Raw genomic sequence first — 72,089 nt, forward strand, 5'->3', positions numbered from 1 at the left:
AGACATGATATTCAAAAGTTGACCACTGGTACCATGACAACGCCTCAAACAGTTTTTGATTTTGAACTCTTGACAGACAAATCAACGCAATAGAAGTTTATATATGGCTACTTAGAACATTCTGATGGATATGACTTGAACACTTCTCTACGCTTCCTAGGAAAAAACAATAAAGTTCCAAAGCTGCAACTGTAGCAATAATGACAAATGATTGTAGATGCTGATTGATGCTTAACCCGACGCTATGAAAATGACACAAAGGATTCATATATCCGATAACAAAAAACTACGCTAAAACAATTACTTCATTTGAGCAGGCAAGCAACTAACAAGTTTCAAGCATAAACAAGACAAAAATCCAAACATGCAAACGAACAACAACAAATCAAATGGGAGGATTCAGAAAATTCAGACACCCCAACTCAAACAGCAGGAACAAGTATCTCCCCTCTAAACCGTCAAAGCAAACCCATCACATCCCATAACACAAAAGTTCAAATTCAAAGGAAGAAACACAGAAAAGGAAAAATTGACATGCTGCCACGATCCCGAAACAGAAGCATGGAATAAAAACGTGAATCTAAAAAAAATAGGCAACGAAACACAGAACAGAGGCCTCGAAGCAATGCGCGTGAGAGAGAGCATATGAGATAGAACGAGTGAGTACTCAGGTTTTTCTTCAGAGCCAGAAGATGGGGTTTCGTCGGAATCTGCGAAAGAGAAAAGAAAAAAACTTGAGCACGTGAAGAACTGCAGAGGCAAAACAAAGCGCGACCCAGTTGAGAAAAACCAATTGGGGAACCAAAAAATAGCACGTAGTCACGAAGAAACAGAGCGAAAAGAAAAAAGACGAGAACGACACGTAACCCTGTGGCGTTTCCTTGCCATCGTTATCATGCGCCGCTTCTTCTACTTCTTCGTCTTCTTCCTCCTCGTCATCGTCTTCTTCTTCTTCTCCTTCCCCATCTTCTTCTTCTTCCTCTTGTTCCTCCTCTTCATGGTGGTGATCCTCGTCGTGCTCCTGCGACTGGTCCTGATGTTGTTGCTGTTGTTGCTTCGCATGTCGAGAATGGAAGAGGTTGTGGTGCGAGGTGTCCCCTTCGTCGAGGGAGTCGGGTAGAGAGCGCTTCTGGGCAGGCATTGCTGGTCGAAGACAGAGGGATTCGCGAATGCTATGCTCTCTATGTGTGCTGCCGAAGAAGAACAAGAAGAATGAGATTGAGATTTTGGTTCTCTTGCGTTATTATTATTATTATTATTATTCAATAGCATTTATTTATTATTAATATTAAATGCACCATCATTTTTCTCCAGTGTATATTACTCTCTCTCTCTCTCCCTCTCTCTAATTTTTCTATTTATTTATAAGAAAATAATAAAATTATTTAATTAGATAAGTAATGTTTAATGAAATTATCTAATTCAAAAGGCTTTTCAATATTTTAAAGAATATTTAACATTGAAAAAAATTATATTTTTATTTGGCAGACTATTTAGGAGAAAGAATAACATTTATCGTTTATTCAAGTAAATAATGTATAAATTAACTATGTAATGGACTTATACACTGTTATTAATTTTAAATTTACATTGGTTGACTTTTTTTAATCATTATTTTAAAAGTAAAAAAAAAAAAAAACTGATAATATATTTTTGCTTTTCGTTGAACACAGAACTGTTTTGGTTTGGATCCGGATTCATTAGGCCATGGAACCTTCATTTCTTTGTTTGGAAAGAATAATGCACTTTTTATTTTGAAAGTAAAAGATTAGGTTTGGAGAATGTGAGTTATCTTAATTTAATGTTATAATGATACAAAGCTATCTCAATAATGATTCATTTAAAAATAATAATAATAATACTAATTCTCTCAAACATGTTTTTCATTCAGATTTAATTATTAATTGTATGCGCTAAAATATTAATATTTTATTGAGAGAGGTCAAATATATTTAGTTTACTCTAAAAAAGACACTCTATAGTGGTTAGAGGTTGGTGACGGTAAACTAAGAAGGTCTGTGTTTTTCATTTAACATTGATATTAAGTTTTGCTATAGTGTTGTGACTTTAACTTAAATCAAAAAAAAGTCGCCACTTAGGGGGAAAATGACCTAATTATCAACTTCAACTTGAAAAATATTTTCACAATTATACTTGAAATAGAGTTAATAAAAAAGAAAAAAATAATATATATATATATATATATATATATATATATATATTAATTATAAACCTTACACTAAAAAACATGTCTTGTGCAACCAACAAAAAAATCTGAAATGTTAAGGTTGTTTATGTTAGTGCAATTATGATATAAAGGAAAATAAATTGTTAAGATAAATTTTGTGTGTCATATTAACAAGACATGTTAACATTGATTATTGATAATATACAAAGAGTTTAAATTACCATTATTTCATATTAGTGCATACAGGAGTGATTTTTATTTTGTTTTAATAAGTTAAAATTTAATGTATATATTAATTTTAATAGTATAATTTTATGGGTTAAATATGTTTTTATAATTCTTTCATTTTCAGTGAAAATTGGAATTAGTATTTCTTTAAAACTTTAGTCCATTTTATCCCCCAATTTTAGAAATGAATGAATTTAGTCATTTTAATTAAATTTTGTTAAGTTTATTTAATATTTTAAATTTGTTTCATTATAGTATTTAAGTTGTTTACACTATCAGATGTTGATGCTCCAATGCAATCAATTTTTCCAACAAGTATATTAGATAGTTTGTAGTACAACAAGTGTCGTGTCCACAGGGATTTAGTAGAAAACACAAGGTCTAAACTAGTTTAATTTAAAGTGTTTGGTTTACATAGAAAGTATGAAAATAAATTTATTGTAAAAAATAACTTTAATCTAAATCAATAAAATTTGATTAAAAATATATTTGAATGAAGGTTATCAGTTCAAATTTAGAAAGACGTGTTAAAGTTAGGTTTCACCACTTTGTCCCTCTCTTGTACTAACTCAATCATCATTCAGAAATATTCAATCATTCATGTCTTGGGAGTTTTCTTTAAATATAACTCTGAGTTCATTCCTGACACCTAGAGTCTAGGACCATCAGACTTTAGTATGATTCTTCAGTGATTGCTTCAAGACTCTATAATCAGCTAAAGCCTTAGATCTATTCCTAGCCTTTAAAAGCAGAAGGAGGATCAGGTTGAACACAACTTAGAACCAGTTCTCACTCAATCTCAAACTAGTGAAATAAAATGAGTGATCAATTCATCCAACAACAAGCATAAACTAATTCACAAACATGGAATAAAAGCATATTTTAATAAATATAATAGTCTAATATAAGAGAATTTTAAAGGGTTACATCTTTACTTCAACACTTGAAGAAACTTAGCTCTTTATAATAGATGAAAACAATACGATATATCGAAGAGTCATCCTCTTTTTTATCCTCGAATAATATTTATTATGTATAGGAACAAAATATATACAAAACTCTCTAAAAGTATCTCAAAAAACATTGTATAAACTTAGCAATGCAGTTATATCATTGTCATTTCTAAGCGTTGTAAAATTAAATATTTTTCTTTAATTTATGCTCACATCATCATACTGTCACTTTTCTTCTGTAAAAAGTTATAAAACATTGTTGTAACAACATGAAAAATAGGTAGGGGTAAAACTAGTTTTTTATAAATGATACATGATTAGTGTATTGTTAAAATGTCAAATAATAAATAGAAAAATTAGTTAATAATAAACTTTTTTTTACCTTCTAATTTATTACTACTTTGGTTATTTCTTTGAAAACTAGAAATTTCATAGGAGTCTTAGTATGGACCACAACATTCTGTTATATCACAATCTCCAATAAAATAAATTCATCTTTTATCATTTATTTTAGAAAACCCCTTACATTGGGAAGAGGAGGCTGTTTGCATGCGTTTTTGTATTCAAGTTGAGTCTTTATTTGTCTTTCATCATCTTCAAATAATTGATTTGAGTTTTTATATATAAATATTATATTTCATGTGAGTAGAGGTTTTTAGAGCCGTCACAAAATCATAAGAAATGTTTAAAAAAATTAGTGTATTTTTTCTACTAATAATTTTGGTTGAGTGAACTTATTGTGAAAAAAATTATGATTTGTTATTTACTAAGTACATATAGTTGTTCTATGAACAGAGTGTGGTTATATACGTATTAATTTATTTGAATCGTGTAATTGTGTGAGTATTACTTAGATATGATACATCTTTTAAATCAATTAGTATAATATTTAAAGTCATTTTTAACTAATTATAACACTTTTAGCATGAGATAAAATTGTTCAGAAGGGAGCAATTAATTAATTTGATGTATGTATTGAGTTTTTAAAATTATGAAAACTCGTCGAGTGAAAGAGATTTATTTGCTTAGTAATTTTATATTTTGAAAGATTTACTTTATTTAAAAAATTTATATATAAACATATTTAAAATAAATACTATAAAGTAACTGATAAATAATTATTTAAGATTAGACTTGAACCTTTTATTTGATTAGCAGGATTTTTTTCCGCACATCATTATGTTTATTTTGGATGTATATATATGTACTACAACACTTTTTGTACGCCCTGTCATTTTACTGACATATTATGGAACTGTGATTTTTATTGAATGAAATTCAGTTTAACAGTCAGTGGAGGATTACACACAGCATCTGGTTTTATATGATTAGAATGCGTTTTAAACTTTTGTAAACTGTGCACATGGTGTGGAAAAGAGCTTCTTAGGGTTTTAGTTGTTGCATAAAACTTATTATATTACTATAAAGTGAATTTATTATATTATATTAATAATCTTTAGGATTAAATATGTTTTTTTAGTTCTTAACTTTTATGTGAAATTAGAATCGATCTCTGTCAAAAACTTTGATAATTTTTATCTTCAATTTTAAAAAAATAAATAAATATAATTATTTTAATTCAATTACGTTAATTTTGTTTGACGTATCAAACGCGTTTCATGCATTTGATTTATTTGGTTTGTTTATACCGTTTGAAGTATTTTTACTTCAATGTCAATTAAAAAACATGCACGTTTTACAGAAAAAATTTAATGTAATTGAGTTAAAAAAGACTATATTGATTTGTTTTTAAATTTTTTAGACTAAAATGTATCAAAAAAATTTAACAGGAACTAATTTGAATCTTACATCAACTTCAAGGATTAAAATCAATCCTAATTTCTACCTTAACATCCATTAGACTATATTATTTTGAAAAATTAGTGTAAGTAATACTAATATTGTTAAAAGTATAATATTAATAAATAAAATGATTATATATTAATATTTTGTGTGCACATTCAAAACACAATTATAAGTTATAAATAGTATACACAGTATAGATATTCTCATTCCTAATGGAATCGAAAGAATCCTTGGATTGATCACAAGATCCTTTCAATTGGCTAGAATCCGTTACTTGAATGAAACTAGATCTCGTGGAATCATATTGAAGATTTGATGATACATTCCGTACCTTGCTAAAAAACCGATCCTTGTTTCCCAACCACACATTGTCTAACAAAATCCAATTCTCTCGTGACATGTTCCTCAAAAAATCCGATATAGGTATTGAAGAATCAGTACATGAAATTTTCATGAATTTGAAAAAAGAAAAAAAATTGTTCGAATTGAATCTTTATCAAATTTGAATATCAGAATAGTAGATATAAATATAATTCAACGGGTTAGGTCCACTTACTTTTTTTTATTTTTCCATTATTGAATTTTACACTTTTTCTTTTTTATTACAAATAGAAACTTTTTCAAAAGACGTTGATTCATCATTTTGATTTAACGTCTCTAATTCAAAACTGAACGTGAAACTTTTGTTTCATTCGGCTCCTTTACGGAATGAAGAGATAAGGTTTACAAATCTTTTTCTGATATAATCGAGGGTAAAGAGGGAAGATTTCGCGAGACCCTACTTGGGAAACGGGTTGATTATTCAGGTCGTTCTATGCCTTTGGTCCCCATTTTGGAGTTAAAATCTCAAAATGGTACCTAAATTTTTAAAAGTCTCAAAATGGTCCCCTTTTTTGTTGAAACGTCTCACGTTTGCCCTTCCCGTTAAGTCAAGGTTGACGCCGTTAGAGGGAGTGCCACGTGTCAGTTCCTCAATTTTTTGAATTTTTTTATTAATTATTTTTGATTTTTTTTTATTTTTATTTTTTTTTTGAATTTTTTTAAAAAAATCAAAAAATTGCCACGTGTCAAGCTGTCATTGTGTCACGTGGCAGTGATAGTGAAACAAAATTTAATTTTATATAAATGTTATACCAATATTTTTATTAAATTTGATATTTTTATTCAAATTGATATTTTTATTATATATTTTTAACATAGCTAAGTTTAGTTAAAATTATGTTTCACATTCAACTTTACTTAAAATTGTTTTCAAATTTTAAATTTATATGTGTTTTATTGTAACATGAACTAGGTAATTTATGATTTTTTTTTCTATTAACAACTTTTAAACCATTTTAAATAAAGTTCAATGTAAAATATTAATTAAATGAACTTAATTTGGTTAAAAATATTTACTTGAAATATCAATTTTGATGGAAATATTTGTGTACATTTATACAGAAATTAAATTTGATTTCAATTTGGAGAGGGACAAAATTGCTCCATTTTTACAAAAATTAGGACTAAATTGAGACAAATTAAAATAAAGGGACCAAATTGAGACTAAGAAAATGACACGTGGCGTAATACTGACACGTGTCATTGTCACTGCCACGTGGCACGATAACAGCTTGACACGTGGCAATTTTTTTAATTTTTTTAAAAAAATTCAAAAAAATAAAAATAAAAATAAAAAAAATTCAAAAAAAAAATTAATAAAAAAATTCAAAAAATCGAGGAACTGACACGTGGCACTCCCTCTAACGGCGTCAACGTTGACTTAACGGCAAGGGCAAACGTGAGACGTTTCAACAAAAAAGGGGACCATTTTGAGACTTTTAAACATTTGGGTACCATTTTGAGATTTTGACTCCAAAATGGGGACAAAAGGCATAATTAAACCTATAATATAATTCAGCATAAAAGTGGATACTCTGTTGGTGGTGGTGGTGGTGAACGAAAGTTTGGGGTCCAAATTTCACCACCAACACCATATAAATTTCTTCCATTACTTTTTGCAAAAAGAAAGTATATATTTAGAACTATTTTTTAAATATTTTTGGTACATACATTTTTTTAATGTTATGATAAACACATCGATGTCTCAATTGTAATGCACTGCTCAAAGTTGAGTATGTGAAGAAACATTATGACAAACTTGTAGAAGTTTGAAAAAAGATACAATGAAGATAGGAGAAATTCAGTTGCTTACAAGTTTCAGCCATTCGTGTTACGTCAATTTTGAAACATCATTTTCTGAATAGTGATGCTATTTATGTACCAATTATCATTTGATTGAAGTAACACTCTTCATGCACAATAAATCGAATATGTTATCTGCACATATCCTTAGGTCATTTTCCTGGGTTGGATTCTCAAAGTTGGACACTGCACATGAAACTCTCCTTCAGAAGTTATTGTACAGTTCCATTTTAGCTTGTCTCAACAGTTTTGGGCTAAAAGGAATCAATCAATAGCAATAGGGGAGAAATAAAAAGGGCATTATTCTATAGTAAGGCCATCTTTTTCCTTTCTTCTTTCGGCATGCAAAAGCAATTCATCTCATTGTGCGTTCGGCACATATATTATCCCATAGCAAATTGGCAAAAAGGATTCTCATAGCCAACTTGAGCTCTAGTGTAGGCCAAAGCTATATTTAGGTGACAAAATGTGCATGTAGCTTTATTTTCTCTAACCAAAAGAGAGAACCAATGTTAGTAGCATCCGGGATTGAATTTGAAAGTAGAAAAAATTCTACTGCAGCACCATTAAGTTAGTTTTATTTTTGAAGTTATTTGTCTAAATACAATCTTCAGCGTGAATGTGACACAGAAACTGTTTCACCAAGATGACAGAAGAGAGAGAGCAACATAAGGACAAAGCAAATCTTATCTTATTTGAAACTTTTTGTAAGCAGAATTTTCCTGTATCGTTATATGAGTTCTCCCCCTTTCATTAGCCTGACCACAAGCAATGTCCTTCAGTTGAGGGACCTCTGACCCTTTGTGGTGGTGGCTTGACCCTTCTGCTTGAGATTGATCACAAGAGTTCTTTCTCCTCCGTTCATTGTGTACAGCCAAACGCCTGCGGCAACTTCTTTTTGCATCATCAAACTCAGACAACTCGTGGAATCTGCATAACAATTTTCTATTTCAGATACATAAACACAAATCCTTCAATACATGATCTTATACTAGCCAATTTTGACCAACAAAATAGGGAGAAAGTACAAATAAGATTATATAGCTAAATTCTGGTAGCAGAATTGTCTTCTTTTTTACTTCAGAAGAGGAAAAAGAAGACTGTTATAAACTTCAGTATCCTTGACTTTTCATATTAACATGTCCAAATTATTATCCTTTCTGAACTTCATGATTCCATAAAGTAAAAACATCTTAGGCTCATGCAAAAGCGTGTCTTTCAGAAGACATCAAACAATCACACTTCACAGAGTAAGACGAGTTTGATTACAATTTCAACTTAATAGAAAGCGTGTCCTCTAACACTTAAGTCTTTGATTCCAGTGTGACTATATCAGTTTTAGATCATCATTTGAGTTCAACACATACAACAACAAAAAACCATTAAACCGACCAATTCAACTCAAACTCGATTAATTGCTTCCAAACTATCAAACTCTAAAAAGTGGAAGCTTTGAATTTCAAGATGACTCCTTCTAAATTCAGATCCAGTTTTCTAATTACTTTGGTATTCTCTTACCAGCGATATAGAATTTCATCTTGATACTAAAAAACCTCCATAACAGGAAAAACAAACTTAGTATAGGTGTTTGTAACAGGTTAAAAAACGTTGGATCAACGTTCTCTCCATGTTTGATGCATGAATACGCAGAAGTATTAAGCTTCTGATCATTGACGTACAAAAGGTTAAAAACACGAAAAGTCGAACCTCCCCAAACCTGCTACATTGCTGACAGAACCGTTGTTTGGTGCCATGAACAAGAACAACCTGAGCCTTGGCATGACACTCACACACCTTGTGCCTCCTGTGGTATTGCTTGGCCTCATGCAGATCCGCGTTGCACTTCTCCGCTTGACAACACAGCATGCCACCATCACCACACTCTTTCTTATTCTTCTTCTTCTTCTTCTCCTGCCGAAGCTCCACGTACCCTTTTTCGTTATCACCACAATCTACCACATCCCTCTTCAACCTCTCACCCCTCGCCACCACCTTTGCCTCCAACCCCTCCATGGAAGAATAGCTGCAATGGTCTGATGGCAAAGGAATTATATAAAGGAGGAAAAGTGTTAGAGATAAAGAGAGAGAAACGGAGGACCACCACAAGAAAGTGCTCCATATTTTCCTCACCTCTCCCTTAATGGTTTTGTTTTCTTGCGACGTGGTGTTACATGGAACTAGAAGACGGTGAGGGGTGTGAAAGTGAAAGAGAGACTCAAACCAAATGAATCTTTTTTTTTTCTATGTTCACTTTGAAACCAAGTGGAATCATTGAATGAAGGAGATGGAGTGTGTGAATTGTGGTAAAGTGGCGGGACCGTGACAGTTGTGACAGAAGAATAGACCACGATGTTCTTGTGTGGTTCATTGAGCCTCAACATGTCCTGTCGTAAAATAAATAAGTCTTTCATGTTAAAAATCTTCATCAAGTGCATACACAAACACATATATATGAATGATGAGATACTAATGAACACATGTTATGTTACAATTTTTTTTTGGAAAATGAATTTTTGACTACTAAATTTTGACAACTTTCTCTTACAATGTGATGTGTTATTTTGTAAGTGGTTTTCCATTTTTCTAATTTCTCATTTTCAATATTTCAAAACCACTTAAAAGATGACACCTCATATTGTAAGAGAAAGTTGTCAAAATTTAGTAGTCAAAATATCATTGTCCTTTTTACTTTCTCACGAAAATAAAGATATACAATGTTGCGAGTTGTACAATTGTTCTATGGTGTAAGTTAGGTGGATCAAGTCAGAATCCAAAAGTGAAATTCTTAGTAGGACAACTGGTGAGAGATTGTTGTGTTGTATTTTATATAATTTTATTATATAAAATTATTATTCTCTATTTTATTATTATTGTGGATTAACATTAATTAATAAATTATATTATTTGTCAATATCAGTTATATTGCACAATTGTTATTAATCTATGGATAATATATATTGGGTTTCTGATGAACGATCTGTGATGGATTGGATTGTTCAATGAATGATCTATGATGGACTTAAGTATTCAGGAACTTGTTGAGAGGTCCCTGGTCTCTGCTGGTAAGGTTATAAAACTGATACTCATTAATCAGTTCTAATAACGATGTCAAATTATACGTTTTGTAGCACCTACCAGGAAGAGAACATTATAGTCTCAACACACTTATGAAAGATGGATTTTTTTATTGATTTCATGTGTTCTACAAGTGCTAATTTTTCACCTACTCTTTCAATAACGAGGTACGCTTCCGTGATTTGTTTGTTTAAATATTGAGAATTGTTTAATTGATTTAGGATTTATGATTTATATATGATTGATCTTAGTCATTCATAATCTAACAATTCTAACATGTTGCAGATGGTATTAATTGTCTCACAACAGAGATTAAGTGGATCGGATCATAAATGAATCTTGAAGTTTGAACTATTACACTCTTAAGTAAACAAAAATTGTGTCCTGACTAATAAATATAACTTTTAATCCGGAGATGATAAACAATTTGATCCTTTAGGATAGTGATAGGTGTGAATGAGAATTTGTAATTAAGAGTGGCCATTTACCATTCAAGATTACGTAGAAGTGAAGATGCACATGTTTATATAGTTATCTCTGTCAGAAAACCAACTGCAACAATCTCATCAATAACACACTTAAAAATTGCAGATCACAAAATTTACATTTTTAAGGTGATATTAATATACTAAATCTTTCCCCTGACAAGTGCATATCGTATTACATAGAATGACATTTTCCATTTCTATACCTTGTTATTGCCTAGAATGATACCATTATATAATGTTGTTTCTTTTTAAGTCCTCAAGTATCTATAAGAAAGTGATGCTGAACAAGACCACAATAAGTGATAAAATTCAATTTTCCGTTATTTAGTGTAATTATATATTTTTATTCAAACTAAAAATTACTGGTTAAATTGTATCGAATTTGTTATCAATATTTTTATGTATATCTCTACAATAATAAAACAAATAAGGCAATATTATAATAACTAAAATAATGTAGTGTAAAAAGAAAAGGGTGTGCACCGAGGTAAAGATGATGATTAAATACTCATAGTGGCAAAGCTCCTATCATAAGGACGTTCTCAAGATTTGTATGATCGTAACACGCGCTAACCTTGTGTTTGATAATTCAGTAAAGGCTTAAATATACATTTGGTCCCTATTTTTGTTGATTTTATTCAATTTGGTCCCTATTTTCGTTTTATGTTCAATTAGGACCTCATTTTCGTCAAATTGTGGTCAATTTGGTCCTTTACACTAACGGTGTTTAAATAGTTAACGTTTTTGAACAGTACATGCCACGTATCAGCTCCTGGTTTTTTTGATTTTATTTTAATTTTTTTTTTTAATTTTTTTTTTAATTTTTTAATTTTTTTAATTTTTTTAAAATTTTTTTAATTTCAAAAAAAGTGTCCACGTGTCAAGTCACAATTGTGCCACGTGTCAATTTCTGCTAGTATTATTTTTTTTTGTTCAATTTAGTCCCTATATTCGTTATTTTTGTTCAATTCAGTCCCTATATTCGTTATTTTTGTTTAATTTAGTCCCAAATTTTGTGAAAATAGAACCATTTAATTTTTAAAATTGACATTATTATTACTTATTTTTTAAATTTAATTATAAATTATAATATTTAATTATTAATTAAATATAATTCTTAGATTCAATTGTTAAATAGAATATAATTATTTAAATATTATTAAAATATAATTATTTAAATATTATTAAAATATAATTATTTAAATATTATTAAAATATAATTATTTAAATATTATTAAAATATAATTATTTAAATATTATTACAATATAATTATTAAAATTTTAAAAATATATATTAATATTTGTAAAATTTACATTTAAATTTAAAGTATTTAATATTTTTATTGCATTTTAGATATTAAAATCTAAAATATTTTATATGTAAATGTTAATTTTACAAATATTAGTTTATTTTTCTAAAATATTTTGAATATTTAAAATATTTTTATATATCAATTTTAAAAATATTTTAGAATATAAATATTAAAAAGAAATTAATAATTATATTTTCATAATATTTTAAATAATTATATTCTATTTAGAAATTAAATATAAGAATTTATTCAATTTATAATTAAATTTAATAATTTATAATTGAATTTAAAAAATAATAAATTTAAAGATCAATTTTAGAAAAGATATTAATATAATTTGTATAAAAGATATTAAATTTAGTGTCAGACTAAATTGAACAAAAATAACGAATATAGGGACTAAATTGAACAAAAATAACGAATATAGGGACTAAATTGAACAAAAATAATAATACTACCACAACTGACACGTGGCACAATTATGACTTGACACGTGGACCATTTTTTTGAAATTTAAAAAAATTTAAAAAAAATTTAAAAAAAAATTTAAAAAAAATCAAAAAAACCAGGAGCTGACACGTGGCATGTACTGTTCAAAAACGTTAACTATTTAAACACCGTTAGTGAAAAGGACCAAATTGACCACAATTTGACGAAAATGAGGACCTAATTGAACATAAAACGAAAATAGGGACCAAATTGAATAAAATCAACAAAAATAGGGACCAAATGTATATTTAAGCCTTCAGTAAAAGAGAATTTTACCTCCACAAATACATGGCTTCATTAAAAGTGCATATGTATCTAGACAAATTTGAGTATGATTATATATATATATATATATATATATATATATATATATATATATATATATATATAACAATATATAAAGAAGATTTCTCTTTTTGTGTCCACATTTCGAAATACTAATTTTACCCTTTAAATATAATAACTTCTTAATTTTTTAAAAATTAACCGTTATTTTTACAAACTTTTTATAAAATAGGCTACTTTGTTTCTTCTTTTCTTTTTTATTTATCAAATGGTTATTCTTTCTTCTATTCTGATATATTTCACTTTATTTTCAATCGGTTATCTTTGTTTCTTCTTTTCTTCTTTATTTATCAAATTGTTATTCTTTTTCTTGTTTTGATATATTTCACTTTATTTTTATCTATAACAATATATAAAGGGATTCCCCTTTTTGTGTCCATATTTTGAAATACCAATTTTACCCTTTAAATATAATAATTTATTAAATTTTTAAAAATTAACCGTTATTTTTACAAACCTTTTATAAAATCGGCTATTTTTGTTTCTTCTTTTCTTTTTTATTTATCAAATGGTTATTCTTTCTTCTGTTCTGATATATTTCACTTTATTTTTAATCATTTATCTTTGTTTCTTCTTTTCTTCTTTATCTATCAAATGATTATTTTTTCTTCTGTTCTGATATAAATTAACTTAAGAACGTTACAATATTATCACCTACTAATATAATATTATGCATATTTAAACAATCATACATATAGGCGCGATAGTGCCTGTGTTTATGCTAGTATATATAAAAGGTTTATTAAATACTTAAATATGTATCTTGTGCTCTAAATTAAGTATTCTAATTTTCTCATGTTCAAAATAAAATTTGTTAATGACATGGATAATTTGGCAAATATAGATTTATTAAAAATGCATTATATTTAAATTGTTTGCAATTAAATTTTCTTCATTTTCTAAATAACTTGTTTGGATAAAGAAATTAAAATACCTTACATTTCAATTTCTTATTTGGATAAACAATTGAATTTTTTATGAGATAAAATTTCATTTTAACAATATTTATTTTAGGCTTAATTATGTTTTAAATTCATGACAAATTTGGAAACGAGTTTGAGGACTCAGATGGATCGAACCAACCCGACTACCCAGCTGAACTAGTCTGACCTGACGACCCATACGGGTCAGGTCGATCTGGAAACCCCGACGGACTGGATCAACCTGACGATCGAGAGAGGCCTAACCAGCCCGATGACCCATACAGGTCGATCATTCCTAGAGATGGCAACGGGTCGGGTCGGGCACGGATAGTATGATACTCGTACCCGACCCGCTAAAAAAAAATCCGTCTGTTACCCGCTCGTTTACCTATCGGGTATCTGCTTAAAAAATACCCGCGAATATTTTTAAAACCCACGGGTACCCGTGGATACCCGATACCCGCAAATATTTAAAAAAATATGTATTTTATAAATTTTTTAATATAAAATTATAAAAATATAATATAAATTAAATTAAATTAAATTAAATTATAATTATAATTATAATTATAATTATAATTAAATTTGACATAATAAAATATATTGTTACTTCTAATTTTAATTAAATTTAACTTAATAAAATATAAATTAAATTTTAATTTTAATTTTTTGTGGGTAACGGGTACCCGCGGGTACGGATAGTATGATACCCGTACCCGACCCGTTTATAACCGGGTATTAAAATACCTGATACCCACTACCCGCAGGTATTTATTACCCGCGGGTAGTAACTATCCGTCACGGATTTTATCCGCGGATATCTGTGGGCACGAGTATTTTTGCCATCCCTATTCCTGTCAAGTTCGTCATACTGGTCAGGTCGGCGAGCTGGTTGGAAATGTCAGAGTTGTTGGGTCGGTTTGGTCGTACAAATCCTTGAGCCTACTAGACATGTTTAGGTGTTTGAGCCCACCTAACAACCCTAGTTTACCCGGCCCGTGTGGGTTGTCGACCCGCGCGACCCGTTTGTGTTGTTGGGTAGCCCAATATGTTTAGGTCGTGGGGCCTGCCCAACTCGTGTGGGTCATCGGGCCTGTCCGACCTATCTTGGTTATCGTGCTCGTTCAGTCTGTCTTAGTCGTCAAACTCATCTTGGTCTTCAGGCCCATCTGGCCCCTATGTTGGGCTCGTCTACCCTATCTTGGTCGTCGGGTCTGTTTGGCCCATCTTGATCGTCATACCCATCTTGGTCGGCGAGCTTGCTCGTCCCGTGTTGGTTGTCAAGCTTGTCTGACCCGTTTGGTTCATTAGGCTCGCTCGACCTATTTTTTTCGTTAGGCCAGCCCGATACGTGTGTGTCGTCGACTCCACTCGACATGTGTGGGTCATCGGGCCTGCCGACCTATCTGGGTCGTCGTGCTACGCTGGTTCGTCTTGGTCATCGGGCACACTTGACTCGTCTGACTTGTTGAGTCGTCGCCCTGACTCCTCGAGGCCACCTATGGACTAAACCAAATTGACAACTTTACCAGAGATATCAAAAAGTGTGAGGTTGAGTGAGAAGAATTTCAAATTCCACCTATTTTGAGGGTATTTGAATTTTTACTAATTTAGCTAATTGAAATACTTCAAAAAAAATGCTTGCATTTTAAATGTTTTTTAATTTCTCTATCTAAACAAAGGATTTCATCACAAAGAAATCAAAATTCTTCAAAAAAATGAATTGTGTGTGTGTAAATACAAAACATATAATTATATCTTCGACGTTGAAAATTAAGCAGTGCAAAAACTGTGTTAACCATTTGGTATTGTGAATGAAATATAACTAGTATTTTAACCGTTAAATGGACGGGACTGTTTTTTAAAAATAAAATATATTTATTATATAAATTTAATTTCTTTAAAATATTATTAAAAATAATATTTATTTTTTATTTTGGAAAACTAATAATAAGATTTTATTATTTTTAATGTAAAAATGTATTTAAATTATTTATATTTATACTTTTTAATGAGATATACATGTTACACACAACAATAAAATTAATTCAAATAAAGAAACTCAATTCAAACTAAACTTAATAATTATTAAAAATTTATTTTATTCAATATTTTACATTTACATCTTCATTTGCTCTCACAAAAATAGTGATCATTGCAAAAGAAGAAAACAACATTGTGCAATGGTAAGTTATTATACAAAAGAGTTATCTTAAGACCATTAAAACATATCAATTATAAGTCATACATAGACAAACTTCCATAATTCATATAATTATACACATATAATTGACATTAAACTCAATTATCTGAATACATACATTTGGATCGGAATCACTGGAGACTTGCATTTGTGATGGTCTCTACTGCTCTGTAGAATCATTGTCAATGAGTCTCACTGTACCCCATACACAAGGTTAATCAATGATAATCTAAGGTCATTATCTTGCCTTAGACTATGTTGGACTGATGAAAATAACACGTCTTGAAAAGTCCCACATCCCCTAGGATAACCTAGGGGTGGTGTTAGTAACTATATAATGGACTCTAATTCTGTGTGTTGTATAAATTTGTACATAGTGATTATTCTCTCGTGGTTGTGGTTTTTCTCCGATTTTAGGGTTTCCACGTTATATTATTGTGTTACTTGTTTTTTTTATCTTATTTCTCTATTAATAGGGTGATTATTGGGGGTAAAGACGGTAAATTTTATTTGATGATGCGTTTTTTCCAACAAGTGGTATTAGAACTATGGTTTGGTGGGATTTTTTCTTAGTATGCTTTGTGGTTGCAGCTTAATATGATATTCCACATCAGAAAAGATTAATTTCTTGTTGTTGGAGAATCATCATTGTTTGCTGAAGTTGCAATGAGAAATTTGATGGAAGGATTATTGTCAGTGTTGTGTTGACGCGGTGAATCTACAACTGGGTTCGTGGAGGTGCAATGAATGTGAGTCGTGCTGGATCTACAGTGGAGTTCGTGTATTGCGAGATTCTCTTGGATCTGCGGAGGAGGTCGTAGTTGCTTCTCATATGGCTCGGTGAGTGATGTACGATGAAGATCTGATTTGTGTAAGTCACGATTTGTGGCATGTGCGTGGAAGAAGTGCTTTGCGATTTACATATATGCTCCGATGAGATTCAATGGTGGTGCTACGTAGCATGTGTTACATGTGTCTGGCAGAGTCAAATGGCACGGTGGCTGTGAAGTCCGAACGTTTGATCTGTGATTTTTCACAAGGTTCAATGGTTTTGCGTCGTGAGCTGTGGGATGGTTCCGACGAAGGGTGTATGGTGTTTATGCGTGGGCATTGACTAATATTTATGCAAGGTGTGTGGTGATTATACACGGGCATTGGTCAACATTGATGCATGGTGCATGAAAATTCTTGGGATGATTTAATTCGAAGTGGGAATTCTTCAGATGGTTTGATTCCAAGTGGAAATTGTTGGGATGGTTTGATTCCAAGTGAAAATTCTTGGGATAGTTTGATTCCAAGTGAAAATTCTTGAAATGATTTGATTTCAAGTAATACTCTTTATGGGGGAGTATGATTGCCGATATAGGAAATGGAGATGTGTTTATTTTAATCAGGGTTGAGAATGTTGGGATGATGAAAATAACACGTCTTGAAAAGTCCCACCTAGGATAACCTAGGGGGTGAGTGTTAGTGAGTATATAATTGACTCTAAATTCATGATGTTCCTTGCCCTAAGTCAATGACGCTTTAAGCTAGTGTTTGACTTTTCTTATACTCTTGTAGTAGGGTGTTGAGGTCTAGTTAAATTCTTGCTCTAGAGAGTGTGAGTGTATTTTGGGTCAAAGGGTAGAGAGTGTTTTCTGTGTGTTGTACAAATTTGTACATGGTGATTATTCTTTAGTGGTTGTGGTTTTTCTCCGATTTTGAGGTTTTCACGATGTATTGTTGTGTTCCTTGTTTTGGTCTTATTTCTCTATTAATAGAATGATTCTTGGGAGTAAAAACGGTAATATTCTTAATTGATGATGCATTTTTTCCTAACAGACTAAAACCTCCTGCTACTTTCACCACATGAACCATTCTACTCTATTTTAGTGTGAATGATCATTAGAGTTTTAGGATGTCACCTTACTTGAATCCATAATCAAATGAATACACTAAAATAATGTCACCATAAAATCTCCTCATAAAAATTATGAAATTACGTGAAACACATACAATACTCATATATATATATATATATATATATATATATATATATATATATATATATATATATATATATATATATATATATATATATATATATATATATATATATATATATACCTATTATGATCATAAATTTACAATAATACTTTGAAAATCATATTTTATTTCTTTTTACGCTTGAAAGACTAGCTTGGTTTCTTTTAATCCAACAAAAATTTTAAAATAAAAGAACTTTAGATATATTGTTTTTAAATAATATATTAAAAAAAATAAAATTGCAAAATAAATAAAATTAAAAAAATTAACATTAATAAAATTAAAAATGACATAGAATAAAAACTAGAACAAAAAAATTAAAAGAAAAAAATACCGGATTTAGAAATCGTTATATATATATATATATATATATATATATATATATATATATATATATAATTTTATTTTTAATTTTTGTTTGTTTGTTGTTAATATTAATTTTATTTTATTTTTTGTAATTTTTAATTTTTTTTGATACATTATTTATAAATTAAATTAAACTAAAAAACTAAAACAATATATATATATATGTAATTTATTTATTTTTGTTCGTTTTTTTGTTTTTCAATTTTATTTAAAGGTTAATATTTTTATTTTTTAATACATTATGTAAAAACAATATATATATATATATATACTTTTTTTTAAAGAAAATTACATTGATTTAAAAATTAAAAAAAATTAAAAAGTAAATAAAACTTAAAAAAAATAAAAATATTAACCTTTAAATAAAATTGAAAAACAAAAAAACGAACAAAAATAAATAAATTATATATATATACACTTTTTTTTAAAGAAAATTACATTGATTTAAAAATTCGATAATTTTTTTATCTAGATTTCGAAATTTAATAATTTTTTTAACCGAATTTTAAAATTCGATGACTTCTTAAATATGTTTTTTTTAAATGTTTTTAAACAGTGCAAATTGGTGAAATATCAAATAAAGTGGATAAAAATAAAAAAGTTATTTTAAGAGTATTTAAAAAGTTTAGAAGTATTGAAGAAATGCTTGAAGGTGGAGGGAGAAAGAAGCCCAACAAATGAAGAGAAAGATAACTCTCTTGAAAAAGAGAATAAACTACAAATTAGTTTGAATTGTTCAAAGCTTGAAAACTTTAAAAGGAAAAAGGGAACATATTGGGTCTATGTATACCAACGTCATATAAATGAAATATTTTATTTAAATAGTTTAAGTTTAACTTGTATTGTACACAATTTTCATTTGAGTTTTTACATCATAAATTATTCAATAATAAACGCAAATATGATTTTAGATTATTATTTCAAAAGTTAATAATTTATATTAAATTTATCAATAAACATATAATACAAACTTTCTAAATTATATTTGCAGTGATCTTTTTTTAGTTTATTAAAACCTCGTAATAAATGTTAATAACATTCTTAAGACACTTTTTCCTAATTAAATTATATTAAAAGTTATTAATAATTTTTAATTAATAGTAAAAAGTTTATTCAAAAACTTACACGTAGTATTTTATACGTGAAAGATGATAAACGAAAAACAATAGTGATTTGGTAGGATGAGAAAGGAGGCGAAAGAACAAAATTCAAGATAATTTTGTAAATAAAAAGAATCCACATAAATATGAGAAGAAAAAAGTATTAAAAAGTGATTGGAGATGTAACATAATATACTACGTTGGCAAAATAATTGATTAGTTGGGATAATTAATTATGTGTTTTATTCTTAAGCATAGTATCTCCATTTTTTATAAGTTTATTAATTATGTTGTCAAGAATAAAAAAATATATTTAAATATGAAAACGAAAATAATTGTGCTGCTAATATAATCAATTATAATTTTTATATATTAATTTTTCAAATAATAATATAAATATAATGAAAAGTAAATTTATATATTTAAAAAATATCATTTTTTTTATTTTCATACTTATTTATTTTATTCATTTTTCACGTATTTCCTTGTGTTGTTAAGAATTTTGGAATTTTGGAAATATTTATTATACATAAAAGTTAATCTAAAAACTAAAAAGAATATTATACTGATACTACATAAGGGTGTGAAGGGTAAAATAGTCATTAAATAAAACCCTAATTCAGCTCCCATTTATTCGGTGGTGAGTGCGGTCTCCTTGCATTCGCTGACGATCAGAGGAAGACACGAAGCCTCTTTCCAAACCCTTCTTTGGGTATTGCTCTCTCCATTTTCTACTTCACTTTCCTCTTCCTCTTTAAGATCTGCATTCTTTTATTTTCGATCTATTTCATATTTTATTACTAAGCTTAATAATTCTCTCTTTTTTGTTTATGTTTCTATAATTTTCGTTATGTTCGCTTAGATAGTAAGCTATAACCAATCATTTCGATTTGAAGTATCAGTGTCCCACACTGAACATAAAATTGTTCCGGATTTTGTTTCATTTGCTTCTGATCTTCTTTATAGATGTAGAATTTGTGTATCTGTATCTGTAGATTCTGTAGATCTTGGATGTGTAGGTTAAGTGAACGAATCATAGTAAGGCTGCTAGAAAGGACAGTCGTTTGTTTGATCTCTATTTTCTTTTAGAAAACTTTTTTTTTGGAAACAATTTTAAGATCTTGATAGATTTTGGATGGGATTTGCTGAGTACATGAAATTGTATTGGAGAATACCTTTTAAATCTAAGAACTGAGAAGGGAATCAACCACACCTGAGTTTTGTTTTGTTTTTCTTTCTAATTTCTGTCACTGCTGATGTGATTTTTGTTTAAATGTTGATAGGTAACCGTTTAAAGTGCAGAGATGGCGGATGGATTGCATTCACGGCATCCATCTGTAGTTCAGAAGTTATCTGGACAGTCTTACTTTATGTCCAGGCTTGCTCCTAATCATTCCAGAAACTATTCTACCAGTGGTAGTTACTTCAATGGAGGCGTGCAGTCTCTGGGCTTGGTTCCAGTCACAGCACATGCACCAGCTGAGAAAGGGGTGTCTGGGTTTTTGGTGGATTTCCTCATGGGAGGAGTGTCAGCTGCTGTGTCCAAGACGGCTGCAGCTCCGATCGAGCGAGTCAAGTTACTCATCCAAAACCAGGATGAAATGATCAAGAGTGGTCGGTTGTCTGAGCCATACAAGGGAATTGGCGATTGTTTCTCCCGAACCATGAAGGATGAAGGGGTGATTGCTCTTTGGAGAGGAAACACGGCTAATGTTATCAGATATTTCCCTACTCAGGTGACATCAGATATTTCATTTTTTAATTTTAAGCATGGGACATCTGATATATTGTTCACACCGTCTATGATGTACTTCTGTAGTGTCTCTATGTTTCTTTTGTTTCACATTTACAAAACTCGTACATATGTGCCACTATATTTTTCCTGGATCTATGCAGGATAGATTTTTTTTTTGCACTGCACACAGTGGCTCTGCATATTTGTTCTTCACATTGTCTTTCAGGAGTGTTGTTCATAGTGTCATTCTGTTTTCAGAGTAGTTTATGCTTTATGGGAAAGGATTTTAGAATATATTTAGTCATAGCTCTCTTTAATTTGCATCCCTCCTGTTACTTTTATTTGATTTTGATGTGATGAATGCAAATTTATATTTGGCATTTTTTTCTTATTGGTCTGCAGTATGTATTTGTTATTTCTGTATCGTTAATGCTATCTTTTGTTTTTGTTCAGGCTCTGAACTTTGCTTTTAAGGATTATTTCAAGAGGCTTTTCAACTTCAAAAAAGATAAAGATGGCTACTGGAAGTGGTTTGCTGGGAATCTAGCGTCTGGTGGGGCTGCTGGTGCTTCATCCCTCTTGTTTGTCTATTCACTGGATTATGCTCGAACTCGTCTAGCAAATGATGCAAAGGCTGCAAAGAAGGGTGGTGAGAGGCAGTTCAATGGCTTGGTTGATGTTTACAGGAAAACCATCAAGTCTGATGGTGTTGCTGGTCTTTACCGTGGTTTCAACATCTCGTGTGTTGGAATCATAGTGTACCGTGGTCTTTACTTTGGAATGTATGATTCTTTGAAACCAGTTGTCTTGGTTGGTGGACTGCAGGTAAATATAAAATTTGAATTTGAAATCTCGTATGTTTTATTATCTGGGTAAAAACTATTCATCTTCATATCAGTTTTGTTTAGATTTATGTTTTTCAGTTTTATTTTGTGATACAAGCAACTTAATTAAATGTTCTTGCTACATATATATGCTCGTAGTTTTCTGGTTCCTTGATATTTGTTGATATGCCTGACCAGATTTGGTTTAAACAGTTTCCTAATTATTCTTTTCTACATGTTCTTATGTTTACTTACAACCTTGGTTATTCTTCTGGTTAACAGGATAGCTTCTTTGCAAGTTTTCTTCTGGGATGGGGAATCACAATAGGTGCTGGCTTGGCCTCTTACCCCATTGATACCGTGCGTAGAAGAATGATGATGACATCTGGAGAAGCTGTAAAATACAAGAGTTCTTTGGAAGCATTCAAGATAATTATCGCAAAAGAGGGTACGAAGTCACTCTTTAAAGGTGCCGGTGCAAACATATTACGTGCTGTTGCTGGTGCCGGAGTGCTTGCTGGTTATGATAAGCTTCAGCTCATCGTGTTCGGAAAGAAATATGGCTCTGGTGGTGGAGGCTAAGATACAGATAATGACGACAATAACGGTCTGGAGCAGTGTTGTTGTTTCCCTTTTTGCATTTGAATAATTTCGATGAAAAACGGTTTTGAATTTTCCCCGAATGTAGGGGCTTTAAATTAGTCCTGCAAACTTGAATTTTAGTTGGATATTTTACCTGTTAAGCTTATAATCCGTGAATTTTTTTAGACCTTTTGGTTGATGCAGTTTGAAGTCTACTGCTTTATTTGTTCCATGTTTGTTTGGAAGGTTTTAAGAGTCTAATTGAAGTTGCATGTCTTTGCTACGTTCAAATTTATTTTCGTTTTTATCTTACAGCGGCTTTGGTTCTACAAATTTAACAAAATTTGTTGGCCCCCGTACTATACAAATCCTGCAGCATTTTCTCATTTGTTGAGATATTGGGAAATATTACGGTCAGTGAACCATTGTGTTGAGAAATTGAGAATTGAGTTCTGTGGGAATTATTCCTATCTTTTATCTGTTTAATTTTAGAAGACAATTTTATTTTACTTATCTATTTTGCTAAAACTTCAAAATTAAGTTGATTATATTTTCAATTATGTTTTTAGCTTCCCTTATTAATTCGTACACAGTTAATTCACTTTTAATAAATAAGAGAAGATTATCCATGAAGTCATATGAAGGACTTCAAACTATAATTGAATATAAGCTTCAGAATGAGTTATAATACTATCTACAAAATTTGGCTATCTAGTAGTGAGCGAGAGAGTTGAACACTTAAATAATCCATCAAATTAATATAGTAAATTATATTCGATATAAAATTAAGATAACCTGTAATATCCAAGCCTCAATTTTAGCACTATTCTTGGGAGTCAAAGTCTTGAAAATTTTTCATTTAATGTTACTTGGTGACACTTCACTCACTCTCATTGCTCAAAACCATCCACTAACGATTATCCCTCCAAGGTAATGTTTGCAAGATATCAACAACCAATTTTGGTATTAATTGATAAGCATATAACCCACCCTTAAAAGATTAACTTTGATGGTAGATTCCCCAATGTTTGAATGTTTAACAATTTAGAGTTATCACCAAAAAGGAAGTAGAATAAAGTGTTAAAGGGTAAAAGTTATTTAGATGTAAACTACAAGAAACAACATTATGATAAAGACTTGTCTTGTAAGCATCTTTAGAAACGTGTCAGTACAACGGCAACTGAAAAAAAAAATCTGACACTAAGGAGGAAATTAAATAGATTATCACCTGTTAGCTTGTTCCTTACATTTTTTTATTACAACTTTATTCATATAGATCATATATGAGCATTAAATAAATATTGAAATATTAAACTTCAAACCGATAAAGTTTTCTCATAATTTTTTTATCAATAAACATATTATTTTATTAATATGGATCTCATGAAATATGATTTCCTTAAAATGAAAAAAAATTATTTATTTAGGAAACTTTCTTTGTTTTAAAGAATTTGTTTATTGGATCCATATTAACATAATACTTTTTATTAATAAAAAAACCGTCATAAAAAAATTCTATTGAAAAGGATATTATACAGTTTACGGAAGTCTTGATTCAGCCACATGTGCCATTACACTCTGGATTCTGTCCAAGGCAAACTAATCATGTACTTATTTATGATGCAATCATGCACTCAAGTAGAAACAATTTTAGGATTGCCATTGGACTAAAAAGATATGACAAATTGAAAAATCACCATAACTTCACGTTGAACAATCACAAAGGAAGAATAAAAATAAATTTTTGTATTGATAAAAAAATACAATTAATGTTCATGGCCCTTCCAAATTATTTACATGCACTTGGCATCTGGGATAAGGTGGCAAAATCAAATTACAAAATTTGTATGAGCAGAAGAAACATTCAGTCCTGAACATGAGAAGAAAAAAGGTTGACCACCAAAGGCCGTGTGATTTCCCTTCTGTGGTGATATTAAATGTAAAACTTTGTCACTTGAACATATACTAGACTATGAAGTTGAGCAGGGTCAGTTGATCCTATTGACATAGAGAGTGTAGAAAGGTGTCTAGGCAGGGGGTAATGGGCGCCGGCAAGTTGGACACTCCATCTTTATATCCATCCATCTTTGCAAACAGCCAAAGTGGAAGAAATGATCACAAGGTGTCACCTGTAACACTCTCAATTAGAATAGTTTTATGTTGTAAAAGTTTGACTTGAATCGACAAAATTATGGTTATACACTCCTCATGTTTTTTGAGATTGCACACTTTTTGTCTTTTTAATGCTTACAGTAATCCCCTTTACATTGTTACAGGATTTAATGTGTTTTCTTGGATAACATGAAGTGTCAGTATAATGTATTTCAAAAACGTTTAGATTCTCTGCTGGATTTTTGTTGTGTTGTCCTCTGCCGAGCATTAAAAATACTCTGACGTTGTACTTTAGAAATCTTTTTGATATATTTTCAAATTTCAAAACCAGTGCTCATCAATGTATTTTGAAAGCACAGCAAAGGAACAACATATAAAATCCAGAAGAGAATCCAAATTCATTACAAAAGGGTTACTATAAGGGTTAAGAAGATAAGGGTATGGCATGCAATATTAGGAAACCAGAGCAAGTGTCAGAGAAATTTGTTCTTTATATTTATAATCACTTACCATGCAATCATTAGATCGCTGGGAAAGATCAATGGCTGTCATGCAAATCACACAGTCTGTAGCCTGTCTTGTTTCCTGATCAAACCTCCTATAATAGCTGTATTTCTCAGGGAGAATCTGCAAGTCATGAAGATAAAACATTCATGCAAATTCAGAATGAAAAAAAGAAAACAAAATGATGGATGATGATTTAAATTCACTAAGGAAAGCCTAGAGCCAGGTTCCTATATGATGAGGATAATACAATGTTCTTACTGGTTGCAACATAGTTACATAATCATGGTTAGGGTCAAGGATGTGTATGAAATGCTTCAAATTATTAACCAAACCTTGGTTACAGCAAAAGTATACAATAACAGGAATTTTCCCATTAAATGGGGCTTGGTGCATAAGCAAAATGATGCTCTGCTATGCTCGGTTTAAGCTCAGCCTTCTAGAAGAGGCAACTATATTTAAGAATTGTGAATGTTAATGGTTAATTGGTTATAAAAGTATTGAAAAGAGGTAGTTGAGCCTAACCTGACGAGGAATGAACCAACGTGACCCAAGATAGTGCTGAAGTAGGAGAATTGCAGCTTGAAGTCCAATAAATACAGCCAAACAAACACACCAGCTCTTGTCTGGTTCTATGCGCATGAAGTTGTTAGGGCAACCAAAAATATATAATGGGATTGCCAGCCTAGTGACAGTTATCCCTAAGATATAATGAGGATGCAATGGTTTACGCGAATCGCGAATAACATTGGTGATTATCTGAGGTATCCAGAAAGAGTACATAAGAAGAAGAATAGGTCTCAAATAATTATGGAACTCATACATGAGTAGAATGCCTCCCAACAAGATCCCATCTGCAGAAGAAATTAAACTGTTAAATTTGAGCCCCTCTTTTTCATGACAAATATCTCCATTAGTTGAAACAACAAGAAACAAATAGATATAGTTCTTAGGAACCTATGTTGCCCGGATACGGACACGGGTACAGATACAACACGGACACGGATGCGGAGATACGGCTAAATTGAAAAAACATAAGACACGGGACACGTCGTGTATATACATGTTAAGTTTGAAATTGTAACTAACACATTGTCAACTAACACAAAAATGAATTCAATCTATCTATCTAATATCCAATATGCGAAAAGTAGTGATAGAATAAGATTTGTTCCTTATTTTAATCATCAAAATCATGTCAAAGATAAAAAAAAATTTTTCAGATTAGACATAGTGTGTCCTACAAGTATCGTACGAGTGTCGGTGTCCGATACGTGTCGGACACGAGACACGCCATTTATGAGGCGTGTCAGAGCATCTAGGAACTCTTGTACAGTGGAATATACAACAACAAGAACAAAGTAGGTGAGATCGGTTACATAGATTGCATGGCATCTTTGAATCGGTAAAAAACCAAAAGTTCAGAAATATTAATAGAAAAAATATGTTGGAGAATATTAATTCTAGATGAGTACTTACAGAAACGACTGTATAAAACTGAAAGTTCTCGCCTCATTGTTTCCCAACCTTCACCATTACTGAAAGGCCTACCTGCCTTCCAGATTGCAAGGAGATATCTCATCTCAAATATTGAGAAGACTACAAACTTGAAAAATGCAGCAGTTGCAAAAGCATTGAATAAGGATTCTGCAGTGCAGGAGGCAGCAACAACCATTCAACAAACAATCTTATTATTACAAAAGAATAATAATAAATCACTGATGAACAATGACAATTAATTGTACTATGACATTACATATTACAACAATCAATGCAACATATCACAACATATTCAATTTGCATCAATAATCTTCTTCCCATACCATGAACAATCCCTGTCCCTCCCCCCCACCAAAAAAAAAAGAAGCTGAACTTTTAAAATGAAACATACAATAATTATTTTTAGATGCTGTATACTGTAATGTGTAAACTAAAACTAAGTGTCGTATCAGGGACAGAAGAACGAGTAATAAGATCTGGTCAGTATTGGAGTATAGTGTTACTACTGTTGTTTGTAAATATAACTTCTATTTTTTTATGTAAGACTATTGACAGCTATACTCTGTAACTAACTCCTTGTAAGTTACAGGTTGTTAGTCTCTTTAGATCAGCTACATATAGCTGACTTCACTCTATTGTGTTTTGGCTTCCAGTTTTTCAATAATACAATACAGTTTCTCTTTATTCTATTAGTTACAGGGTGCAAATATGGTATTACAAAGTGGAGGCATTGGATTGTACAAACTGGAATCTTCTTTGGAATTGACCAATTTTCAGGTATGAATGTTTGGGATTCTTACACTGATGACTATCCACAAGGTAAATTATTTTTAAACCTGCTGGTTAAGTGAACAAAATTAAGGGCACAGAAAAGATACTAGAGAGCCCTTTTTCCATTTAGAAAGGATCTTCAATAGATTTTTCACCCCAAAACTGGTACCTCAGTCTATGAACAAAATGGATTTATGTTAGGAAGGGGAGAGAGAAAATAGTCGGTAGAGCAACCTCAAGTTGTGAAATTCATAACTTACCAACTAGTATTCCTGCAGTGAGATGTAAAAGGCAAAGATAGGCATCCATAATTGCTTGCTGGCCAATCATTAGTATTGAAACCTTAGCAGCACCCTGTAAAGGTATATCTGAATCATATTCATCTTCTACAATCACATGCACATAATTGCAGATTTAAGAAATCTATGGCATGTAAACTTTCAAATATTGCTTGGTACATTCATCTCAACTATTGAAAAATTTTGTATTGATTCCATTAAATATTGAACTATGGCAGGTGAAATTTCAGAAAAAATCCAAAGAAAATTCTTACAGATTGAGTGCTGCTATGCTCCATTTGACGAATTAATAGAAGGACTTGCAAGAAAGAAACCTGATATAGGTATATTAAGGAGCTCACGCCATAATGGACTGTGACAGAGACATAAATCTATAAGAATATTCATGATTGAAGGATACAAAAGTAACCATCAAGGTATAGTTCACTGCTTTGTTATAGTAGACCTCAATTTTGACAGACGTTGCATTTAGCAGTAATGGTGAGAAGCAGTCCCCATCATCATCCGCAGAGGGGCTCTCCATTAGCCCTTCTAGATGAAAATTATCATGTTCACCTTCTGTAGGAAATAAAGTAAAAATTTAGTAAATCAAACGAACAACAATATAAAAAAATTAATCCACAAGAAGAATGCACTCAATGGATAGAAAGTGGTTAAAACTAAGTAATGTATATATAATTTTACATTCATATTCATATACGTAGCAATTGGTAATATTAAATCTGATAAAATGTTTCATAATAGCATTACACTCATACTGTGGACACCAAAAAATGGTTATAATAATAGTTATTCTATTAGAAATGGAAAAAAAGTATTTACTTAGATGATAAGAAAACCTTCTAAACAAGATACAGAATACAAAAAGGAAGAAAGTTATTTGTGCAAAAGAGATCCCTAATCCATGTATATGACAGACTCCTTACTATAGAAGAAAGTATCCGTAAGCAGGGAGAACAAAAGTACCGTTATTTGATGATGGCAAGCGTGAAACCTGAGCAGCAATTTCGATATTACAATGTTTCTCCGCATCATGAATCAGAGCTGCAGTAACCAATACGAGAAAGTAGCAAGTCAATAGTATACCTACAGCTATAAATAAATAAAACAGGAGTGGGGTGGGTTGGCCTTCAAGATATACTGGTATTTAGAAAAATTACAATGTTTTCTTCTCCACATTCTATCTCTTGAAGAATCTTGCAGTACCTGAGATGAGAAAACTCCAAGCTGTGTACAAAAGACATATACGAAGCAAATAAGTATTTCTGACTGCTAACTTTTTATATAATAAAAGACAACTGTTTAGTCAAAGATGGAAAAATACAAGTAATTTGAAGGATAAGGGAAATCCTCCATACAAAAAAAAAAAAAAGGAATCACAAAGTAATGGTGAAAAGGACAACATTAATGGAGCAAAGCTGGTCAATCTGTTTGCATATTGTTAAGAAAGCCCCACTATGAAAGACCATTTTTGTTCATATTCACATAAAAATATTATGGATTTGCTACCAGCTACTATCTTCAAATGAATTTGTTTAAATGAAGAAAAGCTGTACAACTTAAGATATTTACATTCATGTCCAGTTTAAAGAACCCAGATATGGTCCTAATTGTGAAACAAGGTTTTAAGATGATAAAGGATTCTAACATTTGGACATTTTAAATAATGTTGATACTGGAAATTTTAAACTGCACTTGCACTTCATATGAAGAGAATCTTATTAGGGTATTGAGATGGATATATTGCAACATAGATATTTTGATTTCCATTCCAACTTCAAATGTTTGACAGCAAATATGAGTAATCCAACAAAGAAAAGATCATTAACGGCAGGCTTATGACACTTAAAAAATCAAGCCCGTGAAAATGATTAAAAAATTTGGATTGAACCTATCCATTCTCCTTGAGATCTAGGACTTGAAAATATCAATGAAAAGAGTAAAAAAAATATCTGAAACAGGAACAGATATTGACCACCCAAATTGAAGTGCTGTTAATATTATTGTAAGCCATGTAATGCAATAAGATTATAAAATTTAAAAGATCAAGGATGCAGGAAATAACAATGTTACCAGATGATATGGATTAGATAAAATATAATCTTCATTCTGATTCAGCTCCCCCTCTTTTCCACTGCAACATGAGGAAACAAGATATACTCTTCAGCACATTCAGATATTGTAAGTTTTACTGTATGGAAATATATGCATTTCAGTTAGACTCAAGGACTAAACAGACAGAAATAGTTATATTTTACTTCCATAAAATGGTTTACAGATCAGATTTGGAGAACAGGACATCAACTACAAAGAGTTTCCTCCTAATGAGGAATTTCCTCCTAAATCTCCACAAATAACAGACACATCAATCAACAACCTCCTGTAGGTCTGTCATGCAATTGCTTAATACAGAATTGCAAAGCCTACATTTTTTTTTTCAAACAAAATCTTCAATGGCCTCAGGCCATTTCTCTCGGCAAGCTCAACAGAACTTGGCCAGTCAATTTCATTCCAAACAGAATTTGTCTATGAAAAAAATGAAAAAAATTAAACAAGTATAACAGAACACAAAAACTGATTCAAGATGAAATGTCAAATTTGGACAAAAAGAAGTTTTAATTTTAAACAATCGAGACAATACAAATTTCATTGATGATATCCATGAAATTTACCTGTTGGCGACCATTCGAAGCTGTCTAAAAGGCCATATGTATACACCTTCTATTCTGATTTGGGCACCACTGACATCGTATTCATTGTCAAACACATCATGGAATATAACCACCCCCTGATGAAAAACAAACCAAAGAAAACTGTTATAGAGGAAAAAGGACTATTTTACAGAAACAGTAATAAAGATGTGATTGAAACTCTAATTCTGCACAAAATAAACGTATTATTGTATAGTGAAATGAAAGGGTCCATTATTTGCTCTAGGATATTCAAAATATAGAGATCTGTCCAGATTATTGTGCATTCGTTTGTGTATGTATTAGAAGTATGAAAAAATACACTTGGCTCAGCAACTGAGACTGACGCAGTAAACAAAATGGTAGCTAAGATCTCTACAGATTATTAACCTCTCTAACCATTAAATATGAATACAATACTTGTCCAGAAAAGAGTAAAACGCAGTATAATGACAACTAACAAAAGACAGTTTCATTCAATGGAGAAGGGCCATTGGATAAGTTTTAACTGTTCTTTTTCAAACATGGACAAATTAGAGACGTAATGTTAAATGAAAAGATGAAATTAGAGACAGAGAAAGCAAAAGATGAAAACCTAGAAGGTATAGACAAAATTAGAGATGTAGTTTTACTAATCACATGTCACATACTTACATTTCCAAACAAACTAGTTTACAAAGTTCATTATCATCAGAACTGCTGCATTAAGAAAACATAGATAGTTTACTCTAATCAAGGTCAGCCTTTTTCAAGTTTGACTTTTAAGTGTATATATCATGTGTTATAAATTTATAACAGTCTCTCCATTCAATAAAAACACTTAAGCATCCATAAAAAGACAACCTAATAAAAAACACAAGCTGACCTCACAATGACAGAAACTATAGTTTAGTAAATGAAATAATATAAGAGTGAAGACTTTTTAGTTCTTCAGAATAGAAAAATGATAAGATTCATAGGAACTTTAATAACTTCAAGCGTAATGCAAAAGCCATTGATATTTCAAATAAATGCATAGTAAGTGAATACAGTTTCAAGTAGAACAAATAAGAAAATATACAACATATGAAAACCAAATTCCTGTGAAATTAGCAATATAGTTCAACATTGCACCTGAACATAATGTACTCCGCTTATCTTTGTCGGAGTACTAACTAACTCAATTACAGAATTTCCATTTGTTTTTCTGATGTCTGGAAATCTGGAAGAGCCATTTGTGGTATCCAAAAATTTCCAAGACCCTGCATTTCAAGAGGTCAACATATAAACATCCTCAGACTTCAATAAACTTATAAATTTGTCCCACAGCAAATAAATTTGTTCAAATGACACCTTTTAGAAATGAAGCATATTTCAGTAAATTTCACATAATTACTTTCAAAATTACATGATCTTTCAAAATGCCTTAAGTTCATTTAGTTAATTTGAGGCAACATGTAACCTAGTTTTAGCGTGGATGCTGCTCCCTCTGCCTTTATTATGCTGTGTCCAATGGTAGAAGATTAAGAACATGTAAAAATAGGCATAAAGGTAACCGTAGCATTTAGCAACATGCTTGCTCCCAAAAAAGAAAAGACAATTAAAGTATGGACTAATTCAAAATATCAAGCAGACACAGAAAAGGTTTTTTAAAGGTCAATAATATTATAAACCAATAACTTCTTCATAGATCTGAGTTAGTTCGTTATCCAATCATAAATCCTCTGAACAGATATCAGTGAAACATATGTTCAGCATGGTACTTACATGAAACATGAACTGACCAAAGCTACAACTTGAATATAACAGAAAACCACACATACACTAAGGTTAGTAATGAATCAACACATACCTTTGTAAGTTCCTGTTATGTTCCATTGTGAAAAAGGACCTAAGTTGTTCTCGTCCTTTCTTGTAAAGAGCTGCTGAGAAAGGTAACATATCAATAACATACAAATGAAGTGAGTTCACCTTCAGTCAGATTTTGACTCAATCATAACAACCCCAATTTGTCAATTCAAATCATTTTTAATCATAAGTCAGGGTTTGGGAAAATTAATATCAGTAAAAACTAAAGAACAACTGAGTGAAAATCCTTGGACGTAATTATAAATCAAATAAAAGTGACAACATTATCCTCCATCCTTTACCACAAACCTGATTACAAATGTATTATTTGTTTTTCATTTCAAGATTCAATGTCCTTTAGCTACCTTTTATACAGGTCCTAAAAACATTGTTTAACTAAAAAATGGGCAGAAAGATATTATTCGGACAAGAAAAAAGAATTTTACAAATGCCCAATACCAATTATGATTGCTGATTGTCGATTGCCCAATATATAAATCTATAATAGCATATATATATATATATATATATATATATATATATATATAATAATAATTAATAGTCTTGGACACCTTATGAGTTACATATGAAGGATAAATTCAAACGTATGACCATTTTCTGAGAAGAGTACCCTGTAAAGCCCCAAAAAAACATACCTAAAGCACACACTGGCATACAATTCTATAAATAAAACTTAAGTACCTTGCAAATGCAGCTCTTTGCTTATTCTTATCCTCACAGATTCTCTCCCAACACCATCTATAAACATTCTGACAAACTTAATAAACACATATCACTCTTCTCTCTAGGTTCAAACATTCTAAACACGCTCAATTAACATCAGTTTTAACAGAACTAAACTTTCAAATTTCCTGTTCCTAGGGTCTAGTCTAATTCACAAAATCACAACTGCATAAAGCAACATTACTAAATGCAATCCCAAACTGACAACAATTAAAATGCAGGCGCACATCTTCAACATTACAACTTAAAAAAAAAAAATCAAATGCACGTGCATCCTAATTAGTTAAGTTAAATACTCATTAAAATAAACTGAAATTAAATAAAGCTCCTAAACAAACCTCATCATCCCAGGACCTAGTTCTCTCCCTCAAGGGTCTGAGACCCGCCACAGGATTAACCAACAGTAGAACCACCCACCACCCAACTGCAATCTGAAACAAAAATTCAAGCCCCCTCCTCTTCTTGCACAAAGAAAACTCCAATCTTTGAGTGGCAACCATATCAAATCCCTAAAATTCAACTCCAATTCAAGGACCCACTTCTCAGTCGAAGCTGAACAGAGGGAACCCCGGGGAAAAACCCAAGACCCACCATAGCAAATAGCTTAAAAAGGAGGCAACAATAAAAGGGTTGCTTCAGAAGAAGTCAAAAGGGTCAGGGGAAGCTTGATCAGATAGAGAAAACGATAGACCAACGACTTAATTGGTCACCAAATGCGATTTTTGAAGCAAAAAAGATGCGTTCACCACTTAGCTTTGCACCAAATTTAACTTAAGTTGTACTAATCACAATCACTAGTAGTAACAATTAAAAAATTATGGTTTGGGATTTGGGTTTGGTGCAAATTTTTGCTTCTGAGAGATTGCCCCAGAGTTGGTTGTTAACTAGTTTTCTGGGTTTTGGTTTTTTAGTAAAAAAAGCTCACGGTCTGCTCGAACAGAAGCAATCACGCTCTTTGTTAAGGCGATTCCTTGCACGCGCTAAAAACTATTACTTACTTTCCTGGTGGTTATTATTTAGTAGTATCACTAACACTATTATTAAGTAATAGAATATTTGGGTTAAGTATTTTTTTTCAACTCTCTCAGAATGACTCTGTACTGAAAATAATATTTAAATTATCTTTTTCAACTCTCTCAGTATTATTAAAGAACGACTCTGTATTATAAATAAATAAATAAAAAGGATGGTGGATTGCTCCCATCTCAATGTTAGATACCATTGAATTGGTCTTTTTTAATGTCATTGATCTCGAATCAGAATTTTGAGACCAAATTATATGTACTAGTGTTGTATATAATAATGATAATAATAAAAATAATTTTATATGTATTTAATTTAGGCTTAAATACATTTTTCGTCGTTATTTTTGTAGTGTTGGTTGCGGATGGTCCTCATTTTGACAATGTTTAAAGTAGTCATCATTTCTACCGAATGTTTAAAATGGTTCTTATTTTCGTAATTCGTGTTTTATTTGATCTTTTTCTGTGACGTCATTTAAATCAGTAACAGATAGGTGATACTGTTTATATTAGAGTGTGTTGCGTATACTGTACATGTGGTGATAATTAGATATTTGGGGATAAATAGGTGTGAGCTAGGGTTTTGGTAAGGAATGTTTTGACAATTAGTGAGTTTTGGCAATCTTGTTACTCCATTCCCAATTGGTGTTGCTGCAATCTTTTTCTTCCTGCAATCTCATTATATAGGTATGTTACGTCCCAATCTTCTTCCTTTACCTCTGATTGTAGTAGTTGGAGGCAATCATATCACTTCGTGCACGTTTGGTGGTTCAACGAGAAATGGATTAACCCCGATTTGTAGCTGCGAAGAGATGACAACTTTGAGGATGGCAAGAACTCCAAAGAATATTGGTAGGGTATAGGAAGATGAAGAAATCGCCTCCAAGAACGCAACTACAATCCAACTCAAATCCTAATTGCAAAATTTTCCCCAAATTGAAAAGTTAACATTAATTAACCATCTGCACTGCACAGTACACGTAACACACTCAATGCAACATAATACAAACAGTGCCACACGTACAATGTTCTGTTATTAATTTAAACGGTGTCACAAAAAAGGACCAAATAACAAAATATGACCAAATAAAATACGAATTACGAAAATGATGATTATTCTAAACATTCTGTAAATATGAAGATAATTTTAAACATTATGTCAAAATGATGACCATTTACAACAAACACTACGAAAATAATGATGAAAAATGTATTTAAACTCTTAATTTAATATTCAGGTTTCGAACTATAAATTATTTATCTAGAATAACTTTTTAGTACTCCCCCAACAAACTCAAATTAGAATAATATCGTTGCATAAAATATTCATATAATAATATTGCCATCACATGTGATGGTAGGTTAAGTCATAGATCATAATCTGTTCATAATCAATCATTGTTTAAATTATGGAATCAGTTACTCAAAAACCATTCTACAGAAAATGTTGTGCTACCTTTGCATGTATCTGGCAATCCATGATTTACACAATAATACACATCCTTTTTGTATTGTTGTTACTTTTTTATGACATGAAATAAAAAAATTCAATATAAATTGATTACATAAAAAATCAAAGAGTTTTATCTACTTCAATTATCTCTGTCTCTGTGTTTCTTATATAATAATGGTTCCTTGTTTCAGCTTCTGGATAGTGCAATGATGATTCATACCAAAAAGGAAAACATGAATAAAAAAACATCACATACTTTGTACTTATTAGATCAACATAAACCCTAGACATACTTTTTTTTTATTTTTATGATTTGGTTAGAACTAATACAAGGTGCCACTTCCCCAATAAAAGGTACAACATTAATTTTGTTTTCTTGTTGATAATTACGATAAGGGAAAAAAAACTGCAAAAAGTATAATTGGCCTAACAGTCTCTAACTAACCTAGATTGGGATATTCTTCACTTCAAAGCTTGACATTTAAGTGTTGTGATTAATATTCATCATTCCAAACGAAACAAACAATATGGCAGGTAATTCGATTGTTTGTATGTCGTTGTCTGATGGCATTAAGAAGAGAATGAAAATATAATTTCATATATTTCTTTAGATCTGGAAATTCGTAGAAATATAACTTTCTTTTTCTATCCTTTTTAATAAATGGTTTTTCAACTTTATGTATGAGAAGAAAATATAATACCACGAAGACTTTATAATTCTCCATTAACAAAAATACTAACAATTCATACTTTATGATAACAAAAAATAAAGATTCTACAATCTTTTATATCCTCTAATTTTACAATTAAATCAACTTTATAACTTAATAGTAAATGACATTTTTGTATTACGTATTCTTTTTTGTATATTTGGATTATGTATATGGGTTTGAACAACCTGTTACTTTATTTAATTATATTTATTCGTGCAGACAAAAAATAAATTCTAAATGAATTCAAATCTTCCTTTATATCATTGCCTAACAAAATCCCAACGTTCATTGTTCATGGGAATAATTGTTAAAAGGAAAAAAAGAAGCAATTATGGGTTCAATGGAGAAAAATCAAATAAATATAAATGTGAGGATATATCATATTAAAGTCTATAAATGATTTCATCAAGATTAAAAATAAAAGTTGCATACTTTGACAAAACTATAATGAAAACAAAATATACAAGTGAAAAGTAAAATATAATAATTTATGATAACAAAGATAGTTATAGTATTAAAAACAAATGTAACATATTACGAGGATGAAAAAAATATCTATGACTCAATTGTTGGTTATGAATTAATAATATAAGTTAATTATTTTTTTTCTATATGATATATAATTATTTGTTTAATTTCTTTATTATAGTGTATTTTTTTGTATTTATCATTATTTTTATTATAATGTTGGTATTATCATCACTTTTATTATAATTTTTTTTGTCATATCTTTTCACAGTAATTGTCATCAAACAACTTTTTATGTTATGCTATTATTATTATTATTATTATTATTATTATTATTATCAATGCTGTCATAATAATTACCACTTATATTAATGTTGTTATCACTCTCATATCTATTTATCATCTTATTTCAACTATTATGGTTATCATCACTTATCTCATTATTATGGTTAGCAACATTATTTAAATATCGTTATTTATCATTCTTATATTTATATCTCTTTTTTATTTTTTCCAAATTTTCATCTTTTCATAAGATTTAAGTGTGAACAAAATAATTCAAATTCTATTGCTACAAAAGATATACTGAGTAAAAAAACAAACTATATACCCATTAAAGACACAAACACTCATAAAACTTATTATTCATATTGAAACCGAAGGGTGATATTTATGTAGCTACATTAGTCAACCATATGAATAAAAAATTTGTAATAAAAAACTTTTTTTTGTCATTTTTCTTAGAATCTTAGTATGTAATTCTTCCTTAGATAATTATTTTCTATAAAATTATAAAATTTATAAATATTTTCTACAAAATTTGTTGCAAAAAATGTTCTATACAAAATATTTCGTAAAAAAATAACAATAATTTCTTGCAATTTTTTTATAACAAAATTTATAAGTATTTTTTTAAAAAAATAATCAAAACAAAATTAACAGAAAATATGAATATTTTAGTAGAAAAAAAGGAAAAAAAGAAATAAAATTTCTAATAGTAATAGTAAGAAGATATAAATGAGTTGAAAGTTTATATATATAAAACAAAATATAAAGAGGATTTCTTTTTTTTATCCACGTTTCATAATACTAATTCTACCTTTTACAATATAGTTATTTATTAAAGTTTTTAAAATTAACGGTTATTTTTACCTATTTTCTATAAAACTGTTTATTTTTTTTTATATCAACAATTAATTTCTCTAATCATTTCACTTTATTTTTAATAAATATAAATTTATTTTATATATTAATTTAATAACATTACTCTATTATCATCTACTAACATACTATCATTCATATTTTAAAAATACGTACACAGAATGCGATAGCGTCTGTGTGTACGTTAGTATATATATATATATATATATATATATATATATATATATATATATATATATATATATATATATATATATATATATATATATATATATATTTATATTTATACCTTTGCTATTATTTTAAGACTAACCATTTGCCTTTTTCTAGCAGTACGTTTGAAGATTTTTTTTCTTTCCTAAGAGGTTTGGTGAATGGTTTCATGTTAGTTTTACAAGATATGTAAGGTTTTTATACAATAAATACTTGTCACTGTCAAAATGGTTTTACTAAATTTAGTGTTTCAATTCAATAAATGCTTACCTTTATTTGTTAGAAATGTAAAACTTGATGTGGTTGAATATATATTTTGTGATTTTAATTTATATGTTGAGTACTTTTTACGTAATAGTAACAAAATTTGAAATAGATACTTAAAAAAAAGTGAAAATGTTTTTCTATCAAAGTGTAAATTATCCCGTTTAAAAAAAGTGGAGAAAGATTAAATACTAAGGATATCATATGTTAATTTGTGAAGAAACATTTTTATATTTTTCAATTGTCTTTCAATTATTTGCACTTTATTTTGTTTTTTAGGAATTGAAAAAATAATGTCCCTAGAACCATCGTCATTTTTTCTCAAAGAAAAAAAACAAAAATCTCAAGCTAGCTATAATTCACCACTACTAAATTTTTTTATATTATATGAGATTTTTCTTGTAAATTTGTTAAAAGAATATGTAAGAAAAGACTTTTTGTTGCCATTTTTTCTAAGAATTTTAATTGGTATATAATTTCTTGGGCTATTATTTTCTGTAAAATTATAAAATTTGTAATTATTTCCTACCATATTTGTTGCGAAAAGTGTTTTATATAAAATATTTTGCAAGAAAATTAGTAATAATTTCTTGCAATTTTTTTTCTCAACAAAATTTGTAAATATTTTTTACAAACAAATTTTCAAAACAAAATTGACAGAAAATATGAGTATTTTTAGTAGTGCACGACCTTCTATTACTATATTAAACATTCCAAATAAAAAGAAGCATTAAAGTCTTAATTAAATAAAGTTAAATTTGTTATAACAAATCATGTGTAAAATTTTAAAATGTGTAAATGGTTTATTTCTTAAACTTTTTTTTAACGTTTGAAAGAGAGTTTAAAAACGATGAAACAAATAAAATAAACAGAATTTTGAAATATCTATATATTCATAACGATATAATATTTGGATAACATGTTGTGCATACCAATATCTATATATTCACAAGGATCACCTCATTAATATGCAAACCTTTCATCTTTCTCTTTCTCACTTCATTTCTCAGATTAATTTCTTCTGCTACGAAGAACACCTCAAACATATGGAAATGGGGTACTCTAATAACAGATTTCTTGGCCTTTTTCTCTTCTTCATATCTATGTCCATTCTCTTTTCTTCACCAGCAACAGCATGCACATTTTTTCAACTTGATTGGGTCCCCAACCCTTCACAACATTACACTCACTGGGCTCAGAGAAACAGGTTTCAAGTCAACGACACTCTTTGTAAGTCAAACTTGCTTCTGTTTTCAAACCTAAAACACTACACTAATTATGTCTACAACGTTGTCCAATTTAGTTACATACACAATACTTCTTCAAATTTTGTCTTTTTGGTGGTGACATGCAGTGTTTAAGTATAAGAGTGGGTGTGATTCAGTGTTGGTGGTAAAGAAGGAGGATTACGATTCATGCAACACCAGCAACGCCATGCAAGAGATGGACGGTGGTGATTCAATGTTTACTTTTGTGAAATCGGGTCCTTTCTTCTTCATCACTGGCAACGCTCAGAACTGCAAACGTGGTCAGAAGCTAACCGTCGTCGTTTTGGCCGTCAGACATAACAAACACACTCACTTGCTTTCTCCGGCGGCAACACCGCCTACGGCGGGAGCCGAAACACCCGCAGAAAATGGGCCAATTCCAAGCTCCGATGTTAGCCCATCAGGCCCAACTTCTTCAGCGCCGTCTCAGCCGAAACATTCGGGCTCTATGAGGTTTAGGGGTTCGGTTGGTGTCGCTATGGGTGTTGTTAGCGTTGGGGTGGGCTTGTTCTTCAGCATCTTGGGCTAGTTTGCTTGGTAATGGGCCTCAATTTATTTGGGCTTTTGAACTTTGTTACCTATTTTTTTTTCTGAAGTAAAAAAGTTGTTTTTGGTTTCCGTTTTAGTGCATGGCGATGCCTTCAACTGAACATTTTTCCAATACACCATTTTTTTTTCTCACAAAAATAGTTAATATATTTTAAATCTAATGTATAATTCACTATATTAATTAAGTTTTACAAGATATAACTATAAATATCATACATGAGAATTAATTTCGTTGAATTAAATCGTGGTGGAATTGTGGTTGTTGTCTTTTGGAGTAGAGCAACTACACAACAATAAATTCAAAATTAATTATTTTAAATATTTTTTACTCTAATTATCTAAGAAACAATTTTCTCTACTTGTTTAAACAAATAAATGCGTGGGATGATAAACGAATTAAGTAAATGATCTAATTGTATATTTTTTTTATTGTTTTATTCAGAAGTTTAAGAATTTTGGTCTTACAAATAAGATAGCTGGGAACCAGCTTCAAAATAAGATATTATTCGTAATTGTACTTTTATACTTACGTATTAAATGTGACTATTTAATAAAATTAAAACATTATTAAATCGATGTCTCACATACGTAAATTTCACTTTTAAAAATTTATATTTATTTATTTATTTTTATTTAGTTATATTCATATTATATGATTTTATCATTTAAAAAATATTTATAAATATTGTATAATATATCGAAGTCAATATTACATATTTCTTAAATGAACTCAAATTTTTGTGGTGCTTACCTATATTTCTGTGCAGGTTCTATCTGAAAAATATTAAATGTAAATCTTATTATTATTATGATTATTATAATCATTATTACTACTGTAATTGTTATTATTATTATTATTTTCATTTTCCGGAGTGAGGACAAAAAGGTTTTAGTTGTAACAGTTATAATAAGAAGAAAGTTGTAAGTTCTAATAGTCCACTGAATACTTTTCCACCACAAAAGTTTTTCCTAGGTCACACACATTAATTACTTATGATAGTGAGTTTTATTATAAATTATATCGTTTTTAAAATTTATTTTTACTGAAACTAATGTCAAATCACAACTTATTCATATTCATAATTTTAAAATTTACTTATTTTGAAAAATAATTAAATGTGAAAATCTACAAGATCCCAGGACGTACTATAAATGAGTTTCATAAGTTCTTTTATTTCTTTTCACCATGATTCCTCTAGAACTTAACAAATATTCTCAAATATGTTAACAAATAAGTGATATATTTATCTTGATTTCAACTATATAATTTATAACATTAACGCATATTTAAATTTTTTATTTTGAACAATAAAACATGAGATTAATTAAAACGTTTGTAATTTTTAAATTAATTTATATCTTTACTTTCTTTTTTGAATTTTAAATAAACAATGGCATTTTGTGTAGATATTCTATAAAATATTCAAAAGTAGATAAAAATAATAATAAAATCTAAATAAAGTGATGAAAAAAAATGGTAAAGATATAAAACTCGTTAAATTAAAAAGATTCATTTTACTTGTAAAATGTATCATTTATTTATTTTTATATATTTACTATGTTTTCTTAAATAATTAATTCTTTTTAACTTCTTGTTCCTTCTTTGTTATGAAATTCATCTTAATTTATTTTATTACGAATTCTTATTCTTATTCTATAGTTCATACTTTTCTTATGAACTTGAAATTGAAATCATTTACTCAAGTTTTTCATGAATCTTTCACGATTTAAAAAACAATTGGGGAGATTCAATGTATCTAAATGCTATGTTTTATATGTTAAATATTTTATGTTCTTATATGAATCTTATCAATAAGAGATGCAAACACAAATATGTAAAAATAAATAAATCTCAAATGTAAGTTTAGTTGAAGGCACAGTAGGTATATATGCTTGTACAAATTGAACACAAAAAGCACGTTTTCAAAATATAGATGCATTAAAGATACCATCACCAACTTTAATAAACAAACACAAGAAAATTAAGAATGACAATGATGTTGTTATTTATCTTTTCTTTTTTAATTATGTATTTGGGTTTATGTTGATGATAGTGAGTTTGAAAGACCATTAATGTGGTAAAATATTACTTGCTTTTAATAAACTATTCAATAAAATTTATATATTTTTGTATTTTTTAAGGATAAATAATTGATTTAGTATAATAAATATTGTCATATTTAATTTTTAGTATTTGAATATTGTTATAATTAGTATTTTTAATATGGTAAAAGTTTACATGTTTTTAATAAATTATTTAACAAAATTCATATATTTTTTATATCTTAGTTATAAATAGTTGGTTCAGTAAGTAATTTGCGATCAAACTTTTAAGGAAATAGATAAGAATATTACTCCAAATTTGCAAGGGATTAGTAATTTGCGATTAAACTTATTATTTTTTTCTCAATTTCTAATTTTTTTAATATATATATATATATATATATATATATATATATATATATATATATATATATATATATATATATATATATATATATATATATATATATATATATATATATATATATATATATATATATAGACACACACTAATCTAAAGAAACACATAAACAGATATCAACACGTGCGTTTGCAAGACTAGATTTTCATTATTTATTGTATATACCAAAATTTAAACGTTATTTATATTAGAATTGTACCTACATTTTTTATTTTCTCAGTCTCACCTTCTCATATCATATTAATTAATTATGTGATAGATGTGTGTGGATGAGACAAACTTAGGGTAGATATGTTTCTTTCCCGCTATAATTTTGGTCAACATTTATTTTGAGTGGATGAAAGTTAACTAAACAGATATGAAATTTGCATAGAAAAAAGTATATACAGATTTATAATATATTTATGTGATTTTAGCAAAAACATTTATTATTTGTTTATATAACGTTTGATGTCATTGATTGATATCAACAAATGAGAATTTACAAATACAGTTTCTGAAAACATTGTCTGTGTCATCAAGTTTCTGTAGTATATTGCATCACCAATTAGCACTATTTTTTAAAACAAAGATAAAAACAAAAACAAAATTGAAATCAATTAAAAGTTTGATTAAGGACTAAAAGATACAAATTTCAAAAGGCTCACAAAATAAAAAAATCCTCATAACTCTACCGCTTGGTTTGAATTACAGGAAAAATGAAATAAAATAAGAAAATGCGAGTAAGAAATTAAAGTTGTTTAGATTAAGAAAAAAAGTAAAAATATAAATAAAAATTGACTAAATTTTTTTATAGGTATTATTAATGTAATATTAAAAATATTAAAATTAATTATGTAATATAATCATTAACAAAAATGCTTTTCATTGTGTTTTAATAAAAGTGGGTATAAATTAAAATTAAAAATAATCATTTATAAAAAAATAACGAATTAAATATGTTTGTAGTCTCTAAACTTAGATGCGAAGTTGAAATTCATCTGAGTCCTAATTCCTAATTCTAAAAAATGAATGGATATATTGTTATCTTAATCCAACGATATTATTATTTTTTTTGTTATGTGTTAGAAGTTAGATATATCAAATGGTGTAAGCAGCTCAAATGCAGTATGAAACACCACTTCTCACATAAAAAAACTTAACAGACTTGGGTAGTTGGGTTATAAGGATTATATCTATTCATTTTTTAAGTTTGATGATCAAATTATATCAAAATTTGAGACATGAGTGAATTACAATTTCATATTTATGTATATACCAAATACAAGAACTAAAAACATATTTAACTCAAAATAATCTATGAAATGGAAACAATATTTTTTAAAACTATTTAATTTTTTAAATTGATTTTTATAAATAAATAATTAGCAATGATGATAATAATTTTCCAACAAATTTTAAAAAATAAAATAAAAGTGTAATAAAACGTTTTAAAATTTTAAAATCAAATTTGTAGATTAAATTTAAATATATAGAAAAAAAAATCCAATGTTCAATTGGTGGAATAAAATAGGTAAAGTAAAGAAAATTTTACTACATAAATGAAAAAAGAATTAAAACATAAGTGTACAATTATAGGAATAACTTCATTAAAAAATAAAATATATAAATGGTATGTTATAATTTATATTAGTTTTTCTTCTAGGAAGAAGAGACACATTGCATACTCCATGTCCACTAATAACTTGAATAAGATGTGGAAAGCATTTAATTAGTCATCAATAGCACACCACAAATGCAAACCGAATATTTGGTTACAAGTAGATATACGTGGACAACATATGGAAGCACATTTGAAGGTACATGTAGATATGAAACACAAAATGCTTTTTCAAAATACTAATATTTTCTATATTAAAAATAGTATCACTACCTTTTATAAAAAAACACGAAAAAAAATTTAAGATGTAATATTCGTTGTCTTTTTTTTTTAATGATTTAATTAGTTAAATAATATTCATTTTTGTTCAAATATGTCAATTGTGATTTCGCAAAACTAATTTTTCTATGTTGTTGACATTATTTCTAACGAGGTAAAAGTTTACATTGTTAATAAATTGTTTAACGAAACTTAAATATTTTCATATTTTTAATTTAAAGTTATAGTATAGGGACATTTTGCTACAAATTATAGCTATGGATAGATTGTAGCAAAATTTGTTATGGAACATAGACAGATAATTTTATCTTTTAATTGATTTAGCTCTTATTTTTTATTTTTAATAAAGTAAAAACCTAAATAAAATAAAGAAGATTATAGAAATGGAAACAAAAAATGTACACATTAAAATGACTTAACTAAAATAACAAAGATTGAAGCAATACTTGTACATACAAACCAAAAGCCAAACAAAATTTTATCAATAAATTTATATATTATTGTTTTATAATTATATATTAGGGTTAAATATCTTTTGATGTTCCATAACTTTGATGTGAAATTGAATTTTTTTTAAACTTTAATACATTTTAGTTTCACAACTTTAAAATTGAATTGAATATAATCTAATTACGTTAAATTTTTTTGACGTGTATAACATTGAAGCAAAATGTATCAAACGGTATAAATAATTCAAATACTAGCATGAAATACGTTTGATATGTAAAAAAATATTAATACAATTAGGTTAAAATGACTATATTTGTTTATTTTTAAAGTTTGAGAAACTTAAATGTATAAAATATATTTACTTGATACTATTTAAGCTATATGATGATATCATAAAGAATTAAGTCGAATTTTGAAAAGTGTTTGAGCACAATCAACACAATAAGTCCTGTAAATGTACAACAACTTATGGGTCAATTGAGATGCATGCAAGTAATAAGTTTTTATAAAAGTTAAAAAATTCTCGGCTCATCCTCTATAATCTTTTTGAAGTCGATACCTCAAATTTCATTGATCTTATACATCACTGTGATTGATTCTTTCATCATAAAAGGTATCAAGTCTTGTATACATTTACGAAGGAGAGCACAATCTTTAAAGTACGAAGATTTTGCAAAACTTGATTTGCAAAACTATTATATATGTGTTGGAAGTTCCACATCGACTAAAGATAAAGTCAATTCACAATATGTAAGTGAGTGCAATCCTCACTTTTCAAGTCGGTTTTGTGGGACCGAGTTAGGCTTAAAACCTACTTCTAACATGGTATCATAGCCAGGTTAGAGCCTATCCTAACGAACTTTTTTGGACATTCTATTCCACCCGATATCGAACCGTTAGTGGACCACCCACTAATTCCTTGTCCCACGCACGAGATGAATATACCTCGACGTGAGGGGATGTGTTAGAAGTCCCACATCGACTAGAGATAAGGTCAATTCACAATATATAAGTGAGTGCAATCCTTATCTTTCAAGCCGATTTTGTGAGACTGAGTTAGGCTTAAAGCCCATTTCTAACATGGTATCAGAGTCTGGTTTGCTCAAGGTTCAAGCAAGTAAAGTTCTTGTTTTAAGCCGTGAAAGAAATATCTAAAAAATATTCTTTTAGTGATAATTGCTTTAAGTCTTTAAGAAAAAAAATTAATTTTTTTAGTATTAATTATTTTAAGTTTAAAAAAAAATGTCTTAGGTATCATAAACCCTTAAGTTACTCCTGTGCATGCAGAGTTGTATCATTAGAAAACAATTGAACCATAGTGAGATGGAAAAAGTTATAAGTTATGACTTTGCTCTATAAATATATTGGCTAGAAGTTCTTGAATATATTTTGTTTGAGAAAAAAAGAGGCTAAAATCTCTGTTCCAAACAACTTCTATTCCCAGACAATAATGTAGAGAGTCAAGATCTTTTAATCTTAATCAACAAGATATATTGCTTAACAAACTAACTCCTAAGAATCTATTAAAAGCCTGTTTGACTAATATTATTTTAACAATGTTACTTTACAGTGAGGATAACATATGAAAAATTTATAAATTTTCATCCATATTTTCAAAATTGATTATCTAATAACTGACATAAAATATGGTAATTGAAAAGTTGCTGCAATACATACAAAATTGGCGATTCTAAGAAAAACACGTGAGTCAATGAAAAAAATGTTTCAACACCTACTAAATAAAATTAAAGTTTCCTAAGTGAATGTGATGAATTCACATTAAATTTCAAATACATGTGTGCGCTTAAGCTGAATCTAGCCACCTTGGAATTAAGTTCATTTCCATCAAGTCCAACCATTTAATACGAAATTTCCTATTCCTCCATGGAGAAAAAAATGCCAACTGTCATATATATATATATATATATATATATATATATATAAGTTAGAGAAAATATATATAAAAAGCTAAAACATAAAATAAAAAGACTCGATTGAAAACAATTTGTAAAAATATTATAAAAAAGAGGTTATAGTCGATAATATAACTCCTTAAAATGTACAAAATAGGCCATCAATTGAAAATGTGAGTTTAAAATTACAAATAAAGATTTATTCTGATAATATAATAATTTTAACCAAATAACGCACAGTGAATTCCTTTTCAAAAAAATAAAATAAATTAGAGTTATGTTTTAATACCTGGACATTATCAAGGGTTTGAATGTTGTTAGGTAGGATGCTATAATTGTATTAGAAGAATTTTTTTAATCAAAACTAGTCCAAGTTCATTAAATGCGTGTATGTCCCATGTTGTTGCTTTGCATGGTTATAAATAGCACTGCGTAGGACTCTAAAATAGACTCGTGCTTTCCTGGTTTATTTTGCAGACACATTAGCTTCGTTTGCAAAAGAAAAAAAAAAGAAAGAGAAAAAGATGAACTGCTTCGAGGAAGATGTTCCAATGCCTCTGAGTCCTATGGCAGACTACTTTAGCAGCTCTCTGATAAACGTGTTTGTCATGGCTGTTGCTGAATCTGAGATTCCAATTGATGAATCAAAAGTTTTACCTCTGCTTAAGAACAAGTTACTTCCCATCTGCTCCAGATTCTCTTCTATCATGGTACGTATAATTTATTATTAGACATCTATATCTATATATATATCTATCTATATGAAACAAAAAATATCATCTGATATTGTTACTGCATAACTTGAACAGGTTACTGAGAAGAATGGGAAAAAAGTTTGGAAACAAGTTGATGTTAATCTAAAGGATCACGTCAAGATTCCTAAGTTTACATCCAACAACCGAACACTCAAATTATACGACCAGTGTTTTGATGAATACATGGAAAAAATAGCAATGGAACAGATACGAGAAGATAAACCACTTTGGGAAGTGCATTTGTTTAAGTATCCAACGAGCAAATGTGAAGGAACTTTTATATTTAAGCTCCATCACGCACTTGGAGATGGCTTCTCTTTCATGACAACTTTCCTTTCGATAGTGGAAAGTGCTGATAATCCTTCTATTCCAGTAAAATTTCCTTCAAGTAAATCATCAACAAGCACCAATGGCATGCCAAAACAATTATCTCAAACTGCTTCTGTGATGTTCAAGAGTGCAGTTGATTTTGGCTGGAGTTTGTTGAAAAACAGCTTGATACCAGATCAACAAACACCATTAAGGTCAGGGCATGAAGATGTAGGGTTTCGACCTATGAGAATAGTTAACGTTTCCCTCTCTTTGGACAGCATTAAAGAAGTCAAAAATAAACTCAAAGTGGTACGTTCAAACTTTATAGTTTCTCAAGTGTTATTTTTTTCTCTGTTTCATTATATTATCTAAAGTTGGAGATCCTACATTGAATAAACACAAGACTATCGGATATATAAATGGGTGCAAGTCATGATTTTGTAAAGTTGAGTTGGACTTAAAATCCATTTTTTAACATGATATAAGAATAATGATTCAGCCTATTCTAGTGAGATTAATTTTTTGTTGAATTTATCGTGTCATTTGTACCGAGTCCTTATCGAACCACCCATTATAGTGTCTAGTCTCATTCAGCGTGAGGGGTGTGCGTTGGATATCTCACATCGACCAGAGATAGAATTTACAATGCATAAGTGAATATAAACCTTACATTACAAGTCCAACTTTATAAACTTTAGTTAGATTTAAAGTTTGCTTCTTAGTATTATTTTTTTTCTACTGTTTTGTGTACATGCAGAGCGTAAATGATGTGTTGGTTGGCGCAATTTTCCTTGGCATTGAACTGTACATGAAGGCAAAGAATCACAGATCAAGAAGTGGTGAGAGTACAGCATTGGTGCTGCTGAATACCAGGAAAATTAGGGCTTACATACCAGCGAAGGAGATGCATGCTACTAACTCTACGGCACCTTGGGGGAACAGATTCCACTTCATGCATGTCCCACTGCCCATGTTAAGTCATAACAAAAAATTGAACCCACTTGAGTTCGTTTTAGATGCCAAGAAAAATATCAACAGACAGAGAAATTCTTTGGCAGTACCAATGACTGGTGTGCTTTTACGCTTGTTGAACCAAATCAAAGGACCACAGGTTCGAAATAATCATGTTTAATTAACGCATCATTTCTCTTTAATCAATTTTGTAAGTTTGAGCATTACTAATGAACTTTAATATTGTGATTTTGTTTAGTAAAAGTGAGTAATGGCAGAATCGTTTATATTAATTATTTGGTGTTGCAGGCTGCTACAAAATACATGTATAAGATAATGAATAATGCAAGTTTGAGCATCTCACACATGGTAGGACCATCAGAGAAAGTGTCTTTGGCTGATCATCCAATCAATGGCTTCTACTTCATGACTGTTGGTTTATCTCAGGTCTCTTCTCAAATACTCAAACACTAAATAACTCCCATACAATTAATTTATGAAAAGTTTGAAATTGGCCTATTTTTAAAAAATGAACTATAATATTTTGGAACACAAAAATTATATATTGTAGGTACTAAATAAAATTTTTAATTTGCTAGGTCAATCTTTCTTTGCAAGCATTTAGTATAAGTTTAGTTTACTCAATACATTAAAGATGATTTAATAATTTAAAATGAAAATAATTACAAAGACAATGATGGGTATTGGAAAGGATATAAAACCGGAGAGAGAGAGCGAATATACATAAATTCATCTTTACTTTTTACCTAATTTAAAAAATAAGATATTATCAACATTCACATCTATGTCTAGTAATACATAAATTTTTCATCGATCTAAGAAAAAGTTCCGAAAATAACTGTGACAATATTTGTCCTTCCTAAATGTTATGTTATTGGTGTAGTTTTTCTCCTGGTTCACGTTCTTCATTGTCAAACATAATAATAAAGTTTGGTGCATGATTTTAACTGATATTAATGTTGCAAAAACATATTTTGTGATGTATTTACAGAGTATGACAGTGACTATCACAAGCTACATGGGATATTTAAGAGTTGGATTTGGAGTAGAAGAAGGCTTCATAGATGAATACCAACTCAAGTCATGTTTCGAGATATCTCTGCAGATGATATTGGAAGCAGCAAAAAATTTACCTATATGAAAACTATATTATTGATCAAAGAATAGTTATTACGTACTATATGTTTGAAATGTTTGATAGCATATATTAAACTTTTAAAAAGCAAAAATAATCAATAAAATGGATAATAAAAATCCAACGAATGTGATCCATATGTTTGGTAGTAGTTAATGTATTTGTGTTACTTGTATTGTAACGTTATGTAACAACAATAAATATTTGAATCAACTTTGTTTTGGTCTTGAGATGTATTTATATTTATATTTTGATTTTTATATAAAATTGTTTAATTTAATTTTTTTTTAATTCATTTTGTTCTTATTATTCTATTTTAAAAAATATATCAGAGAAATAAAAATGAACACATCTACAACAATTTCTTCTTTTGTGTCCACATTTCATAATACTAATTCTACCCTTTATAATATAATTATTTATTATTTTTTAAAATTAATGGTTATTTTTACCTATTTTCTATAAAATTGTTTATCTTATTTTTTTATTCATCAACAATTAACTTTTCTATTTATTTCACTTTATTTTTAACATTTTACTTCATTTTTAATAAATATAAATTTATTTTAAATATAAACTCAATAACATTCATATTTAAAATATAACTTATTATCACCTATTAAAATATTATCATTTTTATTTAAAAAATGTGTATACACATGCACTTACGCTAGGTAAAATAAAAAAGATTGAAATAATATTTTTATACGAATCAAACGTCAAACAATTTTCTTTTAAAGAAAAAGAAACTGTGTAACTATATTTCAAGCAATATATTCAAGCGTAAATATTAGAATATTTACGTGTGCTGTATATTATTGTAAGAGTACTTTATATATATATATATATATATATATATATATATATATATATATATATATATATATTTATTTTGTAACGTTCTAATTAATTAATGCACGTAATTAAAAGAAACGTCACACAAAATAGTAATGTAGAGTAGTCTTGGGGTCCTTAACACCACCCCTACAAACTGGGCACACCACGATGCCAACGGAAACCAAATAAAAGTCTAACAAAAAAGAGAGTAGAATAGTAAGGCACATAACAATACATGGGCCGTAGCCCTAAGGAAAACCCATGAAGAAAAGAAACATAAAGTCCAGCCCAGATGGCTAAGCAGCAGAATCGCCATTTCCTTGTTGACCGCGGGAACCTCGCCCATCTGCTCCCATCAATTAAATTGATGATCATCGCAAGAAAGAAGAGCCACATACAAGACAACCATACAACAAACAGGGTAAGCTAGAGCCAACAACATTTTTCATCATACAGTCAAATATACTTTCACCATCCAATATTCATACAACAACCAAGCATGTTATGACTTTTCAATCAATACACTACGACTCGACTCGACTCATCCGAATACGTATAACCTGGTCGGATTCAGCGGATGCTTGCACTTGTGGTGGATACCTCTGCTCACCCCCGAGCTGCTCACCCCCGAGCTATGTGTTACAAGGAATCAAATCCCTCACCACAAGGTTAGTCCTTAGAGAATTTCAGGCCTCCTACTACTCTCACCACAAGAGTCTATCCGCTCTAGGTGAGACTCACAAACTCTTTAGAGTGTCAGGATGTAACCTTACCTTGAATCCTTACCTAGTTATACAGATGGGGCACCACCATGGACACCCACTAACAGGGGCCATGGAATTACGTCCCGACCACTGAAGCGCAACCCTGAAATCCCACCTAGAGATTTCCAAGGAATTACGCACTGACACAGACCAATCATACCAGACCACACAATAGAGGTTTATTACGTATACATATACATCACATACCATCTCTTGATAATTCACCTTTTTCATTTCTTTCTCAGTGGTTCCATACCTGTCCATTTCTCTCAAACCATAAATATGGGATTTTAGTTCATGCCAATACCATGCCACTTTAACATCAACCATCTCATTTAGTTTGCATGTCCAATTCATACCATACCCATCATTCACCATCCATGAATCATATCACTCATACATAGCAGTTCATTATATATTTTTCATCACAGCAATCATACCCAAGCAATTACCAATTACCCAAGAGCTCAGGCTGAAGGGTCTCGCTCAGGCGAGCCCCCTTCGCCTAGGCGAGGGCTCAAAAACAGAAATAGGAACCAATGCGGGATCTCGCTTAGGCGAGACCCCACTCGCCTGGGTGAGATGCTCGCTCGCTCAAAATTACAGTGGGTCGCCTGGGCGACCCTTCGTGGCAAAAATCTTAGGCGAGCCCCTATTAACCTCGCCTAGGCGAGACATGTCCGCTTAGGCGAGTTTAATAGTTTCCGCCACTGTTTTCTCCTGCAGCGGACAACATAGCATACCAAACAACAATCCAATCATTTTATACATCCATAACAATGCTCAAAATACAATCAAATGCAAGGCCAACACCAACAACCACAAATATCTCAGACACTTTGGAGAGTTCTAGCTTCCCTTACCTGGAAGGGGAATAAGAGGACTTTGGCAGCCAAGCGTGAGGAACACAGCAGCTCTAGGAACGAACTACAGGGCTGAGATGAGAGTGGAACAGAACCAAAAATGGAGTTAACCAAGGCTCTTAACTGCAAATTACGAAAAAGTGATAAAAGGGAACTAGCATGAACTCGAAGGACACTTACATGGAACAATGAAATCTCCTGGCTCGACGTAACAGTGGAAGCAGAAACCCTAGCGGAGGGGGGTTGACGGCTGCGACTCAAGGTTCACTAAAAAGTGTGGAAGTATGAGTTAGGGCAACTGGGAGTGGCTTTATCTGCTCGGTCGGCCCCTTAGGCCCACTTACAAGGGCAACCCTTTTAACTTAGGGCGTAAGAGAAATATCAGATTTTAATGGGCCTTACACACACATACACACACACACACACACACACACATATATATATATATATATATATATATATATATATATAATCTTATTAATGATATATATAATTTTGAGGAAACTTGACGTATAAACTCAGATTGTCATATTTTAATGATAAATATCTATATTGATCAAACAAAAATATAGGTATAAGAAAAAATATTTTACTTTAAATAATAAAATGATGAACACAAGTAACTTATAATTGACACTACTCAAGCATTTCAAAACAAGGTTGTCATGTGTAACGCCCATTTAATAATTAAACTTAATTAAATGAAACGTCACACAATATAATATAATGAGCGAAGATTCGGAGTATGACGTCACTCTACATAATTATCCAAAAGTACTCAGAGGAAACCGAGGCGCACGAAGATGTCAATACAAAACCAAGTGCAAGAATTGATAGTAGACGCATAATACTCCAAAACAAGGTAATACATGGCCCATGGCCCTAAATAAAACTCGGAGAAACGAAGACCATCCCAAAGGAGCTAAGCAGCGGAATCATCCCTTCCCTGTTGACCTCGAGTACCTCCCGCATCTGCTCATATCAATAAATTAATGATCATCGCAAAAGGAGAATGGCCACACACAAAACAATCAAACAAGCAAAAGGGTAAGCTAAGGTAGAAAACAATTGATCATACTATTATAAGAAATTTCCACAGTCCGAGATGCATAAGCCAACCAATCATGTTATGACTTGCAAACAATACACTAAGACTCAGACTCGACTCATCCAGATAAATATAATTAGTCTGATTTAGCAGATGCTTGCACTTGTGGTCATTAGTGCAGATTTGATAATTTACCTCGCTTTATAGGCCTCGGTTATGGCGGAACCAAAGCCTATAAGGAGGCGGTGGCAATTTTGCAATTTCAGCAACCTATATTGCTTCAGTTCTACAAACAACCGGTGCCGTAAGCGGCTTTAGGCCTCGGTTCCTTAAGAATCGAAGCCTATTAGGCAGCCCAGAAATGAAAATTTTAAAATTGGCGCCAGCGAGAACACATTTGGCCTCGATTGCTTTTCGATCGAGGCAATATTGAGCAGTTTTAGGCCTCGGTTGAAATAGAACCGAAGTCTATAACCCTGCCCAGAAACCCTAATTTTACAAATTTCATCAGCGCGCAATTCACCCCCTTTCTCTCACTTCCTCCCTTACCAATTCGGCCTCCACGACCTCCTCTCGTCTTCCACTCCCCTTCTCTTGGAAACCCATCACAACGCCTTAACTCTTCTCCCAAACCACACCGTCGACAACGACGATGCCCTCTGCAACGACCACCTCCACAACCACAAGCTCAAGAATGCGACTCTCGAAGCCGGCAACAAATCCCATGCACCCTACACCGCCTCCCCTTCCGGTGCCCGCCTCGACCGCCATGGCAATATTTACAAAGGCTCTTACTTGGAATCCACCGCCTTTAATCCCAGCCTCGGCCCCGTCCAGGCCGCTCTCATCGCCTTCGTCGCCGCGGGCGGCGGCGACTACCACGACATTGTGGATGCCGTTTTGGTGGAGAAGGAAGACGCCACTGTTAAACAGGAGCAGACGACGAGGTTTGGGAGCGTGAAGATGAACTCTCGATTGTGATGGCAACGTGAAAGCACGGTGGTGATGGTTCAACTGCAAGTGCGGTGGTGATGGTTCAGCTACTGTAAATTCGAACTACGGGCAGCTTGCTCATAGTGGTTCGATGGGCTTTGGTGTTGTGGTGGCTGCGCGTTGTAGAGAACATGGAGAAGCGGTGGCTGCCGGCAATGGTGGAATGTGAACTGCCATGGTTGGTGCGCGAGGAAGCTTCACGGAGGCTGCAAATTTGATTTTTTTTTTTAAAATAATATTGAATCTATGGCTTCGGTCTCTCTGCAACCGAGGCAGAAAAGAGATCTATGGCTTCGGGTAATGACCGAGGCCAAAAGGGGTGTCTTTTGGCCTCGCTTTAATATGCCCCGGTTCTTGAACCGAAGCAGAATCTTAAAAATAACCGGGGCCAAAAGGGGGTACTGCACTAGTGGATGGACATTCCCTGATCTACTGAGCTGCTCTTCCCCGAGCTAAGTGTTATAATGTCTCAACCCCCACACACAAGGTTAGCCCTTAATGGGTTTCAGGCCTCCTGCTACTCTCACCACAAGAGTCAGTCGGCTCTATGTGAGACTAACTGACTCCTTAGAGCGTCACGATGCAACCTTACCTTGAATCCTTACTAAATTATATAGATGGGGTACCACCATGAACTCCCACTAACAGGAGTCATGGAATTACGTCCCGACCACTAAGGCACCACCATGAGATCTCACCTAGAAACTCATGGAATTACGCCCGAAACAAGCAACATCATGTTTCATCCATTAATATAGAATCGTATCTTATATCAATACCATGCCACTTTAATTACCGATCATCTCATTTGTTTTACATGCCAAGATCACACCAACCCATCAATCCAATTCATAACCACAGATATTCCATGCAAATTCACAAGCTTCATACTTTAAATAGAGTAAATCAATCAATCCAAAACCATCCATAGCAACCAAGCGAAGAAACAGCGTGGCCCGCAACAGATCTCGCTCAAGCCAGAAGCCCTCGCTCAGGCGAGAGGAGTCCTCTCGCTCAAGCTACAGACGCTCGCTTAGGCGAGATCGCGACAGAGGCCTTGGGAGGTTTTTCGCACGCTCGCTTAGGCGAGGCCATCTCGCCTAAGCGAGACCACTCCTCGCCCAAAGGTGAGGTTCCTCGCCTGGACTAAAATGCAGTGACATGCTAGGCTCCCATGCGTTCTCGCTTAGGCGAGCCTTTCTCGCCTGAGCGAGATGTCACCTCATTCAAACGAGACTCGAGTGCGAACCTAGCCTGCTTCTGCAAGTCTCGCCTAGGCGAGACAGGCTCGCTTGGACGAGAGTATCAGATCTCACCACTGTTCTCCCTGCACAGCCATATTTTCATATCCAAATAACAACACAGGGCATCCCACATGTTCACAACAACATACAATCCATACAAACACCAAGCGAACTAAAAAACAAGCCAAAAATATTTTAAAACTTGAAACCCTAGCTTTCCTTACCTAGAAATAGCTAGCAAAAGCACTTCGACGCTAAACAATGAGCACCGCAACTCTAAGAATGGACTTGAGAGCTGAAAAACAGCGAAGCAAGTTCAAGACGAGTTACTAATGTGAACCCTAGGTAGAAATATGACTACAAAGCTGAAAGTAAGGGAGATACGGAGAAGAATCAACTTACGTGGGTGGAAAATGAGTTGAACTTGCTTGGAGACAAATGGATCTCGAAACCCTAGAAAAGCTTCTGAAAAGAAAGGAGAGCGTATGAGGGGGCTGTTTGCAAAAGTGAAAGCTGAATGGGAGACCCTGGCAGCTTTAGGGGCCTTAGCACCCTATGGGCCAGCCCTTAGGCCCAACATATTTAAGGTCAGCCCTTAAAACATTAGGACAAAAATAATTGGGCCTTACATCATGGTTAATGAGGTTTTCCTTCTTGTACCCAATTATTTCTCATCACATCAATTTCCCCATTATCAATTTCAAAATTATATATCACAACTCATGTGTAGGATTTGATAAAACACAAGTGAGAGAAAATTAAAAGAAAATTACTTTATTAAAAGAATGAGAATGATAGTTTGCATCCCGATTTATTAGAAACTTGTCTAATATATAAAGTACAATATATCCCATGATATGAGGGAAAAATAAAACTTAATATGTCTCATCATAAAACAGAATATATGATAGTAATAATAATAATAAAAGCGAATAAAATATATGATATCTTTATCAATATAATTAAAATCAGGAGATATATGATATCTTTATCACCCCTCTCAAGGTGAGCATGAAGATTATGAAGGTCCAACTTGAAAGTACCACTTTTGGGAAATAGTGGGATGAAGAGAATCTTGAGAATCTTGAGAAGCTTGAGAAGCTTAAGAACCTTGAGAATTTGTTTTTTTCATTGCTGATAATTGTTATCAACAAGAAAGAGATATATAAGAACAATTACATCGTTTCCTCTTAGACGAAGAAATAAAAGGTGAGGAGAAGCAAAACTCGCCCATGAGTGAAATGGATAAGAGAAGGTAATGACAGCCGGTGCTTTGCTTAGGTGCTTTTCATCTAATATCATTAGTGTTTGATAAAACACAAGTGAGAGAAAGTTAGAAGAGGAATACTTGATTGGAAGTATGATAATGAGGGTTTGCATCCCGATTTATTAGAAATTTGTCTAATAGATAAAGTACAATATCCCATGATAAAAGAGAAAATAAAACCTAATATGTATCATCATAAAACAGACTACCTGATAATAATAAAAGAAAATAAAATATAAGATATTTTTATGAATATAATTAAAACTAGAAGATATATGATATATATTATCACATGTTATTTGAAAGATGTCTGAATCACACATCGTTGGTGTTTAATTGGGATTGGACTTCAGATTCCACAAATTGAAAAAAAAAATACATTTCACTACTTTTTTACCCGCTACACTTACTTACTCTTTCAAATATTAAATACACTTATTATTATTATTATTATTATTATTTATTTATTTCTTAAGTCTCTCATAAATTTAATAATTTTTAATTGAGTTCCGGATAAATTTTGTTGTCTATTGAGTACTAAATAATTTTTTTTTTCAATCGAGTCCTTGCGGTTAGCTTTTTCTGTTAACTGAGTGATGTGACTGTTAAGTGATTGATGTGATTATTATTTTGTTATGTCACATTGTTTAGTTGTCATCACATGTTATTTTATTATTTTATTATTTTAAAACTTTATAATTTATAATTTAAGATTTTATCATTTTTAAACTTTATAATTTTATAAATTTATAATTGTAGAATTTTATATTTTTATATTTTTATAATTTTATAATTTTAACATATAATTATAAAATTTTGATTTTATGATTTTAATTCAAAAGTAAAAATATATCATAATCTTATATTTCATCCTTAAAAAACGTAAGATCATAAAAACTCAATACCAATTACAAAGTATTCAAATCCCAAAACTATGCGATGATATTTCTATGATTCTAAATTCCAGGTCCTCATTATCAAACGTCTTTTCCGATCTTCACACATAACTCCAACTACAATTTTTAATTTTTAATTCAAATTATAAAATCATAATTTTATAATTATACTATTTTGAATTAAAATAATAAAATTATAAAAATATATAAGCATACAGTTATAAAATTTAAAAATTATAAAATCATAAATTATAAAATTTTAAATTTTAAAATTTTAAAATAATAAAATAATAGAGTAAACTTTGGTAACATATCAACATATGATAAGCTCAAATAATAACTATGTCAACCACTTAAACAATCACATAATCTAATTAATTGAAAATTAACAACGAGTCTCAATTGAAAAAAATAATTTTATTGAGTGTTCAATAGACCATAAAAATTTATCAGGAACTCAATTGATATGTCTTATTGATGTATAATTTTGAGGAAAATTAAGGATGACAAATAGGTAAACGATTATACAACAAATTTCAAAGAATTAAAATTTTTGTTAGTGACACAACATCCAACCAAATCGAATTCCCTAATCCACACATTTTGTACTAGAAGAGTAATAATATTTAGTAACTTTTTGAGTGATCACATCAGTATCATCCAAAATCCAATTAGGTATATCCCATCCTCATTAACATTTAAGTCAGATAAATTGACTACAAATGAAGAAAAGTTTCAGTGTGTACATGTCCAAGCCAAGCTAATATCATGGTGTAACCTTACTCTTTCAAAATAAGAAATTCTAGCCATTTTAGATATGCAAATGTAAGAACACCAATGATTATTTCAAAGACTAATATATAATCACCCTTACCTATTGTCTAAAGAGTATTTTCAAAAACAACATCATACGCATGTCAAATTAATGACGAGTCAAAAAACATATATTTATGATACTTACACTTCGCATGAGTTCAACCCAAGTTATTTTGTCATAACCAAAGTCCCATGGTAAACATAACATGTAAGCTTTATTTTCCAATTGAATGTTAGTAACTTGCAAACCACTCTTTACCTTATAACTACATAAGATAAACCATTTAACAGTCCCTATTTTTGTGTATCCTCAGTCCAAACAAAATTTGTAACTCATTATTCCACCTTAAAATGAAACTTGATATGACATCTATAAACTTGGAAACTATAATACAAAAACCCATACATTCATAATATTAACTAGTTGTATTCTCCTTGTCATATTAAGAAATTTCGCTTTCCAAGAAGTCACTTATTATTAATCTTATCAACCAAAGCCAGAAAAAAAACCATGTCTTAGGAGTTTTTACAAAAATTGATACATCTAATAAGTAAAATGAAGAGATCTTTAATCACAAGAGAGAAATCTCTTGAGAGGTCTAACAAAAGAAGAATAGGCATCAACATTGTAAAATTGATGTTTAACTGTACTTACCCACTGACCAGAGAATGTACTTACTAAGTAAGGAAGATGTCAAATGCTGCAGGGTTGTAGTTTCTCATCTACAGAAACAAATATATCATCGGTATAGAGAGTATGAGAAATTTTATCCCCTTAAGACCAACCATGAAAAGCATAAACTTCATAAAAATAACATTTGAAATGTTTCTACTCAAAACCTCTTCAATAAAAAAAAGTAATTATAAGAAAACTATCAAATATTGACTAATTTCATGACCAAAAAATATGTCTAGAGACCAATTTAGTAACCGATTTTCTAATTAAAGACTAATTTTAAAACAAATTCTTTTGGTAGTCAAAACCTTGGTAACTAATGTTAGTGACCAATTTATAGATTAATTAAACTATTTTAGTTACTAATTTAGGGACCAATTATATTTTTTGAAACTATTTTAGTTACCAATAATTTTTAATTTATAAATTGCTATCTAAATTTGTTAGTATAGTGATTAATTATTTTTTGTCACTAAAATTAGTCACTAAACAACCATTTTCTTATAGTAGGAGAAATGATCATAAAGAAATATTTAATAAATATTATATCTTCATAAAAGTTATTTAACTTTTTCATAACTCAAAAACATTTTATTTTCAAAATTTAACAAACTCTCATATTTTACTGTTTTAAGTTCGACCCAAACATTATTTTTCATTATATGATACTTATCGTCTCTACCAACATTTCAACGTTATTTATATTAGAATCGTACGTATGAGACAAAGTTTGGGTAGATATGCCCGCTATAATTTTTGTCTAACATTTCTTTTAAGTGGATGAAAGTGAACGAAACAGATGTGAATTTTGTATAGTAAAAATTATATACAGATTATTAATATATTTATGTGATTTTAGAAAAAAAGCATTTATTATTTGTTTATATAACTGTTAAGTTAGTAACATCAATAAAAAAAGTTCATATTAGGTTAATGAAATTTTACTTATCCATTAGCCCGTCTAATGTTATTGATTGATATCAACAAACCATTTCTTAGGTTTGAGATGCTAGGGCACATTTCTAAAGAAAACTTTGTCTGGAGGACAATATAGGTGATTATATTATGGTGTATATGGATCCATAAAAATAATTTATCTTTAGGACTCTAAAATAGAGGACGAAGAAGGGTTCACATTACTACATATTAAATCTTTGATATGTATGTAATACTAACTAAAAGGTTGTCCTCAAATATTAAGAAGAATGAATGGTGACCAATTAGGGCACGAATTATATATCATCTTCATAACTGTCAGGCCATCAAGAAGAGAAAACAAAGATGAGGAAAACTAAAGTTTTTATCATGTGGTATTTAGGTTTCATAATAGTTTATATTTTTTGCATTGTGGAAATTTTGTTTAATATACTCTATGAACAATAATATCCGACGTTATATCTATATAATACTATCATATAAATAAACAACACACTACCAACTTATTAAATTAAATACTAAAATATAAAATAGTTAAAAATTTGTAAAAGATATAAAAATAAATTAAAATATAACTACTATTCTCATTTAATTTAAAATTAATTGTTTTAATCAAACTTTTAATTATTTTTTAATACAATAAAAACTTAAATTTATATTTCAGTTCTTATTAAAACTATTTCTTGTATTATATACATATCAATTAAAAAATATTATTAATAAAGTCAACATAAATATAAAATAAATTTTTAAAACAATTTATTAATATTATTATAAACATAATCTAAATATCTTTTTTTACTTTAATAAATTAATATAAGAATACATAAAAGAAAGACTTGTGCGTATGCCGGAGAAAATGATCCAAGATATTTTTCTAATGAATTTGATGTGTTGTTAAGTTGCACATTAGCATTTAAGGTCACAATGCAACTTATAAATTCACGTGGTTCAATGATGAAAAGCTCGGTATTAGATTATAAGTCTACTTCACTTGAAGGAGATCAATATATATCATTTCTATTGTCACGTAATAATATATCAAAAGATATAATATATATATATATATATATATATATATATATATATATATATATATATAATGTTGTGAACTTTTATATGTTATAGTTATTATTACCAACGAATTTGTTTATTGATAAATTTATCGATAAAAGAAGTTGCAAAATTTTCATCCAAATATGGATTTATTATAAATTATTAATGAAATAATTTGGTTGGTAATTACATATTTTAAAATTTATAGGTAAAATTTATTAATAAATTAAAATTCATACTTTATTTGTAATGGTAAAATTTTCACCTAAATATGACGAGACAGATATTGAAAATTAAGTTAGTGATGGAAAAAAGAAGAGAAGAAGAAAGAAAGAAGCAGAAGAAAGGGAAGGAGGTGAAGGAAGAGAATAAGAAAAAGGGAGAGAAGAAAGTGAAGAAGAAAAAAAAGAAGAGGAGGTGAAAGAGTCCACTCTACATATTTTCAATTAGATTGTCTATGTTCAATATTTTTACGAGTTCACTCTACTTATTTTTACATTATCCATCATTTTAAAGTTTGAGATAGTCCATTTTACATTTTTTACATACTTTATCACTTCAATTCTTATACACCTACTATTTATATATTTTTCAAATATATTATTTTTTAAAATAATTAAATCAATTTTCACATTTATTTTATTTAAAATTTAATTATAAATTTAAAAATATTTATTATTTTCTTTTTTCAATTTCTAACTTTTTTAATATAATATATATTTACTAATCTAAAAAAACACACAAACAAATATTGAGTATGCACGAATTTATGACTACATTTTCATTATGATATTTATCGTATATACCAAAATTCAAACGTTATTTATATTAGAATTGTACCTACAAATTTTATTTTCTCTGTCTCCCGTTCTCATATCATATTAATTAATTATGTGATATATGTGTGTGAATGAGACAAACTTAGGGTAGATATGTTTCTTTCCCGCTATAATTTTGGTCAACATTTATTTTAAGTGGATGAAAGTTAACGAAACAGTTATGAAATTTGTAGAGTAAAAATATATACAGATTATTAATATATTTATGTCATTTTAGAAAAAAAACATTTATTATTTGTTTATATAAGGTTTGATGTCATTTTTTGATATCAACAAATGAGAATTTACAAAACATTGCATGTGTCTCTCTAATCAAGTTTTTATAGTCTATTGCATTACCAATTAGCATTATTTTTTAATGACAAAGATAAAAAAAAATCAATTAAAAGTTTGATTAAGGACTACAAGATTCAAATTTTAAAGGCTAACAAAATAACAAAACCCTCATAACTCTGTCGAGTGGCGAACGAATCTTGATCACATAAATTTTGAAAGAGTAAAAATAATATACTCAAATTTCATATATTTAATTATTATTATTATTAATATAACAAAAGTATATATAATTTAATATTAAAATCTCATTGTACATTTTTTCTTATAAAAATTATAATTTTGAAGTTGTATTTGATATGAAATTCATTTGAAATAAGTTTTTCTAATTTCTTCTCTTTCCCTGGATATTCTCATAATTGAGAAAGTTTTCTTATTAAAAGTTTTAAAGAATTAATATGAAACTTTTCACTTTTAATTCAAAAGAATTAATATGAAACTTTCCATTATAATCCTTTGAATATTAAGGAATGGTTAGCTAATTCAATAATTGAATTCGTGGTATGATGTTTCAAAATAGGTGAAGAAGTAAATTTGTATTATTTTCATCTTCAAGAGTATCTTCCTTTTATCACTTAAAAAAATAATCTGTTATTTTATTCTTCATCAATATACCTATTTAAAAAAATACTAAAATATAATTTATCAAAATGTAATAAAGAATTGAGAGATATAATTACTAAAAAAATATGATAATCAAGTCACATCTAGGAAATGGTTATGAAAAAACATATAGTACATAACTTTTCTTTTTATATTCATAAAAAAATAAATATACAAAGAACTCATAAGATGAAAAAAAACTAAATATCAAAATAATATTTTCCTATCAAGAGAAAAAAAAGAGTTACCCTTTTTATATTAAAAGAGAAAACATGAGAACTGAGAGTGAAGAGAATGAATTTATGTCTAACTTTCTATTTCTTTTTTAAAACAAAACACACAAAAATAGACGCAAGAGTGTAAATGTATATAATACGTGAGAAACTTAAAATGAAAGAACAAAAAAATATCTCAATAAATTTTATTATTCTTTATTATATTTAATTTTTTATTTTATTACTTATTAACATTAAATATTGTATTTTATAAAAATAATAGAAATTAATCTCAAAAAATATTTTAAAAACATTTTAAAAAAATTTTAATATTTTTTTAAATATTTAAAAAATCTTGGGGGGACCATGGCCCCCTAAAGACCTTCTAAGGTCCGCCATTGACTCTACCGCTTGGTTTGTGTTGGAAATAATGCAAGTATGAGTCAAAATGTCATATGGAGTAGAAAAGATAAAGTTAAACATTAAATAAGATGAAAAATTTATGAACCCATTCATTGGCGAAACTACATGGTGACAGAGGGGAGCCATGGCTCCCCCAATTTTTTTTTTTTGAATTTTTTTTATATATATTTATATATTTTTTAAAATTATATTTATATATTATTTATATTAAGTTTATATTATGAAAAATTATAATAAAAGATAAAATAAAAAAATTTAATGGAGACATTGATTTATAAAAGAGATTATCTTTTCACCATGTAAATTATCATGAAAGTGTATGAAAAGAAATAAATACAAAGAGATAGATTAGGAAATAGAGGTTGAGAAACACATAGATTGATATTGAAGTATACATTCTGGCATGATCTCTCACAGATCAATTTTAGTATCTTATTATGATTTATGTATATTAAATTTATGATTCTTTTTAGAATGTTTCTCCCAGATTAAGTTTATCTCAAATTAATATAAACCCTAATTATGATTTTAGGGATTCTTTTATGAAATTGGTATGAACCCGAATTATAATTTTCCCAAATTATTATAACCCTTAATTATGAAATTTAAGGATTTTGTGTTTTTCGCTGCCTATGATATTTTTTTTTTAAGTTTTGAATTTATACAATGTTGCTTATTTAATTAGAGTGGTATGAGTTTTGTTATGTTTTGCACTGTGATAATTGTGATATGTGAATATAAATTTTATTTTTTCTAGATAGGCGAGAGGTGATAGATTTATATTAGAAAGATTATGATAAAAAGTAGAAAAAATGATTCTTTTTTTTAAAAGAGGAAGGTTTGTAATAAAGATGAAAAAAATGCATTTACGTTAACTAAACTTTAGAAATTTCATGAAAACCAAGAATTCAAGACAATAAAAAACAAATCTCTAAAGTTCTTAGAGTTACATATAATAAATTTAAAAATTTATCTGAACGCGATCCAGGAAAAACAGCCTCAAATTTGACAATATCACCAAATCAAATTGATGAGGTACGAAGGACTTATATAAAATGGTATTCATGTTTTGGTATCATAATATAATAGCGAATGATGGTAATATTTTTTTGAATTCTACTATTATGTGTGCTTGTTTTAAGCATAGGAAATAAAGAGAAAAGATAAAGAGCTTATTTTTCTAACTAAAAACAAATTATATATAACAAATCTAATTTGACACACATACATTTTTTTCCCAAGTTCCGCCACTGAACTCATTGTCTTAAGATTTTGGATTAAGAGTGGTGTCAAATAATTTATGTGTGTAAGACTAATATTATATATATAGAACTACAATCTCTCAATAACCTATACTTGAAATATAACCCATCAGTTTAGTGGCGGATGTTTGTGGTGGCAGGGAGGGGCCATGGCCCCCCCAATTTTTTTTTTATATTTTAGATATTTTAAATTTTTTTATATTATAGATATTAGATAATATATTATAGATATTAGATAATATATTATAAATTAATGATGATTAAATTAAATATTTTATTTCTTTTATAAATATAATAATTAATGTTAATAAATAATAAAATATAAAATCAAACATAATAAAGAATAAAGAATAAAAAGATTTATCAAGATGTTTTTATTATTATTTTTCATTATGGTTTGAGCTTTTTATAAATCGTTTTCATTTCTTATTCTCACATATTTTCTTTTGTTTTTGAAGTGAAAAATATCTATTCTTTTGCTCTTATTTCACTTGGTTCTCTTTCATTCACGAGGAGGAAAAGAATGAAGTAATTCTTTCATCTTACTTGATAGTGAAATATTAGTTTAAAAATTTATTTAATAAGTCTTTTATATTAATTTTTATTTTATGAACATAGAAGTAAAAGTATCTTACTGCGTGTTTTTTTTATAACCGGATTTTAACTGTGGTTCCATTATATGACTTGAGTTTCTCACGAATTGTTCTCATCTCCCATTTTTACCTATTTTCTTTTGTTTTTGAAGAGAAAAAGATATACTATTTTTGCTCTCATATATAAGTTGTTGTCTTTCATTCTCGAAGAAATAAAGGAGAAGGTAATTCTCTCTTGTATCACATGATAGTGAAATATTAGTTTAATAATTTATTTAATGAGCTTGTATATTAATTTTTTATTTTATGAACATAGAAGAAAAAATATTGTATTGTGCGTTTTTTATAACTAGATCTTAAGTGTGGTTTGATTATCATCGATTTTTCTTTTAGTATTTACATCTCTCAGTTTTTTATTAGATTATGAAAAAATATTTTTTAGTCTTTTTTTTATAAAAATAGGTATACAAATTCAACTCTTCCATATATTTATTTGTAGTCTTATTTCTTTTTTAGTTATTGTTATACTAAATTATCTATTCATTTTTATTATATTAATGATAATAATTAAATGTATAAATTTTAGACGTATTATTTTAGTTCCCACAACAATGTTGGTCAAGATCCGTCACTGCATCAGTTTGTCATTAAATTTCTATAGTCTATCTCATTATAAATTAGCATTATTTTTTAATTACAAATATAAAAACAAAAAATAAAATTGAAACCAATTAAAAGTTTGATTAAGGACTAAAAGATACAAATTTTAAAGGCTAACATAACAAAATAACAAAATCCTGGTAACTCTACCGTTTGGTTTGAATTACAGGAAAATTGAAATAAAATAAGAAAATGCGAGTAAAAAATTGAAGTTGTTTAGAATAAGAAAAAAAAAGGTAAAAAATAAATAAAAATGGACTAAAAGTTTTTATAGATATTATTAATCTAATACTAAAAAATTAAAATTAATTATGTAATATAACCAATAACAAGACTGCTTTTACATTTTAATAAAAGTGGGCATAAATTAAAATTGAAAATGATCATTTATAAAAGAATAACGGGTTAAATATGTTTGTAATCCTTAAATTTAGATATGGTCTTGTTAACCAGTGCCCTCAGGACATTGATTAAGGATAATTAATATACACGAAATTCTACAAAAGTACAAAACTATTAATGTAATTTTATTTTAATTAAAAGACAAAAATACCCATAAGTACTGTACATATGTGTTTAATATTTTATTTAATATTCATTTATAAAAATTAAAAAATAAATGTATTTTAATGTTTAAATACAATTAAACATAAAAAAGTTGAAATTAACAAAAAAATCACGAAAAAAATAGTGTTGAGCATCTAAAATTATAAAAAAAAAACAATTAAAGTATCAATTTTGAGTAGAGACTTTAAAAATTCCAAAGTCCTAATGGTATCAAAAACATATTGTCTAAAAATTAAAAGGATATTTTTGTCTTTAAAAAATTATAATATGCATTTATACTATTTTAATTAATGTATTTAATTATTTCAATTTTCAATGTAAAAATTATAGTATCAATACACATTAATGATTCCTTAACCGGTGTCCTTAGGGCACTGGTTAGCATTCTCCATTTAGATATGAGATTGTTATTCATGTAGGTCCTAATCCCCAAACTTTATAAATGAATGGATATATAATTCTTGGGATTTCATACTGGGGTCCACTTATGAAGATACCTGCAAAATTGACAAACCATCCATCAGATTCCCTTTGCAGTGTTAGCAGTTGAACTGCTTCAATGATTCCACCCTGGTGTCCTCTAATACAAATTAGGTTTGACGAAGTACGACATGTGTGACCAAACGACATCAAAGTGAATGGTCATTAGCGTTAACAAGTCAGTAATTAGGTTTAAAAAGGAATTGAGTCATGATTAAGCCGATCCTAATCACTGACTCATGTATAAAACTATAAATACAAGTCAAATGTATGGTTGTTAGAACTTTTTCTATCGCATTTGTTACATTTCATTGCTTTCGCTGATTGAATCATTGTTGACTTTAACATCAAAGTGTCTTTAGCAGGTACACCCGGTTGACAGACAGACAAGAAGACGGAATAGATGACTAGACTAAAGATCATATAACTTGACAAATTGTTTAGGTAGACGTTTAGTCCTTATACCCAAAACATATTTAAAAAAAATACTTATGAATTAATACCTAAAAAAATTTAGTTATGAATTAATACCTGGACCATTTTTGCAAGGGTTTGAATGCTGTTAGGTAGGATGATATAATTGTATTGGAAGATTTTTTTTTTCTAAATTAGTTCAAGTTCATTAAATGCATGGCTCACGCGTGTATGTCCCATGTTTGTTGCTTTGTATGGTTATAAATAGCACTGCGTAGGACTCTTAAATAGACTCGTACTTTCCTGGTTTATTTTGCAGACACATTAGCTTCGTTTGCAAAAGAAAAAAAAAAGAAGAGAAAAAAAATGAACTGCTTCGAGGAAGATGTTCCAATGCCTCTGAGTCCTATGGCAGATTACTTTAGCAGCTCTCTGATAAACGTGTTTGTCATGGCTGTTGTTGAATCTGAGATTCCAATTGATGAATCAAAAGTTCTACCTCTGCTTAAGAACAAGTTAATTCCCATGTGCTCCAGATTCTCTTCTATCATGGTACGTATAATTTATTATTACACATATATATCTATATATATCTATCTATATGAAACAAAAAATATCATCTGATATTGTTACTGCATAACTTGAACAGGTTACTGTGAAGAATGGGAAAAAAGTTTGGAAACAAGTTGATGTTAACCTAAAGGATCACGTCAAGATTCCTAAGTTTACATCCAACAACCGAACATTCAAATTATACGACGAGTGTTTTGATGAATACATGGAAAAAATAGGTATGGAACAGATACGAGAAGATAAACCACTTTGGGAAGTGCATTTGTTTAAGTATCCAACGAGCAAATGTGAAGGAACTTTTATATTTAAGCTCCATCACGCACTTGGAGATGGCTTCTCTTTCATGACAACTTTCCTTTCGATAGTGGAAAGTGCTGATAATCCTTCTATTCCAGTAAAATTTCCTTCAAGTAAATCATCAACAAGCACCAATGGCATGCCAAAACAATTATCTCAAACTGCTTCTGTGATGTTCAAGAGTGCAGTTGATTTTGGCTGGAGTTTGTTGAAAAACAGCTTGATACCAGATCAACAAACACCATTAAGGTCAGGGCATGAAGATGTAGGGTTTCGACCTATGAGAATAGTTAACGTTTCCCTCTCTTTGGACAGCATTAAAGAAGTCAAAAATAAACTCAAAGTGGTACGTTCAAACTTTATAGTTTCTCAAGTGTTATTTTTTTCTTGTTTCATTTTATCATTTAAAGTTGGAGATCGTACGTCAAATATAAATAAGGCCATTCTGTACATAAGTGGATGAAAGCCTCCTTTTACAAGTCTATTTAATAAGGTCTAGTTGAACTTAAAATCCATTTTTAACATAGTATCATGGACTAAAATCTATTATTTGTTAGGTATGTTGTGTCACTCACTATTAGACCATTTATTAATAAATAGTCATACACTTGAGATGTATATTCTTGGATGCAAATGAGTGTGTTGAGGATCCTATGTCAACTAGAGATAAGATGAGTTTATAATATATAAGTGAATTTCAACCTCACTTTACAAACCGATTTTGTAAGATTTAGTTAGGTTTAAAATATACTTTTTAACATGGTATCAGAATCATGGTTTAACCTACCCTAGTGAGATTAATTGTTTGTTTAGTTTATAGTGTCATCTGCTACTTAGTCATTATCGAACCACCCACTATAGTGTTTAGTCTCATTCACCGTGAGGGATGTCTGTTGAATATCTCGCATCAACGAAAGATATATTTTACAGAGTATAAGTGGATATAAATTTTACTTTTATAATTTGTAAAATTTAGTTAAATTTAAAGTTCATTTTTTAATGTTAGTTTTTTCCCACTGTTTTGTGTACATGCAGAGCGTAAATGATGTGTTGGTTGGCGCAATTTTCCTTGGCATTGAACTGTACATGAAGGCAAAGAACCACAGATCAAGAAGTGGTGAGAGTACAGCATTGGTGCTGCTGAATACCAGGAAAATTAGGGCTTACATACCAGCGAAGGAGATGCATGCTACTAACTCTACGGCACCTTGGGGGAACAGATTCCACTTCATGCATGTCCCACTGCCCATGTTAAGTCATAACAAAAAATTGAACCCACTTGAGTTCGTTTTAGATGCCAAGAAAAATATCAACAGACAGAGAAATTCTTTGGCAGTACCAATGACTGGTGTGCTTTTACGCTTTTTGAACCAAATCAAAGGACCACAGGTTCGAAATAATCATGTTTGATTAATGCATCATTTCTCTTTAATCAATTTTGTAAGTTTTAACATTACATACAGATTAAAAAATCGATTTTTTTTTGTTTAACTTAAAGGTTTGGTGTTGCAGGCTGCCACACAGTACGTGTATAAGATAATGAATAATGCAAGTTTGAGCATCTCACACATGGTAGGGCCTTCGGAGAAAGTCACTTTGGCTAATCATCCAATCAAAGGCATCTACTTCATGAGTGTTGGTTTATCTCAGGTCTCTTCTCAGATACTCAAACAATAAGTAACTCCCATAGAATTAATTTATGAAAAGATTGAAATTGGCCTACTTTTAAAACATGAACTAAGACATTTTGGAACACAAAAATTATATATTGTAGGTACTAAATAAAAAAGTTAATTTGCTAGGTCAATCTTTCTTTGCAAGCATTTAATATAAGTTTAGTTTCACTACCAATCCAATTATTCACTACAAGAAAATGTTTGATTAGTAACTAATTTTAGTCACCAAAAATTTTTAGTCATTATAATGACAAATTTAGATACTAATTTAAAAAATAAAAAATTATTGGTTACTAAAATAGACATTATTATAAATAAAAAATTACAATTAGTCACCAAATTGGTCATTAATTAATTAGAGAGAGATTTAGAAATTAAGTCATTTTGGTATCAAAAACTTAGGTAGCTAATTTTTGGTGACTATTTTTTTTTTAGCCAAAACCATAGTAGCTAATTTTAAAGACCATTTAGTGATCAATTTAATTTTTTATTCATAATAGTAACTATTTTAGTCACCAATAATTTTTTACTTTATAAATTGGTATCCAAATTGATCATTATAGTAGCTAACAATTTTTACTGATTAAAATTGGTTACTAATGAAACATTATCTTGTAGTAATTGTCCACTAAACCACTTTAAATATGAAATATATGAGTTACTCACATATTTACTTTTGAAGACAATTTTTATTAAAAAACAAGTATATCAGTAACTTTATTTTTATTAGTTTAAATTATTAATTAATTTTTTTTATCAAAAATTAAAAATTACAAATTAAGAATAATAATATCAAGTAACTATATTTATATACAAAGGATTCTCCTTTTTTTATCCAATTTGTTTTCTGATTTTATCCTTTGAATACTTTTTTAAAATTAAAATAATTATTTTATTAATTTTACTCTTTAAGTAATTATTTTTTCAATTTAATCTTTTATTGATTTGACCATTTTTTAAATCAATCTTTTTTTAATATAAAACTTCCAACAAAATAAAAAAACTATTTACAATAAAATTATAACAATTGTTTATACTCAGTTTTATAATTATAATAACAATAATTTTTTTATCGTAAAAAAACACATTTTTCACTATTTAATATAAAAAGACAGTTATTTTTTTCTAGTATCAAATATAAAAGAAATAACTTATATCAAATACTAATTAAATAAATGCCCAATAGTTATAGAAAAAAAAGTATGAATAATCAAAAGCACATTAGAAATAAATTATCAAATTAAGGATTAAATAAGATTTAATATAAATTTGTTAGGTTACTTAATAGCTTAAAGATTTTTTATTAATTTAAAATAAAAATATGATATGATGATAAGTATCGGAAAGGATATGAAAATGGATATTCATCTCCATCCTCGTATCTAATTCAGAAAAGTCAGATATTATTAATATTTATATCCAAATTTAGTCAATATAAAAAAAAATTCATCAAATTCCGGACAAGAAAATAACTGTGACAATATTTTTCA

At 29.6% G+C, this 72,089-nt stretch overlaps 7 protein-coding genes across 9 annotated transcripts in view; 4 read left to right on the forward strand and 3 right to left on the reverse strand.

The window, feature by feature from the left end:
* The window catches only part of LOC114186001 (putative E3 ubiquitin-protein ligase RING1a), a 12,264-nt gene extending 11,035 nt beyond the window's left edge, over positions 1-1,229 (reverse strand). The window contains exons 1-2 of the mRNA XM_028073993.1: positions 868-1,229; positions 668-710 (exon numbers count right to left, since the gene is read on the reverse strand). Coding sequence (XP_027929794.1) covers positions 668-710; positions 868-1,141 — 317 coding nt within the window. The 5' untranslated portion in view covers positions 1,142-1,229. The remainder of the gene's footprint in view (positions 1-667; positions 711-867) is intronic.
* A 6,117-nt stretch (positions 1,230-7,346) lies between these two features.
* Positions 7,347-9,625, reverse strand: LOC114184485 (squamosa promoter-binding-like protein 3). Of its 2 annotated transcripts, XM_028071795.1 has the most exons (3): positions 9,490-9,625; positions 9,077-9,392; positions 7,347-8,289 (listed from the first exon to the last, which is right to left on the reverse strand). In XM_028071795.1, exons 2-3 carry the CDS (start codon positions 9,370-9,372, stop codon positions 8,046-8,048), a joined length of 540 nt encoding a protein of 179 aa, XP_027927596.1. In that variant the 5' UTR covers positions 9,373-9,392; positions 9,490-9,625; the 3' UTR covers positions 7,347-8,045. The 2 variants fall into 2 exon arrangements, with proteins under 2 accessions (XP_027927596.1, XP_027927594.1); XM_028071793.1 differs by having other exon boundaries at positions 9,077-9,600.
* A 10,627-nt stretch (positions 9,626-20,252) lies between these two features.
* On the forward strand, positions 20,253-23,113 carry LOC114183759 (ADP,ATP carrier protein 3, mitochondrial-like). The gene is made up of 4 exons (XM_028070887.1): positions 20,253-20,401; positions 20,973-21,425; positions 21,878-22,249; positions 22,531-23,113. Exons 2-4 carry the CDS (start codon positions 20,994-20,996, stop codon positions 22,828-22,830), a joined length of 1,104 nt encoding a protein of 367 aa, XP_027926688.1. The 5' UTR covers positions 20,253-20,401; positions 20,973-20,993; the 3' UTR covers positions 22,831-23,113.
* Positions 23,114-24,555: 1,442 nt separating this feature from the next.
* On the reverse strand, positions 24,556-34,177 carry LOC114185599 (transmembrane E3 ubiquitin-protein ligase FLY2-like). 2 transcript variants are annotated; one of them, XM_028073431.1, is made up of 14 exons: positions 33,616-34,177; positions 32,538-32,607; positions 31,820-31,947; positions 30,689-30,804; positions 30,090-30,150; positions 29,177-29,243; positions 28,983-29,060; positions 28,417-28,574; positions 28,271-28,330; positions 27,978-28,071; positions 26,926-27,093; positions 25,972-26,300; positions 25,453-25,569; positions 24,556-24,959 (listed from the first exon to the last, which is right to left on the reverse strand). In XM_028073431.1, exons 1-14 carry the CDS (start codon positions 33,775-33,777, stop codon positions 24,858-24,860), a joined length of 1,710 nt encoding a protein of 569 aa, XP_027929232.1. In that variant the 5' UTR covers positions 33,778-34,177; the 3' UTR covers positions 24,556-24,857. The 2 variants fall into 2 exon arrangements, with proteins under 2 accessions (XP_027929232.1, XP_027929231.1); XM_028073430.1 differs by having other exon boundaries at positions 32,538-32,610.
* Positions 34,178-39,623: 5,446 nt separating this feature from the next.
* On the forward strand, positions 39,624-40,368 carry LOC114184709 (early nodulin-like protein 2). Its single transcript, XM_028072020.1, has 2 exons — positions 39,624-39,801; positions 39,926-40,368. The coding sequence occupies exons 1-2, from the start codon at positions 39,624-39,626 to the stop codon at positions 40,366-40,368; spliced, it is 621 nt and encodes a 206-aa protein (XP_027927821.1).
* Positions 40,369-47,618: 7,250 nt separating this feature from the next.
* LOC114184710 (O-acyltransferase WSD1-like) lies at positions 47,619-50,407 on the forward strand. Its single transcript, XM_028072021.1, has 5 exons — positions 47,619-47,804; positions 47,904-48,470; positions 48,919-49,272; positions 49,422-49,559; positions 50,125-50,407. Exons 1-5 carry the CDS (start codon positions 47,619-47,621, stop codon positions 50,272-50,274), a joined length of 1,395 nt encoding a protein of 464 aa, XP_027927822.1. The 3' UTR covers positions 50,275-50,407.
* An 18,012-nt stretch (positions 50,408-68,419) lies between these two features.
* LOC114184711 (O-acyltransferase WSD1-like) lies at positions 68,420-70,333 on the forward strand. The gene is made up of 3 exons (XM_028072022.1): positions 68,420-68,605; positions 68,703-69,269; positions 69,959-70,333. The coding sequence occupies exons 1-3, from the start codon at positions 68,420-68,422 to the stop codon at positions 70,331-70,333; spliced, it is 1,128 nt and encodes a 375-aa protein (XP_027927823.1).
* The last annotated feature ends 1,756 nt before the right edge of the window (positions 70,334-72,089 follow it).

This window comes from Vigna unguiculata, chromosome 5, assembly GCF_004118075.2.
Source record: "Vigna unguiculata cultivar IT97K-499-35 chromosome 5, ASM411807v1, whole genome shotgun sequence".
In the NCBI taxonomy this organism is placed as follows: Eukaryota; Viridiplantae; Streptophyta; class Magnoliopsida; order Fabales; family Fabaceae; genus Vigna; species Vigna unguiculata.

Coding starts and splice junctions, on each gene's coding strand:
- LOC114184711 (XM_028072022.1), top strand. CDS start 68,420: ATGAACTGCTTCGAGGAAGATGTTCCAATGCCTCTGAGTCCTATGGCA. Junction 68,606..68,702: donor CCAGATTCTCTTCTATCATG/GTACGTATAATT, acceptor TAACTTGAACAG/GTTACTGTGAAGAATGGGAA. Junction 69,270..69,958: donor TCAAAAATAAACTCAAAGTG/GTACGTTCAAAC, acceptor GTGTACATGCAG/AGCGTAAATGATGTGTTGGT.
- LOC114184710 (XM_028072021.1), top strand. CDS start 47,619: ATGAACTGCTTCGAGGAAGATGTTCCAATGCCTCTGAGTCCTATGGCA. Junction 48,471..48,918: donor TCAAAAATAAACTCAAAGTG/GTACGTTCAAAC, acceptor GTGTACATGCAG/AGCGTAAATGATGTGTTGGT. Junction 49,273..49,421: donor ACCAAATCAAAGGACCACAG/GTTCGAAATAAT, acceptor TTGGTGTTGCAG/GCTGCTACAAAATACATGTA.
- LOC114184485 (XM_028071795.1), bottom strand. CDS start 9,372: ATGGAGGGGTTGGAGGCAAAGGTGGTGGCGAGGGGTGAGAGGTTGAAG. Junction 8,290..9,076: donor TTCTGTCAGCAATGTAGCAG/GTTTGGGGAGGT, acceptor ATTGTTATGCAG/ATTCCACGAGTTGTCTGAGT.
- LOC114184709 (XM_028072020.1), top strand. CDS start 39,624: ATGGGGTACTCTAATAACAGATTTCTTGGCCTTTTTCTCTTCTTCATA. Junction 39,802..39,925: donor TCAAGTCAACGACACTCTTT/GTAAGTCAAACT, acceptor GGTGACATGCAG/TGTTTAAGTATAAGAGTGGG.
- LOC114183759 (XM_028070887.1), top strand. CDS start 20,994: ATGGCGGATGGATTGCATTCACGGCATCCATCTGTAGTTCAGAAGTTA. Junction 21,426..21,877: donor TCAGATATTTCCCTACTCAG/GTGACATCAGAT, acceptor GTTTTTGTTCAG/GCTCTGAACTTTGCTTTTAA. Junction 22,250..22,530: donor TCTTGGTTGGTGGACTGCAG/GTAAATATAAAA, acceptor TCTGGTTAACAG/GATAGCTTCTTTGCAAGTTT.
- LOC114185599 (XM_028073430.1), bottom strand. CDS start 33,777: ATGGTTGCCACTCAAAGATTGGAGTTTTCTTTGTGCAAGAAGAGGAGG. Junction 28,331..28,416: donor ATACCTTGATGGTTACTTTT/GTATCCTTCAAT, acceptor TACCTATATCAG/GTTTCTTTCTTGCAAGTCCT. Junction 26,301..26,925: donor AGTTTTATACAGTCGTTTCT/GTAAGTACTCAT, acceptor TTTCTTCTGCAG/ATGGGATCTTGTTGGGAGGC.